Source organism: Harmonia axyridis, chromosome 7, assembly GCF_914767665.1.
Source record: "Harmonia axyridis chromosome 7, icHarAxyr1.1, whole genome shotgun sequence".
Lineage (NCBI taxonomy): Eukaryota > Metazoa > Arthropoda > Insecta > Coleoptera > Coccinellidae > Harmonia > Harmonia axyridis.
Window position 1 is genome coordinate 6023701 of NC_059507.1, and position 72089 is coordinate 6095789.

The 72089-nt window shown below is 38.1% G+C and overlaps 1 protein-coding gene across 1 annotated transcript; it reads right to left on the reverse strand.

The window, feature by feature from the left end:
• Positions 1–23981: 23981 nt before the first annotated feature.
• Positions 23982–27211, reverse strand: LOC123684072. Its single transcript, XM_045623180.1, has 6 exons — positions 26980–27211; positions 26645–26916; positions 25595–25733; positions 25347–25535; positions 24739–24953; positions 23982–24294 (listed from the first exon to the last, which is right to left on the reverse strand). The coding sequence occupies exons 1-6, from the start codon at positions 27097–27099 to the stop codon at positions 24039–24041; spliced, it is 1191 nt and encodes a 396-aa protein (XP_045479136.1). The 5' UTR covers positions 27100–27211; the 3' UTR covers positions 23982–24038.
• Between the last annotated feature and the right edge of the window lie 44878 nt (positions 27212–72089).

Consider the following 72089-nt stretch of genomic DNA (forward strand, 5'->3'; position numbering starts at 1 on the left):
CCCACCAAATTAACATAATTGAATTTTAACCTGAATTTTAAATGTGTTAATTGTTTGAAACCAATCTCAGCCTGATATGACGAATTGATAGGGAAAAACCCTTCGAGAATGCACAATTTGTAGTGATAGTCTGAGAGATTTTTATCTCTCTTATTTTATTCTTTGAAATTCAAAACATTCTCAATTAACGAGTAGAATGCTCTATAATTATCGACGATAACTATTATACTTTAAGGGCTCATGGGAAATTATTTCTGTATATTCTACAGAATAATCTGAAAAACTGCAATTGGGGCACGTTAATAAATCAATGAAAATACTGTGATATAAAACAGTAGAAGATCATTATAAGGAACGTTTTTCGATTGAAAAGAAAGACGAGAGATAACGAATCTTGAAATCGAAGACGTTTTCTGGGGAATAGCTATTTGTTTCACCAAATTACGATGGATTTTCTCATAATGAAGATCATTGGAAAATATATTTGATGTTTCGAAGTACCATCTCAATGTTCTCGTTCTAAGTTTAATTCCGAAGGGCAAACACTTGTGGAAGAATTCAATTCACTACAGATAAGCAATTTTTTTTTCATATCTTGTTTGAAAAACATCAACAACAAATGTGGAAGGTACTCATGTTTTCAAAAGATATTAAAATAAAAAATAATCAAATAAAAATCATTATTGAAAGAAATGAGCCTGAATAACCTAAGAATATAATAATAGTAATAACACTCTGACGAAAACAAAAGAAAAGTAAAGACTTGTCGTTGGTGGTTTTTTCACCACATTTTAACCGTTCTTGTCGATGGAGCAGAATCTGAATAACACTCATCGAGTCATGTGCACAGTGTTTTTTCCCATCAAAAAACAGTATTTCGTTCATGCACGAAACTCGTTTTTATCTTCTTTTGAAACAACAACAAATGTAGCGTGGTGTAATAATTCCCTCAATATGTAATCCAATCTCCTATCTGGTTTTTATAACAGTATACATGGGGAAACATCAACCATACTGTCTCAAACGTATTTTGATTCATTATTTTCGGTAAGTAGTGGTCGGTAAAATCCATCGAAGCCTCCAAAGACTAATCGTAATGAAACTGTTCGGACATTTATTGTTTCCAACTGACAAAGAAAGGATGCTCCACTATGTAGCTTCCAGTTCAATAGCTCGTTTCCTTTTTGTCTTATCGTCATTGAATTAACACAGTGGCGTAGCTATTATAGATATAATTCATTTTGGAAATCTGCAAATTATAAATGGTCCTTTTTATCGAAAAGGTGAAATGAGAGTACTAGATGAAGTCGATATATAATATAAATATCGAAATTATCACATAATTGAGCCTTAACTTTCACCATCTGATTTTCGTTATTTAATTTTTTTCTAGAAATTTAATTCCAATCGGGTAGTCATAGGTCTATCCTGCCTTACTATTCTGTGAAATAAATATGCAAATCAACAATCACAAATCAAATTGCAATTGTAAATGTTGATTTGCTTATCCTTTTCACAGAATAGTAAGAAAAAAGTCTTGTTTCTAATTCCTATATTAAAAAATACGAAAATTTGCATAATATTATATTTTTGGATCTGGAATTCATGGAATTTTGCAACATGGTAATCCCGAAAAATGAATTTCTATCCAAAACTCAACAAACCCGATTCAATAATTAATTTGGTAGTTATTGTTCTGAGATAGCTCCAGTCGTCTCGCTTCTCTTAACAGAACTCGAATTATTTGCTTTCAGTTGAAAGAATACGTAAAAGGGAATACTCGTAAATGACGAATACTGAGGACGATTTCTTAAAAATGATTTCAAAAACGTTCTGATTATTGGATTATTCCTGAGTGTATTATTTCAGAGGGAGCCTATTGAAAAGGCAATAATATTTAAGTGAATGAATAACAACTTTCGTTTTGTTTTCCAGTAAAATTATTTTATTGGATTGTAATTAGGGTTTTTCTCATCGCTATATTTGAAGTATTTGATTTTGCAATATATGTTCTGTAGACAAATTCGTCTTTGCTACCTGTTTTATCTGTTTATCCAATATGATATTGAATGACATGTTATTTCCTCAGTTAGTTCGCCATTCATCTCAGATTGGATCTTGATAGTTTTGTTTCAATCATTTTAACATTGTTGTGACGTTTATCGTGAAGCAGGAATATACCTATTCTAGCTATATGCTGTCGAATGCCTTTTCTAGGTCTACAAAGCACATGAGAGCTGGTCGAACATAATCAAGGGATTTTTGGCATCTGATCGAAGCCTCTGCTTCCATCCATTAAGGAGATGTGTTAATTGATTTTGTTCTCTACAATGTTTTTGATCATTTTGAGTGAAATGATTGATTACTCTTGAGTTGGATGGCATTTCTTGGTTGATTTCTTCAAGCAGGAGTATTGTTTTGCTGACCCTTCAGTCATCAGCTATTCTATGACAGTGTAGATTCTGTGATGCTTTCATAGGAGATTCCGTGAACTCCAGGACTTTTTCATAGAATTGTTTCACTACGTCGCGTCGTTTTCAATATTAATGTTATCGTCTGTTCTTATTTCACTTTAGGTTTGCTCGTTCTTATATAGATCCTTGAAGTGATTCAACCAAATTTCCTTCATAGAGAACTCAAGGCCTATATTAAACTCCAAAAAATATTCAATCTGAGCCACCCTTTCGATCGAAACTGGAGCGATACGATAATCCAGATACAGCTGGGTTACGCCACTGTTTCACGGTGGGACTCTGCCTTGCACTCAGCCGAATTTCAACCGATACCTCCTGAAAAGGAGGATCAGATGTGGAAATCCCCATAAGGATTCCCCTGGAGGATCGAAGAATTGTGTTGCGCCATATAGCAAGAAGATGACCAACTTATCCCTTATATATTTCATGCGATTACTAACGCTTTTTAATGGGAAGCTGTAGAATTTCTGCCTCGCCAGAAATTGCCTGACTTCTTCTGCGCTTTATCGATTCCTGTCCTTCTTTTTGAGGTTATTAACATTTCTTCTGCTAGATGGAGATTTTCGAGATTTTCGCACATATATTTCATGTTAATGGCGTATTGGACTGTTGATGAAACGTAAACTATAAATAGTTTTAAATCTCACTCGTCCTCTTGTGTCATTCCTCTCTGTGCCTCTTATCTTTGTGTTTTTCTATGTTTTTAACCTTTCGACATTATTCGTTCATATGTATTTTGAGTTCTGACCTATTATATATTTTAATCATTAAGATTTAGCTAAATAGAGTTTTTTCCTTACATATTGTATATGGAGATTATAGTATTTTTAACGTTTAAGTCTCACATTGATGTAAGTTTTATTACTCTGATTTCTGTATGTTTTTTACAACATTTTGTAATTTTCAGTAACCCTGAAGAAGGATAAGATATTATCCGAAAGCTTGGCTGAAACAATAAAGACCTAAAATTATTTTAGTTGACTACATACCCGATCAACCTTTTCGTTGTAAACTATAAAACTATACAGGATGGACCACGGTCAATGGTACCCTAGACTTTTACGGAGAACGGAAGGTACGATTTTATCAAAAATATGTAATCTTGGGTAGCAACCACTGATCTATAGATCTAAAATATACTAATTGATGAAGAAACTGCAACACTGAAAAGGAGCTGTTAAAATTTAATTTTTTTTTGGTATAACATATATAGTATAGCAAGAAGTAAATGATTGAATTTGCAGAAAAAAATCGTGAAGGTTTTATCATGTAAACAATTTTTGTTACTTAAATATTGTAGTTGTTTTTTGCAAGTTTTTTAAATTTTACAACAAACCAGCTTTTCGAGTAGATCGAAAGTCGATGTTTCGTTGTTGTTGAAATACCTAGAGCACGTGTACGTGGAATTTATCGCCAGCTAAGTGAATTTGAAAGAGGTTGACTTATTGGTCTACGAGAGGCGGGGTTGTCATTTCGAGAAATCGCTAACCGTACGAACAGAAATCTAACTACTGTTATGAGATGTTGTCAAGCGCGGTTTGATAATGCCCAGAATCGAAGAAGAGTAGGCTCCAGACGTCGAAGGGGCGCAAATGAAGTTCAAGATCGACGTCTAAGACTCATGGCCATTAGAGACCGATTTGCGACTACTCGATCTTTGGCTGATGAATGGTTAGGAGAATAAGGTCATCCTGTAACTGTCCGAACGGTTTACCGCCAAATAAGGTCTTCTGCAGCATTAGTGACCTCATCTTGTGTTACCTCTGACGGTTGAGCATCGCCGGCAACGATTACAGTGGTGCAGAGAACGTCAACATTGGAATGTGGAATGGCATCAGGTCGTCTTTTCTGATGAATCTCAATTCTCTTCGGTTGCACATGATGGCCGAAGAAGGGTAAGACGACGTCAGGGAGAAATACGTGAACCTCAGTTTGATGTTGAGCGTCATGTACACAGGACAGTAGGCGTTATGGTATGGGGTGCTAATGCACATGCACCTTTAGTTTTTATTCGCGGCAACATGACAGCGCTGCGTTACCTTCACGAAGAAGTGGAGCCATATGTTCACCCTTACCTTAACTGGCTCGAGAATCCAATGTTTCAGCAAAATAACGCCTGACCTCATGTTGCCAGGGTTAGTTTAAATTTTTCCGAGGCGACCCATGTGCATCTTTTGCCATGGCCACCCAGATCCACCGATCTTTCGCCCATAGAGCATATTTGGGACATCATGGGTAGAAGGCTTGGAAATTAACCCCAGCTCCCACAGATTCTGGCGGCTCTGAGACATGAAGTACAGGTAGCTTGGAATAGTATCCCTCAAAAAGAAATAGACCATCTTATTGCATCAATGCCGAGACGTGTTGGGGAGTGTATAGATAATCGCGGTGGATAAACACGTTATTAACAGATTTATTTAAAAAAATTGAAAACACTTTTTTTTTCTCCAAAGTTCAATATTTACTCCTTGCTATACTATCTATGTTTTACCAGAAAAAAAAATTAAAATTTAAACAACCCCTTCTGGGTGTTGCAGTTTCTTTTTTATTTAGTATATATAATGATACAAATATTTCTCTGACATCTTATACGAACCCGTAAACAATACCTACTGTCCTGACAACAGATAGGTACAGTAAGTAATCCAGAAATCTGGATCATTCAAAAAAAAATTCTCCGCCTGTGTAACTGATGAGAAATGAATACCTCAGTCGCCACAACTCGTGACAACATCAGAATGACCTAAAACCAACCACACATGTGGAATACACTGGGTTGGGACTCCGATGCAAATATTTGGTGGCACGTAGAGAAGTTCATACCGTTTGATCATAATTTTCCAGTTTGGTGGTCATGCATCCATGTCGTTTTCCTCAGTCCGATGGCCGAACTCATTCAGACCATCTATCAGCGACGCTCTAGAGATCACAGCATGTGTGGCGGCTCTTTGTATCGTTTTCGATAATCTCCTAACATGATTTCATACCTGAACTGTTTCATCACTTCAGCGCAACGAAAACTCAGAGGACGGACTGGCCTAAAATTTTCTGTTGGAAAAATATTTTCTCTACGATTGCTATAGAATGTAGCCGTTCTTGTTTCAAATTTGATCCCAACTTGTTAGTATTCCATCACTTTATATGTAATAATAATTCCAGAACACTTGGTTTTGTGAGCATTTCCTGAATTTTTATCACTTGTTATGGAATGAATATTATTGTTGCTTTTATTTCTGCTATTATTAGCTTCCACCGTTTCGCAATAGAAACTGTAGCGGTAAGTGGTAGTCGAAATAAAAAGATCGTAGATGTCATAAAATGGGCTTAGGTATTTGTCAACATAATGCCATCGAAATATTAGTTGATTTGTGTCTGCATCATAAAGCTATTCTCGTAGGTAATTGCACAAGTGCATCAAAATTTACGATAATTTTGCATGACAGCGTGTTGTCATAAAAACTGCATGAGTTCATTTTCATTTTTGGAGAAAGAGCCCGACACCGAAGGTGGAGGGCTCTTTCTCCAAAAATGAAAATGACCGAATGCAGTTTTTCAAAGAAAACACGCTGGAATGCGAAATTATCCGGTCATTTTGATGCACGAGTGTAATTCGGGGGAATATTTCCCGAATAAACTGTTACATTACCTGTCAAACTGATTTAGAATGGAATTGCCATAGATTCGAACTGTGTAAGATGCATAGAAACTAAGCATCTATGAACAGAACAATTATCGCAGTGCAGTTTCGCTTCCTACAATGCAATTATCGCTGTAATTTTCGATAATTGTTCTCCAGATACATAGAATTTTTGACAGGAGGGAAATATTCGCTGTAATTTTCGATAATTGTTCTCCACATACATAGAATTTTTGACAGGCGGGAAATATTCGATTAAACATGTCACCTTACGAGCCAAATTCTCGCCATTTGCGGGAGGTTTTAATTTCTGCTTCAATATGAAGAAATCTGCGGCTGAGGCTCATCGAATGTTCTTAAATACATATGGTGAGGCCGATATTAGTGAAATAACGTGCCGAGAGTGGTTTCAACGCTTCAAGAACGGTGATTTTGACGTCGAAGACCAGCATGGCGGTGGAAGAAAGAATGTGTTCGGAGATGCAGAATTGGAGGCATTATTTGATCAGGACTAGTATCAAACGCAACAAGAATTGACAGGATCATTGGGAGTGACACAACAAGCCATTTCGAAACGCCTGAAAGTCATGGGAATGATTCAGTAACAAGGAAATTGGGTGCCGTACGAGTTGAAGCCGAGAAATGTTGTACGGCGTTTGTTTGCTTGTGAACAGCTGCTTGCAAGGCAAAGACGGAAGGGATTTTTGCATTCCATTGTGACTGAAGTCGGAAAATGGGTTCATTATGATAATCCCAAGCGCAGAAAACCATGGGGATATCCCGGCCATGTTTCCACGTCGACGGCCAAACCGAATATTCCAAGGTCATGCTCAGTATTTGGTGGGACCAGCCCGGTGTAGAATATTATGAGTTGTTGAGACCGACTGAAACGATCACAGGCAATCGTTATCGAACGCAATTAAAGCGTTTGAGCCTAGAATTGAAAGACAAACGGCTGCAATACAACGAGAGACAATATGATAGTGATTTTGCAGCATGAGAATGTTCGACGTGTCATGTTGCGAAAGTGGTCAAGACATCATCATATCTCATCCTTGATTTTCAAAAACAACTTGAGACTGTTCCCCTCAGCTGCGTTTGGCAACATAAAATTCTCCAAACTGCCTTCACTAAGTCGCCTGTATAAAAAATAACACATGGCATCATTATGTCTTTCATAAAGACGAAAACAACACTACCTTTGCTTTCGAATTATTTGGAAGCCGATGTTTACACATACAAATAATTGACATGCGATTTTGAAACCTGTCCAAAAATTGCAAGAATCTATCAAGCGACCTCCGCACATATTCAAAAAGAATCTGCATTGAAGAACGTAGTGAGAAAGGTTGGGTACACCCTTAAGGTCTTGGATTGAATGCATTCACATAGACTTTATCTTTCACGTGGCCCCAAAGAAAAAATTCTGAAGGTGTTAAATCACAATATACCGGTGGCCAATTAAGATCATCTTTTCCAGAAATAATTTAAATGAAATAATTTCACCGAAAGTCTAGAGCTAATGTGAGATCCTCTTGGACCAATCCCGGCTCAAAATTCGAGAATTACAGATATTGTTACAAAATCATAGAATTGTTCTGCGAAGGAACGTTCAAAAACATCGAGGACATCAGCCGCCTCTGTCTAAACACTCTAGTTCAAACTAAGCGAGTCGTAGAGCCCTTTCTCAAAGCACATAGGTTAACGTATTGGAAACGGTAATCCTATTGAGATGAATTTTTACGAATCGCCTACTCTGTTTACAGACGACTGTCTCTCTCTCTCTCTGTGAGCCTGCTGATAATTTTCGCAAAACCACCCTACTCTCCCGAATATCTAATTCGGAGGAAGGACGATACAGTTCCTAATGTTTACAGTTCCTTAAATTTGGGCACTAAAGGAGCTGGAGCATCGAAATGTACGGTTGAAAACGTTGAAGGGGTGAAGTAGATTAAGCGACTTGGTTTTCGGGTGTAATCGCATATAAACGGGGCCATTTGCGGGGTTTGACAGTTCAGTGATTTATGTCGCATCTGTCATGGAAGCGAAGATGTTTTTCTATGCGTGTATTTGAATCGGGGAGATGACAGGATCGTTCATAGAATTCTTATTTTATTCATCACGCAGAATTGGATGTTGAGATGGATGCTTTTATTAAGGAATGAATTTGAGTTATTGTAGAGATATTTATGGTGAATTTATCGAAAAACAAATACTGGAAGAGCTGTTATATACGGCCAAAACTGAGTGCTCCTAAAAAATCTCATGAAAATCGTAAAGGGTGTTTTTTTAGAGCTATAGAACTTTAAACTGCAATAAAACAACGATGGATTATTCGATTGACATGAATTTTATTTATCCGCAAGATAATCTTGTGGCCTTACATTTTAAATATGATTTCTGGCATATGACCGCCACGACTGGCTCGGATGTAGTCCAATCTGGACGTCCAATTTTCGATGAATTTTTCCAACATTTGTGGCCGTATATCGGCAATAACACGGCGAATGTTGTCTTCCAAATGGTCAAGGGTTTGTGGCTTATCCGCATAGACCAATGACTTTACATAGCCCCACATAAAGTAGTCTAGCGGTGTTAAATCACAAGATCTTGGAGGCCAATTCACAGGTCCAAAACGTGAAATTAGGCGGTCACCAAACGTGTCTTTCAATAAATCGATTGTGGCACGAGCTGTGGACATGTTGCGCCGTCTTCTTGGAACCACAGCTTCTGGACATCATAGTTGTTCAATTCAGGAATGAAAAAGTTAGTAATCATGGCTCTATACCGATCACCATTGACTGTAACGTTCTGGCCATCATCGTTTTTGAAGAAGTACGGACCAATGATTCCACCAGCCCATAAAGCGCACCAAACAGTCAGTTTTTCTGGATGTAACGGTGTTTCGACATACGCTTGAGGATTAGCTTCACTCCAAATGCTGCAGTTTTGATTGTTGACGTAGCCAACCAACCAGAAGTGCGCTTCATCGCTAAACAAAATAAAATGGACCTAGTGTGCGATACGTATTCCGCACAGAACCATCATTTTCGAAATGAAATTGCACTATTTGCAAGCATTGTTCAGGCGTGAGTCTATTCATGATGAATTGCCAAACCAAACTAAGAATAAATCGCTAGACAGCTGATAAATCGGTCGCCATCTTGAACAGTTATGCCAACTTAAAGTTATATAGCTCGAAAAAAAACACCCGTTACTTGTTTTTTTTTAATCAAAGTAATACCTCTTATAGGAAAACAGTTCAAAATGATTTGATCTCAAGGGTGACAAGAAATTTCATTGAAAAAAAGCAGATGTTCTGTAGAAAATTCCCGAGACCAACTCCTAAAGAAAAAGAATACCCAGCCACTTCGAACATACTTCACTAAAATTTATTTACAAACCAAACGGTAACAAGCATAGAACTCGATTTGCAGATGACAACATTAGATAGTAGTTATTAAAAGCAGGAAAGCGAGAAGGGAGCTACTAGTTCATTTAGGAGCCATTCTCTCAACATCAGAGAAGAATATACAATGCTATCTAGACGGCTATTATTTTGCATAGTCTATATTCATACTGTCGTCAGTCGGTTGCTTCGTAAAACAATGATATCGGCCTGTGTTGCCACGCTCAATGACAACGTAGTCTTCGTCTCACTTGTCGTCGATTCTAAGCCCTTTTGGTAATGTTTGGTTATCAGTTAAATAGGATTCGATATATGGAAGCAGACATGACGGATACGATTGCTTTTGGTGATCTAACTTAACGCAGTATACAGGATTTGTAGAATTCAAGGGAATTTATACTTGTTGAAGGTTATTATATACAGGGTGTCCAGGATAATATGGGATACATTTTGATGGGAGCAGAATTCATAGAAATTAGAAGATTTGTTAATAACTGGAGTGAATAGTCATCAATGAAAGTCACCATTTACTTTTAGTTTGAACCACATCATTCAACAATTATACAACTGGTCAGTGACAGATTATTTGTTGAAGTGAAAAGGTGTGTTTGAAGTGCAACATGACTGATGTACAGAATATTGAGTTTTACACAGTCCCACAAACCAGAGACTACAAAATGTTGATTCGCTTTTAATAAAATAATGTACAATGGTTATCAAAGAACTTTCTAGAATCTATTATAGATCAAGGTATCTGATTATTGTGATGTGGTTTATGGACTCTGCATCAGTGTTTATGTTAGTAATTATATTCTGCTTTTTCAAAACTTCTAAACTGGAGACAGTTTGATAGAATTCATGAGTTAAGTTGGTTTGACGATGAATGATAGAAGATTGCTGCATTTTCGCTGTTTCGTTTATAGTCTCCTTGTAACTCAATATTGTGCTCCTCTTTACGGAAGGCTTATCCGAAGAAGTGCAGTACAGTTCCTGAACATTGTACTTCGAAGATGTTCCTTCATACAATGCGATAAAGTTTTTGAACAATGTAGCACTGTATTCTTTTTGTGTGAATTCTTGAGAAAAGACAACTGAATGGGGGTTAGAGTAAGAGAAGTCTACGACTAAACTCCGCCTCGACTTGGTTTGTCGAATAACTCATTTTGTTTATGTGTCTGTAGGTATACACTTTTTCCAAATGAAAATAAAGACGATTTATTATTTATAATTGTTTCTTACCTCCCAGATACTAGAACTGCCAGATTAAAGTCACGCAAACCTTTATGGATTAATACCTTCCTTCAATGATAGTGACAAAGAAATTTGGCGTTCGGAATAGAGCTCTTGTAATGTCTCAACAAAAGTCTAATCGCTGATCTTTCAGAGAAAGTTCTAGGTTCCAATCTTCCTAAGGACCGGGCATGGTTGTTGTAATGGTATGCTCTTCAAATGGCATTCTATTGATAGCCTACTATGTGAGTGTGGTGTAGAAGAAACCATTGACCATTTGGTCAATGTACTTGTCCAATTTATAAATTTAATGGTGGTTTCCGAGGTTTCTATTCAGTTTCAGATTCTTTCTTAGGGTCCCAAACTTTTAATCTTTCTGGTTCTTCTGTTTTTTGTTTTCAAATCCAATCATAAAGTCGTTAACCGTTGGTGAACTGAAAGGATGGAGAAGATTTTGTTTGGATGAAGAGCTCTCCTATACAGGGTGTGGCGTAATTAATGGATAATCCTGTACTGGCGACTAGGGGAGGTCATGGCCGACCCGAAAATGTAAAGTTATGTTCAGTAAAAATATCATAGTTTTCGAGATATCGGACAATTTCATTTTCTTCTAAAAAGTGCACCTTTACTCATTAATTTCAATGCACGCTGAACTTCTTCTAATAAAAGATCGTTTCATTCGTCGCACATATCTGGCTTGATTAATATTTCGAGCTGCTTCGTTAATGCGTGTGCGTAATTCTTAAACTGAATTTATCGGCTTGTCATATACCTTCTCTTTGAGACATCGCCAATATAATAAAATCTAATGGATTTAGATCAGTAGATCGTGGTGGCCAAGAAATTGTACCCATACGTCCAATCAATCTTCTCGGGAATTTTTCATTTAAGTAATCACGTACCTGTCGTGCGAAATGTACAGGGCAGCCATTATGTTGCAGCCATATCCGACTCCTACCTCAACCTGCATAATATGCAGAGTTGGCAGGTCTCTAATCCACATCTAATGAGACAAGAAAGATCCCAGTACCAATTTGAAATTAATTTGTGGACTGGGATTTTTGATGGGCAAGTGATCGGCCCATTTGAGTTTCCAGAAACACTAACAGCTGACCGATACCTTCATTTCCTAAGAAATACACTGCCGCTTTTACTATAAAATTTGAATTTAGAAGACAGGAGACGGATGTGGCTGCAACATGATGGCTGCCCTGCACATTTCGCACGAAAGGTACGTGATTATTCGAATGAAAAATTCCAGAGAAGTTGTATTAGACGAATAGGTACAATTTCTTTGTCACCACGATCTCCTGATCTAAATCCATTAGATTTTATTCTATTGGGGATGTCTCAAAGAGAAGGTATATGACAAGCCGATAAATTCAGTTGAAGAATTACGCACACGCATTAACGAAGCAACTCGAAATATTAATCAAGCCAGATATGAGCGACGAATCAAACGATCTTTTATTAGAATATGTTTAGCGTGCATTCTTGCAGAAGGCGGACATTTCGAGCACTTACTGTAATTTAAAATAAATAGTGAAAATATTACTGTGTTTTATTTAACCATTATTAGGTATTATCAAAAATCCCTAAAACTCTCTTTCACTGAAATTAGTACCTCAGTTGTAATAATGGAACGTACTCCGAGCACCCAATAAAAGAATAACATGTATTATACCATTTTAGAGCCGTAATGAAATTGACAATTTATTTATGAAATGTTCACAAAGGTCTCAATACAATTTTTTTCACCATAACGACTGAAACTTAAAGAAAAAAGTAAGTGAATTTGCAAACATGAGGTTTATCCTACTTTTTTTTTCTTAATTAAGCAAGATGGTAGGAATTTGGTAGTTTATCTCTTAGTACAGCTATTTGAGAGTAAAATAGAAAACAATGCCCAAAGAAATAACAAGATTTGTGATCACAGCATTGAAATTAGTGAGTAAAGGTGCACTTTTTAGAAAAAAATGAAATTGTCCGATATTTCAAAAATGATATTTTTACTGAACATAACTTTACATTTTCTGGTCGGCCATGACCTCCCCTATTCGCCGGTACAGGATTATCCATTAATTACGCCACACCCTGTATAAATATGTCAGCTTATTGTGTAAACAAATACACAAACCAGTCACTACACCTATACGGGGAGACAGAGTTTTTGCTGAGGTTTTTATCAGTGCTTTTGTATCATATGTACGTTGAAATGTATGATGCTCCGTTTACATGTCCACTGCTAATGCTACTACTATATTGCTCTATCTCAAAAGAATATATAAATTATTATTATTTATGATGAAGAATCTATATCTAGTATATACTGATTCGAATTTCCTACTACATAGTTGGCTAGGTTGGCATTCCCTACAGGGTCGGACATTAAGAGCCAGAAACTGGCGTCAGACTCGACTGAGAAATTCCGGTAAGCTAATAAAGGTTCTGCATATCACGTGCGATATCGAGCTGGAACATTCGAAGAGCGTAATTGCAAGTGACGTTGTATCATACATACAAATGGCGCGTTGATTGCGAAGGATAAACTCCGAAATCGGGAATTTAGAAATAGGACGTAGCCGTATAAAGGCGAGCCAGGTCGATAAAAACGTAAACCGGTTACTTTAAGCCCAGATTTGCGAGGGTAATATCATTACGGGGCCTCTCTGTATCCTATTGGGACCGAGGACCCTCTCGGAGGGTACGAAATTTAGAGAAGAATCTCACGCTCTCTACGTGCATCTGAAACTACTTTCCGAGTTCAATTTAACTTTTCATCATTCGGTCATTTATGGGGGTGTTTCGATACGTTTGAGAGTGCATTATGCATGGGAAATCAATAATAATACTACACAATAATGCTTGTGTAGATGAATTCACAGTAGTAGCAGAGGAAATGTGAAAGATGATAACCTCAGCAATATATTCTTTCTCCCTGTTTGGGTGTAGTGATTGGTTTGTCTATTTATTAACAGAATGAGCTGAATATTTATTTTGAAAGAGCTGTTCTTCATACAAACAAATTCTCCTCTATCATTCCTCGTCACCAAAATATTATATTTAAATCTAAAATCAAAAAAGACGTCCCATTCTAAAAAAGAATCTAAAACTGAATTGATAGGTTGGAAACCATGAAATTAATAAATTGGACAAGTATTCACCAAGTGGTCAATGGTTTGTTCTACGCCACACTCACATAGTCGGTTTTCAATAGAATTCCATTTAATAGCATACTATTATAACAACCATGACCAGTCCTAGGTTGATTTAAAAAAAAACAAATTTTCCTAGGGTGATTGAAACCTAGAACTTTCTCTGAAGGATCAACGATTAGACTTTTGTTGAAGACATTAATAACATAGATACGGTTTAACATTGAGACATGGATAAGGTTTAAGGTAGATTGTACGGTACTAGATAATATTCTCTACCTTGTTTATGCGAGCTAAATCTCGCCCCCAATAGTGTAGTTCAATGTGCTTTCTAATTTTTTCTGAATAAAGATCTTTATTATTATTATTTCAAGAATTCCATTACGAACGCCAAATTTTCTTGTCACTTTCATTAGATTGAAGGAAAGTTTCAATCCTAAAGGTTTACGTGATTTTAGTATGGCAGTTCAAGTATCTGAAAGGTAACATTCACTTGCAAAGGAAAATGTGAGATTCCTTGGATAATTTCAAGAGAAAAACCTCCTACAAACATGAGACCGCAAACGTTTTGTTTTCGAGATACAGGATGTTTCTTGTTGTTACCGAAATCAACCAACAACTTCAATGTTTGTAAATATGCCCGTGCTTATCTTGATAACTACCGCGGTGTGCTTTAGTGCTTTCTCGATAATTTCTCCAGAGTATGTATTGTCTAACAAAGATAATCGAATTAAAATGTTAAATTGAATCTTCATTCATTGATATCCGGTTATTGAAAATTTTAAGAAATTGAGAGGGTGTAAATTTTGTCACCTGCAATCATGTAGCAGACAGTTCTTGAAATGTGCAGTGTCATATCTGACAAACACTCCACTCGAGATTTCTGTACTAATGTTCAAAGTATCATTTGAATGTGTATTGCTTTTGTCTGGTTACTATACTCCCTTCTGAATAGAACATCTATTTATATAATGGAGCTTTATTATGCAAAATGCAAAGACATTTCCATGATAAATTCGTTATGAACAAGACGACGTACCAGTAATGAGCTCAATTCGTTCTTGACAATTATAACTGCATTCTAGGAAGTGGAGTGAAAAATTTGACAAAAACGCTGAAGTGGAGAAGGAGCTGTCGGGCCGTTCGCTCATTTATGCGTCTATTTCGCAGTTGGAAACCACAGAGCTGTATACAGTCTTTTTTTATATATAACGGGTGTTTTTTTCGAGGTGTATAACTTTAAGTTGGCATTACTGTTCAAGATGGCGACCGATTTAACAGCTGTCAAGTGATTTATTCTCAGTTTGGTTTGGCAATTCATCATGAATAAAGCTTGCAAACAGTGCAATTTTATTTCGAAAATAATGGTTCTGTGCGGAATACGTATCGCGCATTACGTCCATTTTATTTTGTTTAGCGATGAAGCGCACTTCTGGTTGAATGACTACGTCAACAAACAAAACTGTCGCATTTGGAGTGAAGCTAATCCTCAAGTGTATGTCGAAACACCGTTACATCCAGAAAAACTGACTGTTTGGTGCGCTTTATGGGCTGGTGGAATCATTGGTCCGTACATCTTCAAAAACGATGATGGCCAGAACGTTACAGTCAATGGTGATCGATATAGAGCCATGATTACTAACTTTTTCATTCCTGAATTGAACAACCATGATGTCCAGGAGCTGTGGTTCCAACAAGACGGCGCAACATGTCACACAGCTCGTGCCACAATCGATTTATTGAAAGATACGTTTGGTGACCGCCTAATTTCACGTTTTGGACCTGTGAATTGGCCTCCAAGATCTTGTGATTTAACACCGCTAGGCTACTTTCTGTGGAGCTATGTGAATCATTGGTCTATGCGGATAAGCCACAAACTCTTGACCACTTGGAAGACAACATTCGCCGTATTATTGCCGATATACGGCCACAAATGTCGGAAAAAGTCATCGAAAATTAGACGTCCAGATTGGACTACATCCGAGCCAGCCGTGACGGTCATATGCCAGAAATCATATTTAAAATGTAATGCCACAAGATTATCTTGCGGATGAATAAAATTCATGTCAATCGAATAATCCATCGTTGTTTTATTGCAATTTAAAGTTCTATAGCTCTAAAAAAACACCCTTCATAAACCATTTTGCAATTCAAAATTTATCGTTTGTGATTGGTGGAAATTTCAGTAAAATGAGTTAATTGAAGCCTGAACTTACCCTGAAAATTCGAAGTATCTACTGTCTAGTACATTTTTTTCGAAAATTATCGTGTACACAGCGGACGGACAGAATCGATTTTAGGCTCAAAATAAAAAAAAATTACATACATTTGGGTATTCTTCCCCCCAGAGGGAAAATGAACGATTAAATAGGTTATCAGAAAATCCACAAGCACTCGAGATTAATCCTAAACTCACATTGAATAATTCCAGGAATATAGAATTGAGAAAACGTAGAACGGAAATCCTTCGATTAGATGTCAGGAACATTAGATGCACTCCATCTCAGCCTCTACAACCATCACACACACAGTCTATTAGGTCCCCCTTTGGACCAAAAAAAATAAACGCGTTGTCCTAACAGCCCGATCTCGAACTGAATAAATCAGCGGTCTAATCAGGTAATCAAGTTTTCTAGAGCAAATGATGAGTTTTTGTCACGCCCCTGTCGTTCAGGCATATCTCCCGTGGAGCCCCCTCTTTGCCCCTTGTTTTACTTCCGTTCCATCGGCATTTTTGTCAGACCGAACTGTGTGGAGGTGGGCAGGCATACCTAATTTACGTTTTGTGAAATTGCTTCCTGGACAATCATCTGCAAACAATATCGACATGTATTGCATCCGTTGGCATGACGGGTCCTAAATTTATATGAGTACCGTATGGTTCTAGAGAACTACTATTCTGGTCGCTTCTAAAAACATTGTTAATTCGATAAAAAACATTTCTCTATTTCAGTATCGTAATAAAATCATTACAGTTCTAAAAACACTGCTGCAATGAGCTCATTACAGCATCGTTTTCAGTTATATTTTTCGTTTTGTGGTTGTCTCTACTGCCTTCCAATCCTATCAAATTTCAACAAACGTCAATAATTGCCAACATAATGTATAATTTGGATATGAATGAAATGATTTGTAGCATTATTTGCAATTTCTCTTAATTCGGTTGGTGTTAAATCGCTCTCGGCACACATTATTCATGAATTTAAGGCGAAATTTTAAATTATCTGAAAATTCAAAACGTACGATTCAAATTCCGTAATCTGTCAATTTTCGTAACAGTCACACCAACTGCCAAGATACAATACAAATGTCACTAGGATATACAATCTAAATTTTTCATTGAATTTCGACAATATTTCACAAAATTTGACTGAAATAGAGAAAATATCGTCTAATACTCGTTGCAGAAGGCAATTCCAACACTCTTGCGTTCGAAAACTCTTCGCATTCGTGTTGAAATAGGAGCTCATTCTGCAACTTGTTTTAGAATATACTATTAAAGTTGGAATCTGGAACTCATATTAAAATCACAGAATTTTTCATCAGGTTTTAAACCTTCATTCTCATAAGTACCTTTGCGAGACCCTGGCTTGTAGGCATTAATTACATTTACACTTTGCTACCCTTGTTTGGATTCTGTTACGAAATACAGAAAAAAATTCAAATTCATGCTATAGGTTAATACTGGGTTAATGTAGTGGTCTCATGGAGCAATAAACATAGATAGAGGGAGCATATGTCATTTTCAGTTAACCAATTCTGTCGCCAACATGAACTATCAAATTTGACATGAAGCGCGCGGAAATGGAAACATATCAGTGATACGATACTTCACTCAATTCGCGAGTTAATCCACAGACCACAAAGAACGTACTTCCTATGTCCCATAGTGAATCAACGTTTCATATCAACTCAAAATCAAAAGATGAATCTCTAAATATATCAGATATTCAGAAAACAAACTTCGAGCGCGCCAAATGACGTGAAACAACGAATGACACTAGGAGAGCAATAGTTGCCAAACCTTGGATTTCAGCAGGTATATACAGAAAATAATAAATATTCCGCAATAAGGAAATATATCGGATTACAAATATTCAAATTTGCATATTCAATCGGGAATGACTCAAATAAATATATTTCATTCAATATAATATACATTCATAACGATTTAGTAAAAATGTGGATTTGAAAATATATGACAATCCGACAACGTAATCTAACCATGTTGAGGACATGTAAAAATTGCGTATACTCCTTCTAGCTATCTTTATTACTCTGAGAGTGGTCTGAATGACATATGTCAAACAGAAGTAACATTCGAAGCATCATATATGTTTAGTTGAAGGTTAGCCATTTGACAATTGAAAGTTTGAGCATGCTGAACGCTAAATCCACATCTGGAATTGTTGAAATTTGTATGAAAACCGCTATTCATACTTCGGAAAAGATACCCACATAAAATTTCATAATAACCGAATGGAATTAGAGGAAGTTAACGCTGTTACAGGGATTTGTGGACGCACAGACCCAACTAAAGTTATTCGGAATGATCTGAAATGCATTTGGCGAGCAGAAGTTCTGAAATCTGAGACTGAAAATATTTCTCATCACCTAACTCCCTCTATCTACGGTAAACTCCGAAGCAATATTGAATAGCAATATTGAGTTGAGTCAATCGAATCAGATGCTGTCGTCTATGCACTTAGAGCAATAGAAAACTGATAGCCTTAGAAGGCTCCTAAATAACTTGCTTTCCTATGACGCCATATTTTGACGAATCGCTGTTTCACACAGAGACAGAATCAGTTTCTGTTGCAATCAATCTAACGAAGCAGCAAAATGAAATAAATCATTAAGGTTGGTACATACATGAGATGAAAACCTCAACAAAAAAATAGATATAATAATGGATTTCCAGCTATAGATAAATGCAATGGCATGTCCATTGAATCATTTGAAATGGAAAAAATTAACCACAGCTCTCGAGATATGTAGCTATCCGGAAAATATCCTGAAAAAAGTTTATCCTTTTTTCTTTCGAGAACATTTTACCACGAATTTTTCATCAGTGAATCAAAAAATTTCAGACCATGTCTAAAAATTTGGATTTTAAAATATCGTGACGAAATGGTAGAGCGCTCAAAAATGTAATTTTTGATCGCTGGCTTATATTAGTGTCATGAGAGCAATACACACAACTGCCACAACAGCGCTTAAGATAATACTTGATCTGCCTCCCTTACGGCTATTGAATCAATTAGATTCAAGCCTCTTGGCAAAAACCTCGGATGAGATACCAACTATCTTCGATTTCGAAGTACCCTTTGAAACGGTCATTGATGACTTTATCAGTTCAACCCTCGGTTCAACTTTTGGACAAGAAGTTCTTTATATGGTAAACAGATGGATCAAAATCAGAAAAAAGCACATGTATTGGGGTATATGTGTCTAAAACGAGGATGTCTAGATCCCTGGGAAGTGAGCCCAATTTATCTTGCAAACCTGTCTATAGCTAGCTGTGTATAGCTAGCTGTCCATACTTGCGCCCAAGAGTGTTTCGAGTAAACCTCAAAGGGGCGGGCAGCTATGCACGCTGAGATCCCTGGAATCATATAGTCAGGGTTCTACACTGGCATGAGAATGTCCTAATACCATAAAGCAACTGATCAGAGACAATAAAGTACCTCTACTATGAGTACTGAGACATTGTGGTATTGGAGAAAACGAAAAAGCCGATTAACTTGCAAAAAGAGCAGCAAGGTTGACACCTGTTGAACCTGAACCCTTCTGTGTGCTTGGAAAACACCAATATAAAGCAGTGACCCAAAAATGGCAGTCGACAGTAGAAAAACCCTTAGAAGGAACACGCCAGGTCTTGCTCAGACAAAGAAAATTGTGGTGCTTTCACCAATCTATACCAGAAAGCTCCTGAAGCTACCACGAGCTGAGCTTCAGTTAATGGTGGAACTGCTGAAAGGACACAGGCGGTGCAAATACCTTTTGTACCGTACGGGTAAGTCAGCAGATGAGATCTGCAGGCTCTGTGGAAAGGAGGTAGAAACAGCCGAACACATAGTGTGCAAATGTCTGGGGCTGACAGGCTTAAGAACCACTCATATGGTAAAGTCTGTTCAGGATACTCACTAAGTAATAGCCAAGGCTTCTAGGATATCGTCGTTTCATTAACAGCATCGACGGCCTCCCTAGGTTCGTATGAATAGATAGGGTTGAGAATAAGAGATCAAGTTGGTCAAAGTTTCCGGAAGGCTAATAAAGCCTTCATAAGAGCTAACAGCTCTTATGAAGGGCACAATAGTCCATAAGGTTGTGAGGCTATAGAATTCCCCTTGAACCCTTATCTAGATCTACTAAATCCATATTTTCACTGATTTCTATTCCAAACGATTTAAGCTTCAACTACGTATTAAATAACTGTCCCCACATTCCTATCTCTTCTAGTTGGCGCAATATCCGCATAACCAAACGGAAACAATACCAAAACACGAAGCCAGCGTAGGTACTCGGACATGACCGCTTCAAAACAATCGTGTGTTCAGCCAACCGTCATCCTAGGAGAACTGCTTAATTAAGTTCGCACAGAAATTTTATTTCGATAACTTTCATTCCAGCTGAATACAGGTTGGTGAATCCATCAGAGGACCAATCCCAGAATCCGTGAGCCGTGCATGAGAATAAGTCACTGGTGCGTTACCTTTATTGACCTCCCGATTGTTAGCAAATGAAAATAGGTGGGGTTGAATTAAATTTTTTCCATTGGTGGTGTCACGCACTGCTGAGTGTCGTTCAGTCAACGGAATAAGGTCGGTACCTACGTCAAAAAAGTAGTCATGTATATCGCGGCAATTTCATTCTTCATCGATGTACCTTTATTAGGAATGATATGCAGGAGTGGCCCTATGTCTATATACTGATGATGTGTATATACAGGGTGATTCTTAATACATTATATTCAAGCAATGATTCCTCTCCTATTGAATCGAATTTACTATTTTTCCAAAATCAGCTGAGGTCAAACGATACAGGATGTATGGAGTACTAAAGGGTGTTTTTTTAGAGCTATAGAACTTTAAATTGCAATAAAACAACGATGGATTATTCGATTGACATGAATTTTATTTATCCACAAGATCATTCTGTGGCATTACATTTCAAATATGATTTCTGGCATATGACCGCCACGGCTGGCTTGGATGTAGTCCAATCTGGACGTCCAATTTTCGATGACTTTTTCCGCGAATGTTGTCTTCCAAATGGTCAAGGGATTGTGACTTATCCGCATAGACCAATGACTTAACATAGCCCCACAGAAAGTAGTCTAGCGGTGTTATATCACAAGATTTTGGAGGCCAATTCTCAGGTCCAAAACGTAAAATTAGGCGGTCACCAAACGTGTCTTTCAATAAATCGATTATGGCACGAGCTGTGTGACATGTTGCGCCTTCTTGTTGGAACCACAGCTCCTGGACATCATGGTTGTTCAATTCAGGAATGAAAAAGTTAGTAATCATTGACTGTAACGTTCTGGCCATCATCATTTTTGAAGAAGTACGGACCAATGATTCCACCAGCCCATAAAGCGCACCAAACAGTCAGTTTTTCTGGATGTAACGGTGTTTCGACATACACTTGAGGATTAGCTTCACTTCAAATGCAGCAGTTTTGTTTGTTAACGTAGCCATTCAACCAGAAGTGCGCTTCATCGCTAAACAAAATGAAATGGACGTAGTGCGCGATACGTATTCGGCACAGAACCATTATTTTCGAAATATTTTTGCACTATTTGCAAGCGTTGTTCAGACGTGAATCCATTCATGATGAATTGCCAAACCAAACTGAGAATAAATCATTTGACAGCTATTGAATCGGTCGCCATCTTGAACAGTAATGCCAATTTAAAGTTATATACCTCGAAAAAAAACACCCATTATATGTATCTCCAACATGATGATTCAGGATGAAATGTATTTTAGTGTGGAGTTTTCTGTCTTATTATTATTATTACTTCACTGAATTGGAGTCGTTACGGCTCTGTTAGCCTGCTGAGAACTGCTACCAAAATGATCTTTTGTTCTCAACCCTAACTATTCATACAAACCCAGGGAGGCCGTCGATGCTGTTGATGAAACCGACGATATACTTAGAAGCCTTCGCTATCACTTCGTGAGTATCCAAAACTGACTTTTTCTAAGGCCAGTCAGACCTGGGAATTTGCACACTATCTGTTCGGCTGTTTCTACCTCCTTTCGACAGAGTCTGTAGATCTCTACTTACCTATGCGGTACAAAAGGTATTTGCACCGGCAGTGTCCTGTCAGCAGTTCCACCATTACTCAGCTCGTAGTAGCTTCAGAAGCTTTCTGGTATAATTCGGTGAAATCCCCACAAATTTCTTTGACTGAGCAAGACCCGGAGTATTCCTCCAGAGGTTTTTCGTATTCCCTTTTCCCAATGTTGGACCACTGTTAAAGATCTTTATTCAAGTAGACAGTGTGAATTACAAATAGTGCAAGTGTATATAGGACACAATTCAATGGTACATATAAGTATATATCACAAGGTAACAAAGGAATGTAGGCAGTGAACAATGGTATAAGAGAAAATCAAAAATTGTCTCTGATGACGCTCAACCGTTCACTCTCACACACTTAAAGCGGAAAAGGCCATAATCCCGAACACGAACACACATGCAATACGCACAAAAGATCAATTACGCTCTGTGGATCTTGCCAGAGGTAGCAAAAGATAAAATGCTAATCCCACGCTCTGCGACTGACATCTTTGTGGATGGACCATCCTCCTCGTAGAGTTGTCATCACGAGGTCCCTTCTAATTGGCGTGGTGTCTATTGAGAGGGCTTGTAGAAGGGCACTGCTTTCTCGGCACCAGAACCCCCTTGCTCCGATGATGAAAGGTAGAACTCGGATACTTCTGCCAGGATTCCTTGCCGCCATCACCTCCAACAGCTCTGGCTGATCATATGTCGCTCTCTTCAGATCATATGTTTCAGAGAGCGACCTAGGGGCCTCCCATGACACCCCCACGTCTGCAACTATCACCTCCGCGCCTTTGGTGCAGACCATATCGGGCTTGTTGAGCCTGCCTCTGGTGTCTCTGATGTGAGGCTCCTCGACAACCTCCCATCCCTTCTTTCGAGCTGCATCGACGATCCTCTTCACTACGAAATTGTGCCTGTTCATCCGCTTGGTATGGCCAAGTGGGCATTGCTGGAGCATATGGGAAAGGGACTCCACCTTACCGCAACCAGCTCTGCACATCCTGGATTCACGGGGGCCATACGGTAGCCCTCTCGTGGGCAGCGATTTGGTTCTCAGCTTGATTGCTGCGATATAGTCCTCCCCTGACCACACCATCGGCGGTGAATGAACGTAAAAATTTGAGGCACCGTCGTTCTCAGCTTGTTGTGTACCTCCTCCATAGAATGATCTCTCCAATATTTCCGCATTGTTCTTGTCGACCGCATGGTATATTGGTATATTGGTATTTTCCAAGCCCACAGAAGGGCTCAGGACTAACAGGTGTCATCCTTGATGCTCTTTTTGCAAGTTCATCGGCTTTTTCATTTCCATCTGAACCACAATGCCAAATACCCATAGTAGAGTTACTATATTGTCTCTGGCCAGTTGCTTCATGGTATTACGGCACTCCTATGTCAGTAGAGACCCCTGGTATATGGTTCTGGAGTTTTATTTAACTATGAGACGTGTTCTTCAATTATAGTTCTTCTATTGATTTTTAAGTTATAGCCTCGCCAATCCATGAAACTGTACGGTTTTAGCATAAATAGAGCAATTTTAACATAATCCATTCACAGTTAGAATACAAAATCCTCATAGAAATTAAAATTATTCTTTATCGTTCCTCGTAAAACGTGTCATCTCGAAGATAATCAAGATTGAATGATGCGTTGACTGAGCTAAGGCAATGTTGCCACACTTTTGTTTTTTGTTTGATCGAAGTCTTAGATAATTAACATTGTAGGATATAACAATCCAAAAACAGATATCATTCCCAGAAATAAAAAATCGAAAAAAATAATATTGGTATCATATATTCTTATGGGCCACAACTATATTTTAATCTTTTCGATATTCAGTCGCCTCTAGTATCCATGGTACTAGCCATAGCCACATCCATCTTGGAAACCAGGTCTGGTCGTGAGAAGCCCTTTATCATCAGATCACTGGCACCAGCTGCTATATCTTCAACGTCAACGGCATCTTCCTCGTCGAAGGATGGTCTCTGAGCTTGCAAAACCAAAAGATCCAACATATTGTTTTCGACCAGAAACTGCGGTGGTTTTATCTCTGGGTGATTGACTAGCCATTCGCAATATGCTCTCGTTGATCTGAAAAAACAAAAATAATACTGCTCGAGATGGTTGTTGCAATGAAGATAAGTTCTGAAGAAATGTCAAACAAACAACTTGAAATAATTCACAAAAGTGAAGGCAACACTGACATGAAGTCAGATTTTGGACACTCATTCATTCATGCATCAATAGAGCCCTTGTATACAACCTATAGATATATTCTGTGGTCTCCAAGGACGAAATTGGCGCCTTAATGAACTAGCGAGCAAAAGTTTATGACTTTAAGTCAGTGCTTTCTTAATTTTTTTAGTACCTAACTAAAATTTTCATTGAATGAGGAGCTGATAATCATCATTGAAAGAGGGTTTTGTAAAATTTGAGGAACTGCCTCTCTTGTTTTTTGAAAATGAAGATGAATAGCAGTGTCACTCTGCGGTAAAAACGATCAACAATTTCAAAAATAAAAAGAAATCTACGAACCTCAAATGGGTGATGCCTTCCCAAACAGTTTGCATCGTTTTCAACTTCATCGGAACATTCTTACATTCTAGCCATTTTTTAGCGATATCTTCCTTGTTAGGGACACGTTGCATGTATGACGGTAGAGATCTGCCAAACGCTATCCTTTTAGGTTCCATTTTGCTCGCCTCGATATCCCTATGGATCTGTCGCAGAAGACTGGCCCGCTTCGCCATCTGAAATACAGAGGGCGGGAGTAACATATTTAACTTGTCTTTTCTGTTTTATTAGTTTCGATATTGAGATAGTCTATTTGAAATGAGAGATTATCTGAAACTATGTGAGCTATTTTCATGGATTCTGATTCAAAAGTTGCGTGTTTTATCATATTTATGCTTTGAAAACTAAAGAAGTAATTTAAGAATCAATTTACTCGTTTTCATACATTATATGCCCAATGCAGATGGCGACACCTATATATGTATTGTTAAATAAATAATAATAAACTGCTAATTTCCACAAAATTATTATTATTATTATTATTTATTTAAAATGAATTTCCATCAAGTGTAGACCGAATCAATCAAATATATGTATTGTTGTTAGTTTTATGTAAACTTTGAACTCACCCCTGGTACATTCCTTTTCTTTGCCACCAAATCTGTAACTGTTGGCATCTCTTTCAAGCGAACACATAATGATTTTGCCGCATGAGTGTTAAATCCAATTTCAAACATACTTATTATTGTTTGAACTGATAAGTTAGAGGTGGCTTCACCACCCATTTGCTGAAGCCATTTTACAAATTCCTCGGCAATCTGAAAACAAAATCAGGAGGTTTCATGATTAGACTGATTGAAGTGAATACTCAACTTACTCTTTCCGTAATTGCATCCGCTTTTTGCACTAGATTCATATCTGCTAGTGATAGAGGAGGCATAGGCCTCCATATTGATGCTCGATCATGCCTTGTCTGGAAAAATTTCATGTAGGGATTTTTTTTTCCAACCTGCTTCCTGCAAAAGAGACGCAACCATCAATTGAACCAGCATATAATTTTTGAAATGTTTTAATTCTATTAATACAGGGTGTTTCAGATTAAATTAAACCGATCAAATTGCATTCTTGAGTTCTATGTCCTCATTCGCCATTTTTAGGCTCATATTGAACGAATTGTCGCCCACTATGTTCAATCATAGTATAAGGAAAGGATAGTAAGCCAACCGCCGTATGACGGCAAGGAAATAGTCACTAGGGGTCGCTACTGTAGTTGGATTTGGAGAAGTATTTCGATAATAGATGCCACTGAATCATGAGCTATAGATGGCGCAAAAATAATACGATAATTCATTCAGTGGCGTGGTCGAAAAGGGGTCGCATGACATTGCAAACAATTTTAATGTTATTATTAATACACGCCACTGGCGGAAATGCTTATTACAGAGCAGAAAAAATATCAAAATATAGAAATCTTCTTTCAAATATTTTAGTTCTTCAAAATAACACCAATTTTTTCAGAGGGCTCCACTTTACGGACCAATTTTTGACAGTAAAATTCGAGTTAAACGTGAGTACAACTAGATGGCGCTCAACATAAACAAAATCGAAAAAAGCACTACACTGGCTTACTATCCTTTCCTTATACTATAGTTCAATTAAGTCACTATAAGTTCATTAGAATTATAGCGCCAAATGCGGAAGGAAAGAGAACTATGGCTTTTCCCATTATTTTCGCCTATAACATATTGTGATCAGTGAAAACACTAGTATTTTTAGACATCTTAATCATGAAGAAATAATTTCTATGTTCACTTTCTGGTCATGTTGCATATTGTCAAAGTATCGAAATTTTTTGAAAAATATAAAATCCAAATGTCAAAAGAAAAACACTAGCTATACAATTAAATAGAGATATAAAGTTGCATACAATGGTACTTGGTTTTCCATGCTAGATGTAGTTCTGGAAATTGACACAGAAATATTGTCCAGGCTAATTTTTGCTTTGGATTCTCTAGGTGCATATCGGTCAGCAGGCGCTATAGGTGGAAATGTAAGAGGGCCTTCACATGGGAATTTCAAGGCAGCTAATCCTTTCAATTTTTCTTTACTCTTCTGATCTAAATCAATTAGATCAACGATACGTCTCAGAAGGTGATTAGGAAAAATAGCTTCAAGTACTTCCAATCTTTTTTCAGGAGCCTGAAAACCAACAGTGAAAACAGTGATTCAAATAACAAAGAAATTGACTTTATGATACTTTACAATTGATGACTCCTCCTCCAATTTCTTGAACAATTTATTCCACCAGACTTTGGATTGGAAACTTGGTTTCTCCTCATCGCAGTGACTGATGATACGATCACACTTGTCTCTGTTCAACATATTGCACGAAAAATTAAATCTCGTAAGAAAGAATATTTGTTTAGGTATCTGTTTGGAAACTCACTGTATGTCATTGCGAATATGAAATTTGGATTGATTGGAATCGTTGTCATAGTGAATAGAATGTTACATCGATTACTTCATGGCGGTTGGCATAGAAGAGAAGATTCAACTCATATTTTCAGTGTTCAGTTCAGACCAGTGATTTCTGACAATGTCTTGAAGTATACCTCCATTCTAAAACAACAAGCGAAAGTTCATGAGAAAATTATACGAATAGCTACGAATTTGAATAAAAAAGCTCCTGATTTCACAAAACGGAGTTTCACTGATTTTTTCATATCCTTTTAATTGTTGACATTAAAAGAGACCTGGATAACCCTGATTTTTTTTCAGCATACACCTTAGGACTGAAAATGAGCAGGCTAACGATCGGATTTTATGAGAGAAGCACACAGACTGTGGTACATTTCATTTTGAGGACAAACAAAGTGTTAGCGTCTGCAACGATGTGGGGCTTCTTCTACAATGTCAGAGCAAATGCACAAATTATATTCAGATCACGAATTCATAGCGTCGCGTTACTCCTTGCTCAAGCCTGTAACAATTTAAATTTGGGTTTTTATATTTTCAATTATTTGTAGACCGTAGAGCACCCTGTGAACAGAAGTGCATAGTGGGAATATTTTAAGGGAATTTTTTCAACTGGGGCTCTTGTTGAATGACAAAAACTGTATTAAAAAAAAATTCGTTATCCAGTGATGGTATCTCGAAAACTATCGGAGATCTAAAAAAACACATGGCACATTTAGTGGCTCTTTTTTTGACACTGATTTAACTCCGCAAACAGAATGGAATTCTATAACTAAAGGGTTATTTTCTGATTTTTTCATTTAATAATTACATCATTCTACAGCCGACGCCAATTACAGAATAGGAGAACAAATATGCAAGGAATAAAACTTTAGTTATTGCAATTGTAAATGTTGATTTGTCTATCTATTTCACAGAAGAGGAAGAGAGAATATTCAAGACAACCTGTTGAAATTAGTTATAATTTATAACATTTAAAGAAATCAGAATAGTTGCTTGCTTTTGTGAATATGGACTTCACAATCGATATACAGGGTGTAACCTGAGTGGTTGGTCATAGCGTAGTGATGAATGGAGGTCATCCAGGCCTTTCAGAAAAGTAGCTTTGAGTGTATCCTAAAGCTGTTAGTTCTAGAGATACAGGGTGATTTTGTTCTACAAGATATGGCAGAATGAACAAAGTTGCCACAGAATTAGAGAAAACAATGTATAATTCTCGTTTCATTCTGAAAATCGTCCATTCAAAAACTAGCCACTTCGTGGCTCGTTTTTGAATTTTTATCTCGTTGAAGAATATCGATGGCTTCTGAACTTGTATTTCAAGGTATGTATATGAAGTATTCTCTGCTTTTTTCATTCAAGCATTATTTATGTTCCAAGTCAGACTACCATGTTTTCCAAAAAACATCTGCAACAGAGATACAATATCCACCGATTTCATTTTCTGTTCCTGAATTCTAGAGATCCTTGCCAGTGAAATATGTTAACATGTATTCGAAACATAAAAATGAAATATGATTGCCCTTTTAAGATGGCATCGGACGAGGTATTCAATTTCTCAAGAAGCGAGATATCTTGAATTTGGATCCTCAAAACGGAAGGCGCCAGTAATGGCCGCCGATTTATCTAGCCAGAATTTCATATCATCTTCTCATTGCTCTCTAGACGTAACGTTAGAGCACGTGGATGAAATGTTGAACGTGACGTGGATGGGGATCTTTAGGAAGTCCGATCGTTTTAGATCAAGTGCGCAAATTTCGCACGAGGGTGTATTTTTTTTTCTTTTTCTACGGAATGTCTCAACTCTTTGGTATCCAATATATGGAAATTCAATAATTTTGAGAGGTAGTTCCCCGAACAGATATAATAATAATAATAATAAAATTCATTTAGATCGTTCTATTATAAGATCTACTTTTGTTATTTGAAAATATATGGAAAAAAAGGATTTCGTAGGCTGATAAAATATTGCTTTTTGAAGGGAAAAATACAGTTGAAGCTAAATCTTGGCTTGATGAAGAGTTTCCGGGGTCTGCACCTGAAAAATCAACCATCATTGATTGTTTTGCTAAGTTTAAACGTGGTGAAATGAGCACCGAAGACGGTGAACGCAGTAGACAACGAAAAGAGGATGTCACCGACGAAAAAATCAAAAAAGTTCACAAAATAATTTTGTATGACCGTAAAGTGAAGTTGATAGAGATAGCAGACATTGTGAAGATATCATCTGAACGTGTACATCATATCGTTCACGAATATTTGTACATGAGAAAGCTGTGTGCAAAATGGGTGCCGCGCGAGCTTACAATCGATCAAAAGCAACAACTTGTTAATGATTCTGAACAGTGTTTGAAGCTGTTTAAGTACAATAAACCTGAATTTTGGCGTCGATATGTGACAATGGATGAAACATGGCTCCATAATTTCACTCCGGAGTCCAATCGACAGTCAGCTGAGTGGACTGCACACGATGAACCGAATCCAAAGCGAGGAAAAACTCAACAGTCAGCTGACAAGGTTATGGCATCAGTATTCTATGATGCGCAAGGTATAATGTTCATTGATAACCTTCAAAAGGGCCAGACCATCAACAGCGATCATTATATAGCGTTATTAGGTCGTTTAAAGGATTAAATCGTTAAAAAACGGCCTCATTTGAAGAAAAAAAAGGTGCTGTTTCATCAAGACAATGCGCCGTGTCACAAATCAATGAAAACAATGGCAAAATTGCATGAATTGGGCTTCGAATGGCTTCTGCATCCACCGTATTTGCCAGATCTGGCTCTCAGCAGCTTTTTCCTGTTCTCATACCTCAAAAGAATGCTCGCTGGAAGGAAATTTAGCGCCAATGAAGAAGTAATCGCCGAAACTGAGGCCTTTTTTGAAGCGAAAGACAAATCGTACTAAAAAAATAGTATCGAAAAGTTGGAAGATCGCTATAATCGCTGTATCGCCCTTATGGCAAAAAAAATGTGTTTTACTATGGTAGAACGGGGACTTTTCAATTGACCTATTATCTCGAAAACTAGTCATAGGAAAGAGTACGACCCATAGACTTTCTTGTTCAAAATATGAAAAATTAAGTGACAATTTTTCCATTAGGCTGCTTTCTAGTGCTTCACGGTTTTTTTGCAGTATTACTTTTCAACTAAAGATATCGAGAAATTCCCACAAAAAAGTTTCACTCTTCAGCCAATCTTCGAAATTCTCCGAAAATTTAATATCTACCTACCGAATATGCATAAGGCACCCACAATTTTTTTTCCCGCTTAAAAACCGAAACTCCAGCGTGTGGGGGCAGGGCTGTTGTTGTGAAAAATCGAGCGGTAATTTCTGATTAAATTAAATCATGTCGGGGAAAAGTAATAAAATTAGGGAAGTTTGTACCTGTAAGTTTGCGCTCGCCACTGGGGATTAATTTCGTAAAGTAGTTACCTTCTCGAAATTAATGTTGAAGAAGTTCTTTTGTAAATTTGCAACTTGATAAATGCGGCTCTCCACGGGATTTCTGCCAGTTCTATTCTCATTTTCTTTTCCTCCGATCTTTGACGTTTCGGGTTTGTGATGAATTGAACCTCAATCGCGATTTGAGTGAATGCATCTTAGTGATATTTCTTTCCGTACGAATGGCAACACAGAAATTTTCTAGTTGATTTCAGAAAATTCTCAAGTTTTTGTATACAGGATGGCTCACATATTAAAGTTCAGACGGAAATTTGCGGAAAAATAAGTTTTTCCGGAAAATGTTGAGATTTAATTTATACAGGGTGACTCACCGGGATGGCCTATTAGACGTTTATGAAAAACTAATCATAATTTTGAGATGAAAAGTTGGATATTGGGGTTTGAGACAATGATTTTTATCCCTGAAATATTTTCGATGACTTCTTCCAGCATTTGTGGCCGTATATCGGCAATAACACGGCGAATGTTGTCTTCCAAATGGTCGAGGGTTTGTGGCCTATCCGCATAGACCAATGACTTTACATAGCCCCACAGAAAGTAGTCTAGCGGTGTTAAATCACAAGATCTTGGGGGCCAATTCACAGGTCCAAAACGTGAAATTAGGCGGTCACCAAACGTGTCTTTTAATAAATCGATTGTGGCACGAGCTGTGTGATATGTTGCGCCGTCTTGTTGGAACCACAGGTCCTGGACATCATGGTTGTTCAATTCAGGAATGAAAAAGTTAGTAATCATGGCTCTATACCGATCACCATTGACTGTAACGTTCTGGTCATCATCGTTTTTGAAGAAGTACGGACCAATGATTCCACCAGCTCATAAAGCGCACCAAACAGTCAGTTTTTCTGGATTCTGGATGGGTGATTCGACATACACTTGAGGATTAGCTTCACTCCAAATGCGGCAGTTTTGTTTGTTGACGTAGCCATTCAACCAGAAGTGCGCTTCATCGTTAAACAAAATAAAATGGACGTAGTGCGCGATATGTATTCCGCACAGAACCATTATTTTCGAAATAAAATTGCACTATTTGCAAGCGTTGTTCAGACGTGAGTCTATTTATGATGAATTGCCAAACCAAACTGAGAATAAAACACTTGACAGCTGTTGAATCGGTCGCCATCTTGAACAGCAATGCCAACTTAAAGTTATATATCTCGAAAAAAAAACACCCGTTATTTATTCGAGTGATTCCCGATTAAATCCACTATGGGTCATAAGAAGTGAGTTCTTTGTGGAGAAACTCGCGAATTGATTGAAATATTATATCACTGATATGTTTTTATTTCCGCGCGATTTATGTCAAATTTGATAGTTCATGTTGGGGACCTATTTGCTTACTGAAAATGACATATGCTCCCTCTATCTATGATACTCTGAGAAAGAAACTGAAATTCGATGTTTCGATAACCAAATTTGACTTTTCATGAATTGTGATTCATACTCTTCACCAACCCTCAAATTTATGCTCAATTGATGAAAACTATCTATTCCTATTTAGTCCCATTGAGAGGAATCATTATTTCAACCCCTTCATCTTAATTTGACAGTCAAACTTAACACGCAGATAATTACAGTGAATCGTCTGCGTTCTGAGCAATAATTATATGGGTTGAAGTCAAGATACCAAAAGTCATGAACCGTACGTGCTCAGAAGAGATTTGAACAATACAAAACTTTGGGGAACTCAGCTTCAGAATCCAACGAAGGTGATCTACATATTTGTTGCAATACATCTGAGCATTTTGTGAGTGGTCCATACACGCTCAGTTGAACTGTGCAGTTTTCCAAGGCACAGCAAATATTATTTCCAGTTACCTATCCAAGAAGAAATCAGATCCGTCTCGAAGGACCAAGAATGTGTTGTTGAATCATCAGACTGTTGTGAAGCTTTTAAGTAGGAGAGACAAGATAGAAAACATTATTAAAAATTCAAAGGTATATACTAATTGGAATATGATGACAAAACAAAAAATAGAGAGATGAGGCTGCAAGGTTGAATTTTTCAACGTCAGGCAAAATGTATGCGGCTGGGAGGCGACTAATTTGATGGAATTAGACGTGACCTACATATTTCGTCACATGAATTCAATATACATACATTCGTTTGAATGCATGGGATAATACAGAGCTTCGATGAAATGTTCTATCCCGAACAGATATGTTTCCTATTGTGTGTATCATGTTTTCACTCTACAACATCTGAATTAGCACAAAATATGTGTGTTAACTTCAATTTGCTTGAACACCATCCTTTGAATTTCTCGACTGAAATTTTCAAATATTGGGACGCATTCCCAAGTCACACTTTTACTTCTAATTTAACAATATACTTATTATTAAAACTGTTACGCAAAAAAATCTTGAATGGTGAAGAAAAAATATGGAAATTTGATTTTTTAACAATTTTGAAGAATTCCGAGATCCATGAGCGTTAATATTTTCCTAGATGCATGATATAACATTTCGAACAACCTTTTTTTTCATGAATTTTTTCATGGAAATATTATACAAAACGTCTTCTCAAAGGCTGAAAACGCGGCTTTTGAAAAACTGAAAATAAAGACGTGAAAATGCATTTTGAATTCTTTTATGTGGTAAAAAGGGAGTTTTGAGATTGCTTCACTCATCCTGAAAAGTTGTCGGATACCAAAAACTTTGAGGATATGGAAAGTCACGAAGATGCCGCGTTGTATGAACTCCTCTTAGAATTATTATATTTGTAATTATCCCAGCAATACATGCTTTCATCTTATAATCATATTTTCGAATGAGAATGTGAATATTCCAAAACATGAACTGAGAAAAGTTCAGGTGGATTGTACAAATATTTTTCTTGACCTATGCCTAAAATTCATTATTGAAAATAAAAATCCAAAAGAAATCTGGAATGGCCTTTGAACCTCGATGGAATAGAATAGAAGCTGAAGAAAAACTCGCCAGTATTACAGGCAATAAATTTCAGGGCGAAAAATAAGTTCAGATCAAACGAAACTACGGCAATATACGGCAAAGATATAATCCTTGGCGAACTGAGAGAATAAACATGGTTCTGCTCCCTCTGCCGGAAACAAAATTCGATTCTTCATTTTCAGATTCAGTGAACTCGAGAGGAGACTTGTTCGTAATTCTTATTACAACGATACATCTTTCAATACGCGGGTTACAAGAAACATCCGCCCGAGTCAATATCACGGAAATATCTGAGATATATATTTTTTTCAGGAAGAAGAAAACGATCTACCTACGCTATCTATGGCAGAGAATACAATCGGACCGCTACCTCAGTATAGTTCTATGTCACGGTTGGCTGATTCTTTGGATCTGGCAATCTCCTCGGTGGGACACATGATGATGACTGCTGCTATTACAGGACAAGATTGGAGGTGCGTCCAGGGGCGTCTCGTCAAATCAATATTGTAGAAAACGTTATGAAAATCTAAGTCTATTATTTATCTGCTTGAGAAGTTTCGATGGTTGTTGTCTATGGTTTGACAATTGAGAATGTCAAACTGTGTTGACATTTCTGTTTAGTAGGGTTTGGCAGTTCATCATGAAATGTTTAATGTCAGAACAACGATTCCAAATCGTAGAAATTTCCTTTGAAGAAATAAAGCTGTTCGTGAAGTTTATAAAGCACATTGTCAATTTTGCGGTGAACATAATCGGATTATTCTTATTATTATTTGAACTGGGTTCGTTGTGGCTCGGTAAGCCTTCCGGGAACTGTGACCATGAAGATTTTTATTCTCTACCCTACTCATTAATGGAAACCCAAGGAGGTCGTCAATGGTGTTGATAAAACTGACAACCTCCTTAGGGGACTTGGCCGTTACCTCACAGGTATCCAGGACTGGCTTCCCCATATGAATGGTTTTTAGGCCACCCAGCTCTAGAAACCAGCATACCATGTGTTCACCTGTTTCTGCTTCTGATCCACAGAGCCTGCAAATCTCATCTTCCGACTTTCCCATACGATACAAATGATGTTTGTACCGACAGTGCCCAGTCAGCAGTACCACCATCATACGAAGCTCTTCTCGTTACAGCTTCAAGAACTTTCTGGCAAAGGTAGGTGAAATCATCACGAATTTTTTGGCTAGAGTAAGTCCAACAGTGTTTGTCCAGTGGGTTATTCTTTTATTAAACTCCCATTGCTGGACCGCAGCCTTATATTGGTCTTTTCCTAGCCCACAGAAAGGGTCAGGTCCAGAAGGTGTTAACCTTGATGCAAGTTCATCGGCTTTTTCGTTTCCTTCAACACCACAGTGCCTGGGTACACATGATAGAGTTACTTTACTGCCTCTGGCCAGTTGCTTTATGGTGTTACGGCAGTCCCAGGTCAACAGAGACCTCTGGCAGTACGATTCCAAGGATCTCAGCGTGGTCTGGCTGCTTGTGGTGATGTAGACATGCGCCTCCTCGAGGTTCGTTTTGAGATACTCCTGAGCGCAAACGTAAATAGACAGTATCTCGGTCTGTAAAATAAAGGGCTCAATTCCCAGAGCTTTGGAAATCCTCAGTTTAGGTCCATATACCCCAATGCCAGTACCTCTCTCTGATTTTGATGATCGGATTAGTGAGCAAGGAATTCGTGCAAAAAGAAAGGTGCGTACCGAAGAGAATATTGCTCCGCGAAGTGTTGAGAAAGACGCTGAAATATCGATACGTCGCCGTTCTCAAATTGTTGGCCTTTTCCTTCGACTACATGAAAAATGTTTCATCCTATATTTTTGTCTCAATTTCAAATATCTAATCTTCAATATCGAATAAATGAGCAAATCTTGATAAAATCAGTCTCAATGCTCCGTTTCCTATCGATGCTGAGAGATCATTTATTTCTAAGCTTAATTTTACTGGAAATCTGTTCAAGAAATCATCTGAGGTTGAAATATTGAAATCTGAATGTTAAAGAAGATTTTAATATCAACTCACATTCTCTCTTTATGCCTCATATTTCCACTGACTACGCCTATGAATTTCCCATTCTCTCGTAGGTATAGAAAAGTTTTGAGGAATGCGGGGGTTTGTAGATTGCTTTATGCATTTATGACAATAGGAAGGTAAAAATTTTATGTTCCTTGAAATAATATTATCTGTTTCATCATTTCCAATAATTTCTTCTCACACAACTGAATGTGAAATAGTTAAATCTACATTTTTTCTTCAGTTTGATACTATGAATTTATTATTATCGACTTTGTAGACGTGAATACCTTTTCTCGTATGAAATCTCTTTCGAACTTCATCACCCTATAAAAATGTCACACTTAGGTACTATTATTTAGATTCCAGATTGAATAAGCCTCATCCAATTTAAACTAACCTCATTGCAGATAATATATTTGACTGAACGAATATATTACGTCCAATGTGGTTGGTTTAGATTGGATGAGGCTAATGGTATTGATTTCGTCCATCCTGTATACCATATTCTTTCTGTTTCAATCATTGCTCTCCTAGGTCCTACCCATATTTCAAAAATTGACAAAAGCTATGATAACTATTAATTTTTCTTCAATTTTCTAAGGGTTAGGTATGGAAAATTTTACAAAATTTTTCGGGTGAGATCGAAATTCTGTTAATCAGGTATCGTCAGTTTTGGCACTGCTCACCGATTTTGCGTGGACCTCACAGTTTTGAGGAGATTTGAACTCGAAATTAGTGAGAAAATTTAATTTTCATCGAAAAATCTTTAGATCTCCTGAATTATTCGTCACAGACCCCTCAAATAAATACGTTTTTTGAACATCGAGTTTTGATCTGAAACATAGTGAGGTTTCAAGGGCATAGCTTACGTCCAGGAGAAGTTGCAGCCTCGGAAAGTTCATCCATTTTTTTTCGAAAATGTCAGATTTTTACTTATAATTTCTTCAGCTTCAGCATAAGTGAAATGGTGTTCGGTTTGGGATTGTGTTTTTTGTCTTCTAAAGTCGTATCTTTTTGCAGTCTGTCAGCCGAACTCTTAATTTCATTTCATAATGAAAAATTTAAAAGGTTAGTATATAATACTCGTACAGAAGACAAGAACACGGGCAAGAAGGGCCTTCTGCAAGTATTAGAAATAACTATCACATTAATGAAATTAATAAACTAAACCCTGATCAAGCTTCAAGGAAAGGATGATAGAATGAATGTCTTGATCCCGATTAAATAGCCATGTGAAGACTCTCGAAAAACTTTCAGAAACAACTCCAGCAATCTTGTGACTCCTCGAAGAACCATAAAAGCTTACATCCCAAGAATCCGTGTCCTCAACTCCTCCTAACAATGTCTCTCCCACACTATAAACATCAGTCTTGAATAGACCCGTCTCGTTCCCGAAGAGGCAAACGAGTGAAAAATAAGTTCGGAAATTGGGAAGATTTATAAATGAAATTCCACGACTAATTGTCGAAGGAACACGACTCCGGCTCGCCTCGTCTACTCTTTATCCCCTGAGGATTTCCATTAAAACCGAAACGTAAATCATTGAAGACGGCAGGAATGCAATATTATTCTAGACCGTGATCACTGCGTTCTCCTTAGGTCTTCCCGTTTCCTTATTCAAATCTCATCAAATTAGGATTTACGGCAGCAATAGTGTGAGAATTTGCGTGAACTGACGTGCATCTATCATTCGATATTCAAATTCTTCGGATTTTACAACGTGGGCTTTGCACGTTTTAGCCTGTTCACGGATGAAAGGGTGCTCTCTCAGGTTCTGGAAAATTAATAATGGGGTGGATAAGGCTGCTAGATGGGAAATATGAAGACAAATATGACATTTAATGGGCTGTTATTTGTTCAAAATTATCATGGTACCACCACTGATTTTTTTTTGTCAAGAAGTGGGAATCTTCATGGACGAACTACCTTAAGAGATATTGAATAGTGTGAGACCTACCCAATAAACCTTAAACTTGCTGTTTGGAATGTACAAGTCTTAGATTATTTTATACCAGTCTGAGAGGGATTTAAATGGCTAGTACCTTTCGTGGACTTTTAGAAAGGACACAATACCTGGACAGACCTTTTGAGAGGGAATTGCGTAGAATAGTGGACCATTTACTGACGGTCATCGAAAGATTCGATTTGAAGTACAAGTTCTGGACGCCTGTATCTTAAAGAAGATTCTGTAGAAAAGAGACACTTTCACTTCATGAAGTTTTGAGACGAGACTCTCGTACCGTACGGTGTCAAAAGTCTTAGAAATATCGCTAAATATTGCACTAGTTACCTGCTTCTAGTCAGAATCGCTTTATCCATATTCCATGACTCTGAGCAGCAAATCTTTGCTGGATTGTTTGGGATGGAATCCAAATTGTACTTCTGGAATGTTGTTCTTGAGCCGATGATGCTGACCAAAAGGGAGTGGATGGTCCTTTTGGTGAATTCCAAATTGATGAGAGGAGGCTGATCAGGTGGTGGTTTTCGGGAATTTCTGGATCTTTCTTGGCTACGGGATGAGGGTTCCGTAAATATCACCGTTCGAAATTTGGTTTTTCTGGTAATTTCAAACCTCCATATTCGAACGGACTGAAACATTACATTTGAACGTACATTGAAAATTTCAAGCTTCATGCAAAATTTCATGTTTGTGCAAAATTTCAAGCCTATTACATAAACAAAACCATAGAAAAGAAGAATTCATTTTAGACATTTAACATAATAACATCTTTGCGTTCCTATTGGAAAACGAATTTATGAACAAATGGAAAACATTATTCGATATAATACTCCTTATGGGGCCTTAATATTACATGGTAATTGCAGGTATGTCATAAAAAATCCTTGACAAATCGGTTTGTAAAAAATAAAAAAAATACGCAAAAAATAAAATGATCTGGGTATGCCGTTTTATCAGAGTAAATGTATTTCTCTGACTTCTGAGCTCTGTTTTCCATTGATTTTAATTAGGTGTATGGCATATTTCTCCGTGCAAGAAGATAAATTCGAAGCGTCACGTCAAAATAATTCAATGGTTCGTTGAAGCGTTTCAGTGTTCCATTCATTTCGAACAGTAATTCGAAGGACGCAGTTTTCGGTTCAAGGACAGAGAGTCAAGCTGAAAAAAAATCTCTCAACAGAAATCGAAATTAAACTGCGCAGCAGGCCGGAACAACGTCATGATTTTCCGCCAATTTTCACAGCAAGCCTCCAGCTGCTTAATTTTCATCAATGTTTCTTAGTTGGGGAGGAAAAGCCATCCTAATAGGAAACCGTTCGTCCAGTGGGATGTGGGAGTTCGAAATCAGTTGCTATATATTTTTGTGGATATCGATTCGAATTTGAGTGCCTATCTTGGGTAAAAACTATATATTCATTTTGAAGTTTGAGAATTTTTCAAATATTAAACATACCGCGCGAAAATAACGTTTTTAACCTTTTTTCATATTGGAATTTCTTGACCACCCCTGTAAATAATCGAAAAATGGGGGAATCACTGACGTGAAGTCAGGAGGTAGTTCATTTTTGCTCCAAGTGCACCCTTGGAGACCACATAACTGTATATATTAGGCCAATTGAATTGTCCCCGGTCTGATGCACAGATGATGAGATAAATTCATATGATTTTTAGTTAGTACCAACCTTCAAACGATTCAAAATTTAACAAGAGTCCGACCATTAGTTTGTGAGATATTGCATTGTGACCTATTTTTATTATTAAAAAAAAAACAATTTCGTGTGCTGATGAAATATTGCTTTTTGAAGGGAAAAAATACAGTTGAGGCAAAATCTTGGCTTGATGAAGAGTTTCCGGGGTATGCACCAGGAAAATCAACCATCATTGATTGTTTTGCTAAGTTTAAACGTGGTGAAATGAGCACCAAAGACGGCGAACGCAGTGGACGCCCAAAAGAGGCTGTCACCGACGAAAAAATCGTGAAAAAAGTTTACAAAATAATTTTGAATGACTGTAAACTGAAGTTGATCGAGATAGCAGACATTGTGAAGATATTATCTGAACGTGTACATCTTATCATTCACGAATATTTGTACATGAGAAATCTGTGTGCAAGATGGGTGCCGTGCGAGCTCACAATCGATCAAAAGCAACAACGTGTTAATGATTCTGAGCAGTGTTTGAAGCTGTTTAAGTTCAATAAACCTGAAATTTTGCGTCGATATGTGACAATGGATGAAACATGGCTCCATCATTTCACTCCGGAGTCCAATCGACAGTCAGCTGAGTGGTCTGCAACCCAATACAAAACGAGGAAAAACACAACAGTCAGCTGGCAAAGTTATGGCATCAGTATTCTGAGATGCGCAAGGTATAATATTCATTGATTACCTCCAAAAGGGCCAGACCATCAACAGTGATTATTATTCAGCGTTATTGTATCGTTTGAAGGATGAAATCGTTAAAAAACCGCCCCATCTGAAGAAAAAAAAGGTCCTGGTCAATCAAGACATTGCGCCGTGTCACAAATCAATGAAAACAATGGTGAAATGTCATGAATTGTGTTTCGAATTGCTTCTGCATCCACCTTATTCGCCAGATCTGACCATCAGCGACTTTTTCCTGTTCACAGACCTCAAAAAAATGCTCGCTGGAATGAAATTCAGGGCTTATGAAGAAGTAATCGCCGAAACTGAGGACTACTTTGAAGCGAAAGACAAATCGCACTACAAAAATGGTATCGAAAAATTGGAAGATCGCTATAATCGCTCTATCGCTCTCGAAGGCAACTATGTTGAATAATTAAATCGAATTTTGCAAAAAAATCGATTTACTATGGTAGACCGGGGACTTTTCAATCGGCCTATTACTATAACGAAAGTATAATTGTGATTATAAATGTTTGGGGGTGTCTGGCAGAGGGTAGCAACTATGATATTTGTCCGGCAATGGATGACGAGTTTTCTCAAGTTATCCCGAAGAAAATATAAAAAAATTGAGATTTATACTGTAATTAAAATTTTGGATTTGTCAAAAAGATATTCAGTTTCATTTGAGAATTGTGATAGAGGCTTTAAATGTTGTTTCCCTCATTTATTGCAGGTTTGTTTTCATATTATTAATGTAGTTATTGTTAATACATCCCTCATTTATTGCAGAGAAACGCAATTAAGTCTCAATTCAATTAAAATAGAACTTATTATAAGAATTTAAAGTACTTTTTTATACACCTTTATTATCAGTTACCTGCTGAAGTTATCACAACCTGAACTCTATAATCGCTGGCCGTTTTTATTTGTGTGGGGACATGCACAAAAAAACATTTAGCTTTTATAAGATGAAGGAGGTCTGGCCATCGTGGACTCTTGGGCTATTTCGCAAAACTCTCCCTGAAGAAGTAACCTTGAAAAGAGTTCTCACACCGAGAATAAAGTGAAGTTGTGTCCCTCATGAATATTCAAGTGCACCACCCCCGAACGGCTCATCATATTCTCCGTTGTGGCAGAACAAGATTCCATCCTCAAACGCACTTATTTCGCCTTCATAACATTTTATGAATTTAATATTTCATGGAAGTTGACTCCGCCATTAATGTCTGGGCCACTTTTCTCAACTTGGGCGTGTATAATATGGCACGAGGAACTCTGCCGGGGGTGGGAACAATCATCAAATTGTAATCAGAAGATGCAGTAAATCACCAGTAGCTCCCCCGACTTCTTCGCAGCTGGCGCCTCGAATTGTTCGAAACCTTCCCTGAATTTCTCGATTTGGATATTATCTGGCCCCGTTACGAAACAATGTTTTTATTATACTAGCTTCATACTCTAAGGAGAGTTTTGTCTGCGATGCCCTCTTCCTTAGGCCGGGGGGACAATGATGGAAATGAAGCTGCCGAGAGGAGAGGCGGTGAAAATTGGCGGAAAATCAGAACGATGTTACGGGCTGACGCTCTGTTTAATTTGGACTTCTGATGTCTGGAGTTTTTTTACTTTTGACTGTTCTCTTTTTTTTGGAACTGAAAAGGGAGAGTCTTCGGATAGTGTGGTAGTTTTGAATGACACTCTGAAGGTTGTGGAGTTCTATGTAGCGAATTTAGTAGTTGTAGAAAAATAGACAACAGTCGATATTTTATTTTATTTCCGAAATATGAGCGTCAAGTGGAATTTATAACATTCGATTGAGATTCTGCTGATCTGCGAAGATAATACCCATATCGATGATAAATAAAATACAAGTAGTATCTCTTGCCTCCAACTGACGCAAAATGGAATCGTAGTTTTCTACTCGTAAAAAGTATGAAGCCATCATCATTTACCGAAAGAAGAAATCTATTGAATGAAAACCAGCATGGTTATAACTTAAAGACGTCAAAATAAAGCACAACTACCGCATTAGTTGAATTGCTTAAAAAAGCTACAGATTCCCTAGCCTAGATGAAGGTTAGAATATGATGATGTTCAACTTTGACTCCAGTCGAGCCTTTGATAGTGTTTGCCTAAAAACTCTGCTGATGAAACTTGGACATTATGGATTCAGAGGGCAGCTGTTGCAGTCCTGTTTAATAGACAGAATCCAGCAAACTGGCAGACTAGTACCTCCAGTCCTTCATCAAATATTCATAGAGTTCACAAGGGTCGTTATTGGGATCTTTATGATATACATCAATGATATCCAGGCATCAGATTGTGTCTATGAATGCCTGTACTGTGATGACCTTTGTGTAGTCACTTCTGATAGGAAGAAGCTCGTTGGAAGGATAATAAAAGAATAAGATGGATGCACTAGATCATGCAGAAGGATGTTTTACTAGGAATAAGCCTAAACCCAACTCTGATAAAACACAAAATTTTCATTTAGCAGATGAACAAGAGATACAGTCAACTTTCTAGGAATTTATTGGTGTACAACTTTGCTTCTGTCGTTTTGCAATAAATGGCTGTAGCGATAAATGGAAGTTGGAATAAACAGATCGTAGATGTCATACAATAATCTTAGGTATTTGTAAACATAACGCCTTCGAAATATTAGTCGATTTGTGTCTACATCATGAAGTTATTCTCGATTGAAAATGTCAGCTCACGAGCCAAATTCTCGTCATTTGCGGTAGGTTTTAATTTCCTCTTTTAATATGGAGAAATCTGCAGCTGAGGCTCAGCGAATGCTCTCAAATGCCTATGGTGAGGCTGCTATTAGTGAGGGAACGTGCCGAGAGTGGTTTTAATGTTTCAATAACTGTGATTTTGACGTCGGAGACCTGCATGCCGGTGAAAGTGAGATTGCTTTCGAAGATGCAGAATTGGAGGCATTTCTTGATCAAGACTCGTGTCAAACGCAACAAGAATTGGCAGAATCATTTGGAGTGACGCAACAAGCCATTTCAAAACGCCTGAATGATTCAGAAACAAGGCAATTGGGTGCCGTACGAGTTGAAGCCGAGAGATGTTGAACGGCGTTTGTTTGCTCGTGAACATCTGCTTGCAAGGCAAAGACGAAAGGGATTTTTGCATCACAGTGTGACTGAAGATGAAAAATGGGTTCATTACCATAATCCCAAGCGCAGGAAATGATGGGGATATCCCGGATATGCTTCCACGTCGACGTCCAAACCGAATATTCTCGAGTCCAAAGTTATACTCAGTATTTGGTGGGACTAGCTCGGCGTAGTGTATTATGAGCTAATCTGTTTGACATATTTCATTGAAATGTCTGTGAAATACGGATCATGACATGGATTATCCAGTTTTTGTAACGATATTTACGGCATTAATGAATTGATTGTAAACAAAAACTTTCGAATCGAAAACAGATTTTACCCATCAGTTGTTCAAATATCAAAAAGCCATTGAGCCGAAAAAGCAAAATATTATCATTTAGTCTATTCTAATCTGACGTTTCTTATAACAATAATCGCTAACGCTCTCCATTACATCTAAAAAGACTACACATAACACAATCTAGCCAGCTTCAAGCGAAGCGAGACGACGTGTTATCAGCTCAAAAGGAACCGCCAGTATTAGGACTTTCGGGAAGCAGCAAATGCGATAAAAACACGCCGGAAGTACGACCCCGAAAGAGTGTTGATTCCGGGAAATTGAATACACGTGAGCCCGTTTCAGATGTGAGGTTATGCCCGGACACAAAAAGGAGCCATCCAAGATCCAAGGCGCTATCGAGCCTGGATTCGGCCGGAAGCTTCCAGACTCGGAGGTCAGGACAGTCGCCTATATCTCATCGTATAATTTCCGTAAGGTCGGCAACTAATAACGGGGGTCCTTTTGCATAACTCCGGTACGAAGACCATCTTATACTTCCTCTCCGAGAGGCGGTTTCTCGACCGGGTCCCGTCTTGGCGAGGGCGTCCATCATACGTGGGGGGAATTATCTCCACGTTATGCCTTTTATACGGCGTCACGTCAACTCTGCCAGTGTCGCTCTCGGAATCTCTCTCACGTTACAGCCGAACATTTCCATTTATCGGAGATGGGGGAATGTTACCATTGTGGTCGTTATCCGAATGCTCGTTTGCTGGATTTCAGTGTCGCCAGGTAGATAAGGCGTAATTGATTATTGAATTATTGCGATGGTCTTGAGGAAGGGTTTGGGGTTGGAGAGTGATTGGAGAGGTTGGGCGAGGCAATTATGACTGTTAAGAATGGGGTCTTGGAGGGAATGATCCGGGGGATGTTTTTGAGATTATAAGTTGTGTCTGGATGATTGAATTCTATGAGTTTTTTTTAAGAGCTAAAGAACTTCAAATAATAATACATAGACGTACAACTTTGCTTCCGCCGTTTTTTTTTCCAACAGTTCGAAGCTTTATTGTAAAAAACTGGTTATACATTAATGATTCAAAGTATTGTTCATCGCTGGCCATTACTTTCTCGCATCTTTCGGACAGTGTACAAATCCTGTGTTGAAAAAACTGGTCATCTTTTGAAGCGATCCACGAATCGATCCAATTTTTAATTTCTTCATAAGACCGGCAATGGTGATTAGCCAGGCCGTATGTCATTGATCGAAACAAGTGATAGTCCGAGGAAGCAACGTCTGGAGAATACGGCGGGTGGAGTAGGACTTCCCATCTCAACGTTCCCAAGTATGTCTTGACCACTTTCGCAGCATGGGTCGAGCATTGTCATGCTATAAATCACTTTATCATGTCTCTCGTTGTATTGCGGCCGTTTGTCTTTCAATGCTCGACTCAAACGCATTAATTTCGTTCGATAACGATCGTTTCTAATTATTTCAGTTGGCTCTCATTACTCCCACTACACTACGCCGAGCTGGTCCCACCAAATACTGAGTATAATCTTGGAACCGTGAATATTCGGTTTGGCCGTCGACGTGGAAGCATAGCCGGGATATTCACATGATTTTATGTGCTTGGGATTATCGTAATGAACCCGTTTTTCGTCTCCAGTCATAATGCGATGCAGAAATCCCTTCCGTCTTTGCCTTGCAAACAGCTGTTCATAAGCAAACAAACGCCGTTCAACATCTCTCGGCTTTTCCTTGTTTCTGAATCATTCCTCTGACTTTCAGGCCTTTTCAAATGGTTCGTTGCGTCACTTCCGATGATCCTGCCAATTCTTGTTGCGTTTGACACGAGTCTTGGTCAAGTAATGCCTCCAATTCTGCATCTTTGAAAACCTTCTCTCTTCCATTGCCATGCTGGTCTTCGACGTCGAAATCACCGTTCTTGAAGCAATGAAATCACTCTCGGTACGTTCTTTCACTAATAGCAGCCTCATCATAGGTATTTGAGAGCATTCGCTGAGCCTCAGCCGCAGATTTCTTCTTATTAAAACAGGAAATTAAAACCTATCGCAAATGACAAGAATTTGGCTAGTGAGCTGACATTTTTAATCGAGAACAACTTCATGATGCAGACACAACTCGACTAATATTTCGATGGCTTTATGATTACAAATACCTAAAATTATTGTATCTCATTCTATTTATTTCGACTACCACTTACCGCTGCAAAACGGCGGCTGCTAAGTGGTACACAATACATATCTTGAGAAAAATATGCTTAAAAGCGAGAAGAGTAACACTAAAATAGTTGTTCTGGTCGTTTTTGGAACAAAGTATGAACATTTTCGGTAGGAACTGCTGTAACGAAAATGATGGGAAGACTGAATTTGTTGGTATGGGATGGCATTTCCCATATTTTGCTCACCTAGAGAAAATCCAAGATCCGTTTCTGCCTTAATCTGTTCTTGTTATCGTGCAAAAAAGTCATTACTTTCCTTCTCTATCCGAAACGTAGAGAGCAATCCGAAAAGATGCATTCTACTGGTCGAAGAATCGTGATTTACTCCCACTTCTATCACGAGATATAGCCAGTGGCGCGAAATATTTCCACGGAAAAATTGTGAGAAGATAAAAGACGAATCGTGAATTTCAAGGAAAACAATCAATTCACACACAGACCACACGATCAGCGTTGCCGATGCAGATCTGCCATAAATAATTTCGAACGTATTTCGCCTGCTTTGCTTTCTTTTTTCGAGCCGCCTATCGGGCCAACTATCTCCAATACCCAAAGTGTCTGATTTAAATATTCTGGCATGATCTCCCAATATTATTCCAATATATCAAAGCGATCTTAATACCTGTTCGTCACGCACTATCTGACCCCGTACAAAAAACTGATACGGCGCTCTGGCGGCCCCCTTTGCGTCGATTTATGCATCCCCTCATTCGGGCTAACGCCACATACCCGAAATCTATCAAGGATAGCGAGTTACACCGAGTCACTTCTTGAATATGAATATGTGCCAGGCGTACAAGATTCCGGGAACAGAGAACCCTGCCTTAATCTGCAGATTAAAACAACATGCAGGATTTATACTGGAGTTTCTGACAATTCAGCCGAATTTTCGTTACCAATTTCCAAGTCTCTCCATTGTGATCGCTATATCTCTCCCTAAATTTGACAACTCATGGATGAAGAAGAAGTAATAAAAGCAAACCAACCAGCATTACTTTAAAAGTTAGGTTGTACATAAAAGGGTTACCTTTTATATCCTTTCTCCTTTCATCGGTCCGGAATCTTTCTGTGGTGTAGACAAATGTACCTAGAACAAAAGAGTTTCACGAAAAAGGGGTAACTGAAAGAGAAAAACTCTGGTTTAATCTTCCTGGTTTGGATCACTCCAAAAAGTTCCTTCGAAACTTTAACTCTACAAGATCCAAGAAGTATTTGGATCTTAGTAAGAATATGGTACACCTCCTCACTGGATTCCTCACAGGGCATTTCCGCCTTAGGAAACACCTCATGAGAATGGGTCTAACAGAAAACGACGAGTGCAGATTCTGTGGGGAGGAGGAAAAAACTCCGGATCACCTGGTGACGGAATGCCTCGCCATCGCTAGCCAACGCAAAACCTGCCTTGGACACGAAACTTATACAAGTGAGTAATTAGCCTCTTTGAAGCCATCCCAGATTTTGGAGTTCTTCAGACCTCTGGAACTGGAAAGCGAGCTGTAGATCACGTTATGGAGAGAATTGCTCTGAAAGGGGAGCACAATAGACCATTAGGTCGCAGTGAAACGAAAACTCCTTAATTAAATATCAATCTTAACCTTAATCTTACCTGATGATTGAATATCTGAAGCAATGTTACATCGTATGACTTTTTAAAATAAACGTGCTTCGAACATTTCAACATCTTAGCAAAGAAATGGACTCAACTCGTGAACATTCTCATACAATAATTAATATTACTTTCGAGGTAGATAAACTCAACAACAATGCTCGATCTCAATTATTTTTATTTTGAAACCACATGAATCTTTTGTTCTTAACCCTACCTATTCATACAATCTCAAAGAGTCTGCCAATACTGTTAATGAAACCTACAACATCCTTTGGAGCCTTAGCTGTAACTTCGTGAGTTTCCAGGACTGACTTTCCCATAGAGTGATTTTCAGGCCAGTTACATTTGCACATCATATGTTCAGCTATTTCTAGCCACGCTTTATATGGCTTGCAAATCTCATCTGCTGACTTACCCATGCGGTAAATATGAGGCAGCTATCCAGCAATAGGAGTTGAATAATAGGATAACCCACTGAACAAACACTCCTGGACTTACTCAAGCCAAGAAATTCGTGATGATTTCACCCACCTATGCCAGAAAGCTCTTGAAACTGTCACGAGACGAGCTTCGGGTGATGGTGGGACTGCTGACGGGGCACTGTCGGTACAAACAGGAGATGAGATTTGCAGGCTCTGTAGATCAGAAGCAGAAAAAGTTGAACATATGGTATGCAAGTGTCCAGAGGTGGCTGGCCTAAGAACCATTGATATGGGGAAGCCGGTTTTGGATAGCCGAGAGGTAACGGCTAAGGCCCCTAAGGAGATTGTCAGTTTTATCAATGCCATTGACGACCTCATTAGGTTTCCATGAATGAGTATGGTAGAGAACAAAAGATCTACATGGTCGCAGTTTCCGGAAGGCTTTCCGAGCCACAACGACTCTTGTGCAAATAATACCCATGCGGTAACAAAGATATTTGCACCAACAATATCCTGTCAGCAGTCACACCATTAGCAGATGCTTGTGCTTGTGGCAGCTTCAACAGTTTTTTGGTATAGGTCGGTGAAAGCACTACAAAGACAAAGACCGGCAATGTTTTTCCAAAGGATTATTCTATTATCCGACTCTCATTGCTTTGGTCTTTCCCAAGCCCACATAAAGGTTTTGGGGTAACATGTGTTATCCTTGATACTCGTTTGGATAGTTTATCGGCTCTTTCATTTCCTTCGATAGCACAATGCCTCGGTACTTATAGTAGAGTATTATTTACTCTGGTCAGTGGCTTCATAGTATTACGACTCTCCTATGTAAGCAGAGACCCTTGCTTTGTTATTGCAGGGACCTCAGCATGGCTTGGCGGTCTGCAGTGAGATGAATATGCTTCTTTTGAGGTTTGTCTTAAGACACTCTTGAGTGCACGTATAGATAGCTGGTGTTTCGGTTTGTGAAATAGGGGGATCACTTCCTAGGGCTTTAGAGATCCTAATGCCTGTCTCTTTCTCTGATTTTGATCCATCTGTAGACCATATAGAGGACTTCTTGTACTGATGACTCTCACGAAATTTATAACACTGGAACAGTCACCAAAGGCTGTTTCAGAATCGAAGATAGTTGGCGTCACATCCGATGATTTCGCCAAGTAACTAAGATTAGGTACTCGATTTCTAACAATAAATATTATTCGAATATTTTTGACGTATCGAATTCAATCTCTACTGATTCAAATATGGCTGCCTTGTTAATTTAAAAGCACAATGTATTGTCGAAGTTGCTAATTACAGAAGTGGATCGAAACCAGAAATAATGTTGGTTTTATTCTCGACCAAACTCGATCATTCGTCGCGGGGGCCATCATACAAATGAAACGTGTCACGTGGTGCACCGGAAATCAGCCTCCATCGCTGCATTCAAATTTTGCAATTTCCGATCTGAGTCGTGCCTGTAATTCCGACAGCTAAGTGTCCCTAATATATTTAACTCGAAATTCGTAGCTCTCTCTGTGGATCCCGTGGAGATTGGTATCTGCCCCCCCTCCCCTCTTAATGTTATGTTATTATTTCATTCATATTCCTCGATTTCCGGGACTAAATTGAGTAAGTTATTAACCTGCTAACGAATTTTGAGTTTTCTCATTTGGATTTGTTTATTGGTGGGCCCTTTTCGTTCGCGTGATTCTGGTCGGAGATATTCATCCGATTATTCGATTATTTATAGGTTGACGACGAATTGAATTCGAGTGGAAATTATTTGGAAATTGCTCAAATCATTTTCTTGTCCCTATCAGTGAAGCATTATGTAATTAGTGTGTAATTAAATAAAGGCTTTTTTTGCCAAAATGATTTTGATTTCGGGCCTAGGAGATTCGAGATGAAAAAATAACGGGTGTTTTTTTTTCCTGGTATATAACTTTAAGTTGGCATTACTGTTCAAGATGGCGACCGATTTGAAAGCTGTTAAGTGATTTATTCTCAGTTTGGTTCGGCATTTCATCATGAATAGACTCACGTCCGAACAACGCTTGCAAATAGTGCAATTTCATTTCTAAAATAATGGTTCTGTGCGGAATACGTATCGCGCACTACGTCCATTTTATTTTGTTTAGCGATGAAGCGCACTTCTGGTTGAATGGCTACGTCAACGAACGAAACTGCCGCATTTGGAGTGAAGATAATCCTTAAGTGTATGTCGAAACACCGTTAAATTAAGAAAAACTGACTGTTTGGTGCGCTTTATGGGCTGGTGGAATCATTGGTCCGTACTTCTTCAAAAACGATGATGCCCAGAACGTTACAGTCAATGATAATCGGCATAGAGCCATTATTACTTACTTTTTCATTCCTGACTTGAACAACCATGATGTCCGGGAGCTGTGGTTCCAACATGTCACATAGCTCGTGCCACAATCGATTTATTGAAAGACACGTTTGGTTACCGCCTAATTTCACGTTTTGGACCTGTGAATTGGCATCCAAGATCTTGTGATTCAACACCGCTAGACTACTTTCTGTGGGGCTATGTAAAGTCATTGGTCTATGCGGATAAGCCACAAACCCTTGACCATTTGGAAGACAACATTCGCCGTGTAATTGCCGATATACGGCCACAAATGTTGGAAAAAGTCATCGAAAATTGGACGTCCAGATTCGACTTCATCCGAGCCAGCTGTGGCGGTCATATGCCAGAAATCATATTTAAAATGTAATGCCACAAATTGTCTTGCGGATAAATAAAATTCATGTCTCTAAAGAAAACACCCTTTATAAACACACACTTCTAACTTCACGTCAGTACCTATTTTCCGGATTTTATTGAATTTACATCAATATTTTCACACATTCAGTCTCCAACAGCTGTATATTCGGGGAATATACAGTATAAAAGAATGCTCACACTCAGTCCATCCCTTCCGCAAACCGCATAAGGAAATGTAGAATTAGACGTCAATATATCATACCCGAAAAGCCGGAATAAAGAGATGATTCCCATTCGAAACAAACATACTAAAAGGAATTCGTGGGAGAAACGCTCGAAATGACAAATATATAAAACTCAGACAGCAACGAAAACGAATGGACGCCTTTCCGAGATACATTTATAGCGGAAACGCATTAAATGACAAAAGTGACACGCTCAATAAGTCGTTAAAGTCATCACGTTAAATTTACCGGAAGAACCGGATATTAGATCGTGCGAAATATTTCGGCAGATTTTCGAATCGTAAGTTTCTGGCATTTTACTTCCACAATAAAAAGATGTTATCGGTATATCACAGAGGGCGATGAATCTGGAATGAGAAATGAAATTGTTTGGATTGTTGCTCGATGTTCTTTAGGATTTTTCCGATATTATTCAATTTCTTTTCATGAGATCGTTAATATTCGTTTATTTCCTTTGAGTCTGAACTGGAGGTGATCAAATAGAAGTGGCTTTAGGAGAGTTCTTTTCATTGGATGTAATTTTATTGGCAGTGAAGTTTTATCGATCGATTTTCGCTCTGATAGAAGAAGAACTAGCTGTTCTCCTTCTTCTACAGGACTAGTCCTGTTATTTTGCTGACGGTCTCAGTTGATCCTGATGTCCAACTCTCATACCATCTATATTGGGCTGCCAGCCTGGAGGTCCTATTCTTTGAGGCTATTGGCCCATTTGGCATTTTATTATCGTCCATTGATCGCTTAATTCTCTTCTTCATGATCGAGAAGGTTATCGTTGAAACTGTGCTAGCAGAGCATTGGCTTGAATAGTTATTTATAATACAAGTGCAGAAGGCATTGATATTCTTCCACGAGTTCAAAATTCAAAAACGAGCCACGAAGTGGCGAGTTTTGGAATGAACGAGTGGTAGAATGAGCCTTCTGTACGAGTATTATTCATTATTTTCTCTAATTCTGTGGTTATTCCGTTCATTCTTCCACATCTTGTAGAACAAAATCGTGCGAGAATATATCAGAAACGCACAGTTTTCATGGTTATATTTTATTATTCTATGTTGGTGCTCCGAACTTTCCGCCACGACTTTATCTGTCAATTCATCAATTTGCCTTAAAGAAATCAGTTCTGCCAACCAACATTTTTCAATGCAAAAATCACTAAATAATATTTATGGAAATATTTCATTAATTTCAATGAAAATGCAATGAATTAGAGAAAATAATGTATAATACTCGTACAGAAGGCTCATTCTACCACTCGTTCATTCCAAAACTCGCCACTTCGTGGCTCGTTTTTGAATTTTGAACTCGTGGAAGAATATCAATGCCTTCTGCACTTGTATTATAAATAACTATTCTCTAATTCATTGCATTTTCATTGAAATTAATGAAATATTTCCATAAATATATTTTAGTGATTTTTGCATTGAAAAATGTTGGTTGGCAGAACTGATTTCTTTAAGGCAAATTGATGAATTGACAGATAAAGCCGTGGCGGAAAGTTCGGAGCACCAACATAGAATAATAAAATATAACCATGAAAACTGTGCGTTTCTGATATATTCTCGCACGATTTTGTTCTACAAGATGTGGAAGAATGAACGGAATAACCACAGAATTAGAGAAAAGTGTTTAACAGACTCTGCTTCATGCACAACAACGCTCAAAAGTTGTTTCAAATGAAGAAATTTGTCCCTAATGATGTAGTGATTCCCGAGATTGAAGCCTAATTCGAAAGCAAAAAAGAATCTTCCAACAAAAAAAGTATTGAAAAAGATGCGTTGGAGTTAATGGATCACTTTTGAAGGTGACTCGATTGATGAATAAATTCGAATTTAAGAAAAAGGTACATGGTCGTACAACTTTGCTTACGCCGTTGTTTTCCGAAATTCCAGGCTTTATTGTGAAAAACTGATTATACATTTATGATTCAAAGTATCGTTCATCGCTGGTCACTACTATTTCGAGCAACTTAGGAATCCCGCGTTGAAAAAACTGGTCATCTTTTGAAGCGATCCACGAATCGATCAAATTTCTAACTTCTTCATAAGACCGTGAGAGCTGGTCAGCCAGGCCGTGTGCTATTGATCGAAACAAGTGATAGTCCGAGGAAGCAACGTCTGGTGAATATGGCGAGTGAGATAAGACTTCCCATTTCAACATTTCCAAGTAATAAGTATGTCTTGACCACTTTCGCAACATGAGTTCGAGCATTGTCATGCTGTGAGATCATTTCATCATGTCTGTCGTTGTAATGCGGCGTTTTATCTTGGAATGTTTGGCTCAAACGCATTAATTGCATTCGATAACAATCGTCTGTGATTATTTCAGTCGGTTTTAACAACATCTAATACTCTACGCCGAGCTGGTCCCATGATTTTCTGCGCTTGTGATGGTCGTAATGAACCTATTTTTTGTCTACAGTCACAATGCGATGGAGAAATCTCTTCCGTATTTTCCTTCAAGATCTCTCGGCTTCAACTCGTACGACACCCAATTTCCTTATTTCTGAATCATTCTCATGACTTTCGGACGTTTGGAAATGGCTTGTTGCGACACTTCCAATGATCCTGCCAATTTTAGTTGCGTTTGACACGAGTCTTGATCAAGTAATACCCCCAATTCTGCACTTCCTCTGCACTTCTTCTGCACTGCTTTTCCAAAGCCATGCTAGTCTTCGAAATCAAAATCATCGTTCTTGAAGCGTTGAAACCACTATGGGCATGTTCATTCACTAATAGCTGCATCAACATAGCTATTTCAGAGCATTTGATGAGCCTCAGTCGCAGATTTCTGACATATTTAATCGAGAATAACTCAATGATTCAGATACAAATCGACTAATATTTCGATGGCGTTATGTTTACAAATATCTAAGCTTATTGTGTGACATCTACGATCTATTTATTTCGACAAGCACTTACCGCTACAGCCATCTGTTGCAAAACGACGGAAGCAAAGTTGTACAGTGCATCCCATTTTGGGTGAGACAGCCAGGTTTCTCGCTTGTTATTTAAGATAGAGCCTTGCGGTTTTCACATTCCTGTTCTACTTTTTCGTGAAACTCAAGTTGGTCTAATCAGATTCTGCATAACTGTTTCCGTTTAAAAGATACAGGGTGATTTTGGAAATTGATACTTTTTGGACCCCTCCTTTATCTCCGAAATTATTAGAAATAATGCTGAGCTGAAAACTACGTCTGAATCAGAATTCTGCGTAAAATCCAGTGGCATACTCAAAATTTTTTTCGGGATATGGTTTTGAAGATTCAACACAAACCTATATTTTTTTTAATGGAACACCCTATATCTCATTACTTCGTTGAATTCGTTATTTTTTTCCCTTCAAAATGATATATGATACTATGTAGCTAGGGTGTTCAGAAATGTTAAAAAAACACTAAAACATCAAATAATGATGATTTTTTGTAAATGGGCCATGAATTTTCTATGTTTCAATAAGAGGATTATTACTTTCGAAGTAGTAGGTCATTGATGACACAAACATCCTTGTTGTTATTATGGCTACTATGCATTTGGGAGCACTGTTTTATCAAGTAGGCATTGGAGGGAAAAAACCAATCTGATCTAGCTGTCATCGCTATAAATTATTGTTATTATTATTGATTCTTCTTTTCTATGGGAAATCCATTGCCCATTAACAAAAAAATCATCATTATTTGATGTTTTAGTGTTTTTATAACATTTCTGAACATCCTACCTACATAGTATCATATATCATTTTGAAGGGAAAAAAATAACGAATTCAACGAAGTAATGATATACATGGTGTTCCATTAAAAAAAAAATAAGTTTGTGTTGAATCTTCAAAACCATACCCCGAAAAAAAATATTGAGTACGCCACTGGATTCTACGCAAAATTCTGATTCAGACGTAGTTTTTACCTCAGCATTATTCCTAATAACTTCGGAAATAAAGGAGGGGTCCGAAAAGTATCAATTTCCAAAATCGCCCTGTATTTCTTGAACGGAAACAGTTATGCAAAATCTGATTAGACCAACTTGAGTTTCACGAAAAAGTAGGACAGGAACGTGAAAACCGCAAGGCTCTATCTTAAATAACAAGGGAGAAACCTGGCTGTCTCACCCAAAATGGGATGCACTGTACACCTAATTTTTAGTGGTCACGAACAAAATTGTGGTTGTATTCATTGAAATTTATATATAAAATCATTCCTTTCAAAAACTAGAACATGAATTCCAACAATGTAACGTCCTAATTTGTTGGGAAGCTATCATACCATGAAATTTGAATAAGCAATTCGATAAACATGATAAAATACACCTACGATATAGGAAGGACGTTAAATCGATAGATATCTCCTCAAACGCCATGTTTAATGAAAACAGGTGTGCTCCCTAGTAAATGGAATTGGCATCTTTGACAAACAGCTTCTATATAGATGTAAATCAGACAACTAGTTATTCCCATCAGAACCAAGAAGCATATAAATTCGCAATGAGATGTTCGGAACCTCGAACGGAAGGATTAGGAATGAAATATTCACACATCAATTGTCTGAAGGGTTGTTAGGTAGCAAATGTAGGTAAATAGGCACCTTCATATCCTCATACTCAACTATAAATAATTATTCGAAATTGCTCCCTTTTAGGTTACTACATTATAACGATAAATTTTAATATTATGCCTACTTCATTCGATAAAAATGATTATTTTTAATTTCCACGGATTTTTATCATTTCGATAAATGTTAATAGTGTACTCGAAGCAAAAACAAACAATATGGTGATCAATTTGAGGATTTGTGGTGTGTTTTTACTGATACTGTTTGTTGAAAATATTTTTCTTTCAATAGAAATTATACGATCGATTAGGACATCTCTGTTTCATTTAGTTTTATCGAAAATTTCAGATTTTTACTTATAATTTCTGAAACAATGTACTGATCGCCCAACTGCAAGCATTTTTGTGATCTACGAGGTCGAGTCGATCGATAAAATGATACAATAGTTCCATGAAATAACTTTTATTTCTTTTCAATTTTCTGAGGGTTAGGTATGGAAAATTTCACGAAAATTATTGGACAAAAAATTTTTCAGGTGAGATCGAAATTCGGCTAATCAGGGATCGTCAATTTCGGCATCGCTCACCGATTTTTCCTAAAGCTCACGGTTTTGATGAAATTTGAACTCGAAATTCGTGAAAAATTGAATTTGCCTACAAAAATCGTTATATCTCCTGAAATATTCGTCACAGACCCCCCCTTCGAATATCAAGTCACGATCTAAAACATACTGAGGTTTCAAAGGCGTAGCTCACGTCCAAGAGAAGTTGCAGCCTCGGGAATATCATCAATTTTTTTCTCGAAAATTTCAGATTTTTACCTACAATTTCTGAAATAATGTATTGATAGCCCAACTGCAAGCGTTTTCGTGGTCTACGTAATCGAGTCAATCGATAAAATGATACAATAGTCCCATGAAATAACTTTTATTTTTTTTCAATTTTCTAAGGGTTAGGTATGGAAAATTTTACGAAAATTATTGGACAAAAAATTTTTCAGGTGAGATCAAAATTCAGCTAATCAGGGATTTTCAATTTCGGCATCGCTCACCGATTCTTTCTAGAGCTCACGGTTTTGATGAAATTTGAACTCGAAATTCGTGAAAAATTGGATTTGCCTACAAAAATCGTTATATCTCCTGAAATATTCGTCACAGACCCCCCCTTCGAATATCAAGTCACGATCTAAAACATATTGAGGTTTCAAAGGCGTAGCTCACGTCCAGGAGAAGTTGCAGCCTCGAAAATATTATCAATTTTTTTTTCGAAAATTTCAGATTTTTACCTATAATTTCTGAAATAATGTACTGATCGCCAAACTGCAAGCATTTTCGTGATCTTCATAGTCGAATCAATCAATAAAATGAAACAATATCTCCATGAAGGAACTTTCATTTTTTTTCAATTTTTTCATACAACAAAATATTTCCGAATAAGCTGTACCTTTTTCCTCCGACCTAACGAACAATCATAGAGTATAATTCGACACTTCGAAGGATGCATTTTGGGTTGCCTGACTTCACATGCATCTAGTTATCAATAGAAAGACGAAATAACACAAATTTTCATTCTTCTACGACAAAGCCAACCTTCAATAGTTCCCCAAACTAATCGAATAGCTTTCACCCTTCACGCCTCCCGAAAAGTCCTGTCCACCCATTCCCCGTATCGTCGATCTGTTTTCTCTTCCCATATCACTGTCCCAGTATCCGAGAGCTAAGAAGATGTAGCCTTATCGGGCGCTTGCAGGCCGCCAACTTGAGCACTGAATCTTGCCCCTGTCTTATAACAGACCGGCCCTAGTTAGTCGTAATGCTGTGTTAGTGCGTACTTGGCACGTTATGCCGTATGATTAGACAGATATATTCCAGGGATTTCCTGCCTGGATGTCTCCTTGCTAGACGACGTTACATACTGCCCCCCACCCCTTGGTTTAATGAGATCCCATCCTGACGACTGTTATAATAATTTCCTTAATACTGTACAATTTACATATGCTCGTGTCGAGTTCACTTTTGACGTTGGCACGACGCCTTATGGCCCATACGGTTTAATTATGAGGTTAATATCTTCCTCTTATCATTGTAGCGGAGGAAGTGATGGCCATCGTAAAACACTCAGCCTTAATGCTTCTTGTGTTTCTTACGAGAGACAATCATTTCGACCTTACCCGTTTATGAGTTGGCTAAGCGTTGTTTAATACTTCTCGGTTGACGTTTATACCTTGATTAAGTTTAAGAAGGGCGAGGAAGTTGTTATTGAGACCATATCGAATGAAGGGCTCCTCGTAGGAAATGTACAATGTGTTTGAGAAGGAATTACCTGATTATATTCTAGTGTAAATATTGGATATTTGGGTTTAAATACAGAGTATTCACTAATACACAGATGATGATTTTAATCGTTTATTCTCAAAACACTCTCGTAAGTTTCACTCTATCTCTAAGCAAGTTCTAGAAGACTGAACGGAAGGGAGCCCAACCCAGAAGGGAGCTCAACCCAGTTCAGCTGTCTGAACGGAAGGGAGTTCAACCCAGAAGGGGGCTCAACCAAGTTCAGCTGTCTGAACGGAAGGGAGCTCAACCCAGAAGGGGGCTCAACCCAGTTCAGATGTCAGAACAGAAGACTTGACAGAAGGACTTAAAACACTAAGGTTATGTCCCTGACGTTTGTTCTAGATCATCAAAGATCTATTCTTGTTTTCTCTCTCGATGGCCCTCGATGGCCTCGCCACGCGCAGACTCGCAGCGCCACCGTACGACATGAAGTAAAACTTCAAGTGTAGGGTTGGTTGTCTCTCTCGGAATTTGTTCGTATGAAGTAATATTCTAACAGTAAAAATTTGCTTCTGTTTTGTATAGATGGCTGTAGCGGTGGGTGGTAGTCGAAATGAATAGGTCGTAGATGACATACAATAAGCTTAGGCATTTGTAAACATAACGCCATCGAAATATTAGTCGATTTGTGTCTGCTTCATAAAGTTTTTCTCGATTAAACATGTCAGCTTACGAGCCAAATTCTCGTCATTTGCGGAAAGTTTCAATTTTCTGCTCTAATATGAAGAAATCTGCGGCTGAGGCTCTTCGAAGACTCTCAAATACCTATGGTGAGACCACTATTAGTGAACGAACGTTCCGAGAGTGGTTTCAAAGCTTCAAGAACGGTGATTTGGACGTCGAAGACCAGCATGGCGGTGAAAGAGAGAAGGTTTTCGAAGATGGAGAATTGGGAGCATTACGTGGTCAAGACTTGACGCAACAAGAATTAGCAGGATCATTGAGAGTGACGCTACAAGCCATTTCAAAACGCCTGAAAGTCATGGGAATGATTCAGAAACAAGGAAATGGGTGGAGTTGAAGCCGAGAGATGTTGAAGCATTTGTTTGCTTGTGAACAGCTGCTTGGAAGGCACAGACGAAAGGGATTTTAGCATCGCATTGTGACTGGAGACGAAAAATGGGTTCATTGAGATAATCCCAAGTGCACAAAATTATGGGGATATCCCGGGCATGCTTCTATGTCAACGGCGAAATCGAATTTTCTTCCATGTCAACGGCGAAATCGAATTTTCACGGGTCCAAGGTCATGCTCAGTATTTACTGGGACCAACGGAGAGACATGATAAAGTTATTTTACAGCATGACAATGCTCGACCCCATGTCGCTTTATTTTTGCTAACTGCGACTGCAAAAAAAATGTTCAGCATTTTTGTAGTGGTAAAGTTTTTACTTATCAAATGTCAAAAGATGACAGCTTTAAAAGTGACAGCTGACAGCGGTAGATAGATACGAAATGAAACCTCTTCTTGAAAAATCCTTCTTTAGTGAATAAATTCGTTAAAAGTAAATTTTGTTTGCCCATAAGGTCATAAACATGATGATACCAATAAATAAAATATTTAAAATGAGTATTCTATGGATTTGATTCTCTGAGAAATTCATAAATATCGGTCTGAGTGTGTTTGAATTTCGTCGAAGAACTCTAAACTTCTCGTATCGCTCAAATTCACATGGTGCAGAAAGTTCAAATGAATGCCCCAGTTGGATATTCAATTTTCTTTACTACCTCCATGCCCTCTGCCGGCCGTTCGCAAATCTTTGTCCGCCGGACAACCCCTTTTATGAATACATTCAAAGAAAATTGATATCTTCAAGAAATCCCGTAACTGTAGGGGAAATAGGCAATGAAAATTCCATTTATATCATGTAGCGCCGGTAATAACCCAATATCAAAGATGAAAGAATCTTAAACGTTCACCTTATAATATCCTATTAAGCCTGAGAGGCCGAAGGATTTTCTTTATGCATACGTATTTTATGCGAAATCCTTTGACCTACGAGGCCGGAATCGGCTAGTCTCTTATCCTTTTCACAAGGATGAATCTCTGTGAGATTGAAATCGTGGGATTCCGCTGTAGAGGCGAACGGTCTCTCAAGTGAAACGTGAGCGGATATGATTTTTTTTAGTCATAGAAAGGTTCTCCATCAGAAAATTCTTTTATTATTTTATTTAGTCATAGTATCTCCACCCATTTTTTGGCTTCCTCGTAGGAATGGAAGTGCTGGTCAGCCAGGCCATGCGTCATCGATCTGAAGAGATGGTAATCAGACGGAGCAATGTCTGGACTATACGGCGGGTGGGGTAGGACTTCCCATTTGAGCGTTTCTAAGTATGTTTTCACCGGCTGTGCAACATGTGGGCGAGCATTGTCATGTTGCAAAATAACTTTGTCGTGCCTGTCGGAGTATTGTGGCCGTTTTTCTCGCAGTGCGCGGCTCAAACGCATCAATTGTCGTCGATAGACCTCGCCTGTGATCCTTTCATTCGGTTTCAGAAGCTCATAGTAAACCACACCTAGCTGGTCCCACCATATACAGAGCATGAGCTTGGCGCCATGAATATTTGGCTTGGCCGTCGATGATGATGCATGGCCGGGTAGTCCCCATGATTTTCTTCGCTTCGGATTATCGTAACGGATCCACTTTTCATCGCCAGTTACGATACGATGCAGAAAACCCTTTCTTTTATGTCGCTGAAGCAGCTGTTCGCGAGTGAAAAAACGCCGTTCGACGTCTCTCAGCTTCAATTCGTACGGTACCCAATTTCCTTGCTTTTGGATCATTCCCATGGCTCTCACACGCTTGGAAATGGTTGTTCGGTCAACTCCCAATGCTTCAGCAAGTTCTTCTTGCGTTTGACACGAATCTTCATCAAGCAAAGTCGCCAATTCTTGATCTTCAAAGATTTGCGGCCGCCCGGAACGCTCCTTGTCTTCCACGTCGAAATCGCCACTTTTGAAGCGTCGAAACCATCCGCGAACACTTGAATCATCGACACAACCTCCTCCATAAGCTTCCTGAAGCAACCGATGCGCCTCGGCAGCAGATTTCTTCAAATTGAACCAATGAAGTGAAACTTCCCGCAAATGACGTCGACTCGGCTCAAATTTCGACATTTTCACGATTTCAAAAATTTATGATGCGAAAAAATTTCAACTAATGTGTTAGTGTGGAATTGTTGACAGATGAATAAGCTTTGATTATGACATATGTAACCATTAAATACTCGCACAGTATTGGTGGCGCCATCTCTTACAAAAAACGGGAAAGACTTATTCACACACCTGATAGAATCAATCTACAAGGTATAGGATTACTCAACTCTACTTGTACTAGTAATATCAATTAAAGATAATCCAAATCAAAGAAATGCTCATAATATACTAACTGACAAATAAATTGCAACACCCAGAAGGAGCTGTTTAAATTTTGAATTTTTTTTGGTTAAACATGGATAGTATGGCAAGGAGTAAAAGATTGAATTTGAAGAACAAAATCGTGAAGGTTTTTTCATGTGAACAATTTCTGTTACTAAAATATTGTAGTCGTTTTTGCAAGTTTTTAAATTTTACAACAAACCAACTGTTAGAGGAGAACCAAAATCGATGTTTAGTTGTTGTTAAAATGCCTAGAGCACGTGTACGCGGAATTTATCGCCAGCTAAGCGAATTTGAAAGAGGTCGAATTATTGGTCTACGGGAGGCGGGGTTGTCATTTCTGAAAATCGCTAACTGTACGAACAGAAATCCAACTACTGTTATGACATGTTGTCGAACGAGGTTTGATAATGCCCAAAATTGAAGAAGAGTAGGCACCGGACGTCAAAGCGGTACAAATGAAATTCAAGATCGACGTCTAAGACTTATGGCCATGAGAGACCGATTTGCGACAACTCGATCTTTGGCTGATGAGTGGTTAGGAGAACAAGACCATCCTGTAACTGTCCGAACGGTTTACCGTCGGATAAAGTCTTTTGTACTGTAGCATTATCGCCTCATCTTGTGTTACCTCTGACGGTTGAGCATCGCCGGCAACGATTACAGTGGTGCAGAGAACGTCAACATTGGAATGTGGAATGGCATCAGGTCGTCTTTTCTGATGAATCTCGATTTTCATTGGGTGCAAATGATGGCCGAAGAAGGGTAAGACGACGTCGGGGAGAAAGACGTGAACCACAGTTTGATGTTGAGCGTCATGTACACCGGTCGGTAGGCGTTATGGTATGGGGTGCTATTGCACATGCGAGTAGTCCACCTTTAGTCTTTATTCGAAGTAACATGACAGCGCGGCGTTACCTTCATGAAATAGTAGAGCCATATGTTCTACCTTACCTTAAACGGCTCGAGAATCCAATATTTCAGCAAGCTAATGCCCAACCTCATGTTGCCAGAGTTAGTTCAAACTTTTTTGAAGCGACCCATGTGAATCTTTAGCAATGGCCTCCTAGATCCCCCGATCTTTCACCCATAGAGCATGTTTGGGACATCATGGGTAGAAGGCTTGGAAATTTACTTCAGATTTTAGCAAACACATCAGTAACAAATTTATTTAAAAAAATTGTAAACCCTTCGGTTGTTTCTCCGAATTTCAATTATTTACGACTTGCTATACATACTACCTATATTTTTCCCAAAAAAAAAATTAAATTTAAACAGCTCCTTCTGGGTGTTGCAGTTTTTTTTTCAGTTAGTATACCTACTAGTAGGTATTAAATAGAGTTCAGTAATCTTATATCTTCCAAATTGTATGAGTAAAAATTATACTGCCAGCCCTAATACAAAACATGAAATGCATAGCAGTTTGAAAACTATTCATTTTAGGCACAACATGTCTAGACAAAAAATGTAGACTACTCACTGCAGTATCAGGCAGACAAAAAAATTCAGGGCATTCCATTTGTAAAAATTGACTTATTGACATTTTTCAAAGGTCATTTTTTCATATAGTGTCAAGAAATGCATTCGAACTCAGAGCACCACTACCAAACGTGCTCTAGTACACAACTGTCTCCAATTTCTGTATCCAAACACTGGCACAACTTGAACAACTACCAAACCAACTGACGAAACACAATCTGAAGGCATCGTGGACTCGAATCGTCTGCCGCACAAACCATTTCATAAACAAGCCAACGTCCAAATTGAATGATACTGGAGTCTCAAAAGGTTATTCTGAGAGAGTAATTGTAGATATATGAACACCTGAATTTCCTCTTTAATGTCGCACGTAGTTACCCACCTAGCAAGGCAATTCATTCGGCAAATTACAGGCGGGCTTGATGCCGCTTTCACATAGTTATGTGACACTTGGAGATATCTGCCTCTCGAAAATATTTAATTAAGATTCGCTTAATGGTTCTTGGAACGAACGTACACTTCTTGAAGAAGAAAACTGTTCAACTCGCCCGCTTGGCGGATATTAGTTCAAACTGTCATGTCTCGACTAATTCTGTCTGATATTAATTTGATAGTCGCTGCATTCCATATTGATTCGGATTCGCGTGTGATGTGCAGGTGTAACTCGTTGCCATAACCTCATTTGTAGGTACTAGGTTTGTTCGATTGGTTTCGCGGTTTGATAAGAGAGGGCTTTGGTGCCCTACCAGCCTAATTTTTTTTTGTTATATTGGAGCACTCTTTATATGAACATGTGTGGAGTTCAATTTCAATCTGCCAGTTCATTTTTTGTCTACAAGCCATTTTGTATCGACGTGTCACAGTATTTTTGTACAGGGTGGGCAAATAAGCGAGGTAAGCGGCTATATCTCAGGATCCACTCATCGTAGAGACTTGCGGTAAAATTTTTTATCACTATAGTGATAAAGAGAACACACTGGAAATTGTTTTGAAGTTCATACCTCTACAGCTAGGAGGCGTAATAGCTACCGTCGAGTAGAAAAATGAATTTTACTCGAAAATGTTTCATATGAAGTTGAAGAAAAAATATCATCACAGTAATCCTTGGAAAATTCTCTATCTTTTTGAATTGTCGCTTTCGATTTTACGAAATCAAATAAGGGTAGGTGAAAGGCAGAAATCTGACTGATTGAAACGCCTGTAACTTCAGTTTGGCTCAACATTTTTGAGCAAATTAGATCTCCTCTGAAAGATAATAGCTTGTTGATTCAGGGCAAAATATAGTCATGATAAATTTGTTTTTGCTGCTTTCGGAAGGGGGCGCTAAGTCAGAAGTTCATTGTTTTGTTCATTTTACTCCGAAATTTCAAACGTAATGATAGGATTTCCTTAACAGAAACAGAAATCCCATCAAATTTGTATGAAAAAACCAAAAGGTCGCAAAGCGATAGCTTCAAGCGTTCGGGAGTTATAGCCGAAAGAAGACATAATTCAGTTTTTCAGTGCATCAGTTGAAGAATATCTTTTTTCGTCCATATCTCCAGAACACCTGAAGCTAATGCTTTGCGACCTTTTGGTTTTTTCATACAAATTTGATGGGAATTCTGTTTCTCTTAGAACTTAAAGACACAATTTGGTTTTTCGCAGTGCATCTCAGAATATCTCCTTTCGGCCATAACTTCAGAACGCCTGAAATTATCGCTTTGCGACCTTCAGATTTTTTCATGCAAATTTGATGGAATTTCTGTTTCTGCTAAGGAAATCCTATCATTACATTTGAAATTTCGGAGTAAAATGAACAAAACAATGAACTTCTGACTTAGCGCCCCCTACCGAAAGCAGCAAAAACAAATTTATCATGACTATATTTTGCCCTGAATCAACAAGCTATTATCTTTCAGACGAGATCTAATTTGCTCAAAAATGTTGAGCCAAACTGAAGTTACAGGCATTTCAATCTGTCAGATTTCTCCCTTTCACCTACCCTTATTTGATGTCGTAAAATCGAAAGTGACAATTCAAAAAGATTCAAAGGGAATTTTCCAAGGATTACAGTGATGATATTTTTTCTACAACTTCATATGAAACATTTCCGAGTAAAAATCATTTTTCTTCTCGACGGTAGCTATTACGCCCCCTAGCAGTAGAGGTATGAACTTCAAAACAATTTCCAGTGTGTTCTCTTTATCACTTTAGTAATAAAATTGTTTACCGCAAGTCTCTACGATGAGTGGATCCTGAGATATAGCCGCTTACCTCGCTTATTTGCCCACCCTGTACAATGAATTAATTAAGTATCATGTCATTGAATTTTTTATTTTTGTAAGGTTTTAAAGCAAAGGACATTCATGAACGAATGTTGAAAGTGTATGAGTACTCTTCGTCTTCAATTAGAACAGTAGAAAGATGGGTTGCTGAATTTAAACCTGGTCGTACAAGCCTTGAAGAATATCCACGCCAAGGACGTCCAAGAACAGCAACAACAGTGTAGTGACTATGTCTGCTCAAGAGATGACGTTCTGGGTTTCGCGCCACACTTTGGCTGCAGCGAATTTATAGGGGTCAACGCGTTGCAGCAGAGTCACTTCTCCACCATGGTGTGAGAGAGTGTGTCTTACATAGAGATCGCTGAACTGCCTAACTGATGAGTCCATCAGCGATCTTGGGACGAAACACCATAATCCTCTAGGAGAGGCCGCATTTACACGAACTTAGCTTGAAAAAAACTAGTCAAACCAGAAAACGTAAAAATAAAATATAAGATATCGTATTGGAAAACCATCGAGAGAATGAAAGAGATGATACCCAAACTGAAAAAGATTTAGTAAAAGACCAAGCCATCTCATTGTGAAAGCAGTGAAAGCAATCTATTGACTGAAGCCATGTTGCAAAATTGGTGACTCATTCCCTAACAATGGAATGATAACACATTCGAATGCGACTTTCTCAGCAACATTTAGAGCGTTTTCGAAAGGATAAAGTGGATTTTGTGCGTCGATACATCACTTGGCTCTATCACCTTCATCCTGAATCAAAACACGAAGCCAAAGAGTGGTGTGAGTCTGGTTCTTCTGCTCCGAAACGAGTTTGTGCCCAGAAATCAGCCAAGAAGGTGTTCCCATCAGTTTTTTGGGATGCGAAAGGAATTTTGTTTGTGGATTACTTGAAAAGTGGTAAAACAATGAATTCTGAATATTGTTGTCACCTCTTGGATAAGCTGAAGGAGAAAATTCGAGAAAAATGACCCAGACATGAAAAAAATCAGTTACGATGTCTGTTTGAAGTAGTTGATGCTGAGAATAAACATACCAAATATCATGAAAATACTTAGGGTGTTACGGGTAAGTAAATGATGAAATCGACAAAATCAATAAAACACTCTGTATCTTGATTATAAAGAGAGATAGACTCTTCAAATATAGGTTATTCTGTCTCGCCTCAGTGTCCTCTATATCTGCCCTTAGCATCCGCCTATTTACCAATGAATCACCCTGTATATTCGAGGAGGTGACCCATTAACAACATAGAGAGTGTAGTCGATTACGTCGATATTCATTATTGTAACTTTTGTTTCTGTAGATATCGAAACTTCGTTGGAGTACAGTGTATTTTCTTCAATTCTATCAGAATACTAAGTTCGCTGTGGAAATGTCATGGTCTGTTTCTTCTTTTACAAAAATAAGATTCATACACAAAGTTCTCCTTCAAAGAGGACATGAAAGATTTGCTCCAAACCTCCAACTGAATTATTAATAAACCAAGAAGCTTGCAAAAAAATCTCAATTAGATCGATTTGTTTGTTTTCGTTACGAATCCTTTCTGAGTTCCTGTGGAACTTTGGATTTCCGTCGAAAACACTACTCATGAACCCCAATACCTTTGCTATAAGACACTCGATTCCAATATTTGATTCAAATGACAGTATTTGAATTACAAATGCAACCTTCAAATCGCAAAGTGACTTCAAGTCAGACAGTCTTTCCTTTGATGTTTTTTGCGATTGACTAACTCCTTGGAGGAGTAATTGGAATAGGAGGCTTCAATATATGCGGGAAATGTTTGGTGGCGACACTCTTCTTGAATATTAACGCCCAAAATAGGAGAGAATGTCAAACAGTATCAGGATTGAAGTCAGACGTAGATGAAAAGGGTGTTTCATTAAGGATTTCCGAGAGTTAACGCAATGCTAATTCATTAGAATGGTAAGAAATGAAATTTTCCTTCAGAATTTCAAGTATGATATGTTAGCTTATATGTGGTATTCATGAATGATCTTGACAACGCAGTTGGTTCTGGAATGTTCCCATTTTGTCGTTTCATACGCGTAATGTTCGCATTTGCACATTCAGTCACATCATTTTCCTTCACGCATGATAAACATAAACTCTCTTTCTTTGTTCACCTAAGAATGTATGATTCTGGATTTTAAATCCATAGTGAGCGGCAAACAATGATCTAAATTTAACTTCGATAAATTCATGAATACCCTGTAAAACAAAATTGTTATAAGGCCAATTGAAAAGTCCCCGGTCGGATTGCAAATATCAAAAAAGTTCACAAAATAATTTTTTCGGCAACCGTCCGGGAAGTGCTCACTTCCCGGACGCTTTTTCTCTGAGAAAGTAGCATTTCCCGGCCTAGTCCGGAAAGTACGTACTTCCCGGACTAGGCCGGAAAAGAATCATAGAATTCATAGCAACCGAGATAACGGCTGACAGTTCATATGAAATTAGTTATCAAAAATTTGCATGTTTTTTTATCGCAATCGCAATAAAATATGGAAAGCAGCAGCGATAGTATTATTTTACATGGTTCCCGAAAAAATATTGTACGCAACACGCCCGAAAATGGTTTTTTTGGACTCACAGACTTCCAGGACTCGCTTACGCTCGTCCTGGAATTTTGTCTATTCGTCCAAAAAAACCCTATTTTCCGGACTTGTTACGTAAATTACTATTGAATGACCGTGGAGTGAAGTTGATCGAGATAGCAGACATTGTGGAGATATAATCTGAACGTGTACAACATATAATTCACGAATATTTGTATTGGGTGTTTTTTTTTCGAGGTATATAACTTTAAGTTGGCATTACTGTTCGAGATGGCGACCGATTCAACAGCTGTCAAATGATTCATTTTCAGTTTGGTTTGGCAATTTATCACGAATAGACTCACGCCTGAACAACGCTTGCAAATGGTGCAATTTCATTTCGAAAATAATGGTTCTGTGCGGAATACGTATCGCGCAGTACGTCCATTAGCGATGAAGCGCACTTCTGGTTGAATGGCTACGTCAACAAACAAAACGCATTTGGAGTGAAGCTAATCCTCAAGTGTATGTCGAAACACCGTTACATCCAGAAAAACTGACTGTTTGGTGCGCTATATGGGCTGGTGGAATCATTGGTCCGTTCTTCTTCAAAAACGATGATGGCCAGAACGTTACAGTCAATGGTTATCGGTATAGAGCCATGATTACTAACATTTTCATTCCTGAATTGAACAACCATGATGTCCAGGAGCTGTGGTTCCAACAAGACGGCGCAACATGTCACACAGCTCGTGCCACAATCGATTTATTGAAAGACACGTTTGGTGACCGCCTAATTTCACGTTTTGAACCTGTGAATTGGCCTCCAAGATCTTGTGATTTAACACCGCTAGACCACTTTCTAGGGGGGCTATGTAAAGTCATTGGTCTATGCGGATAAGCCACAAACCCTTGACCATTTGGAAGACAACATTCGCCGTGTAATTGCCGATATACGGCCACAAATGTTGGAAAAAGTTATCGAAAATTGGACGTCCAGATTGGACTACATACGAGCCAGAAATCATATTTAAAATGTAATGCCACAAGATTATCATGCGGATAAATAAAATTCATGTCAATCGAATAATCCATCGTTGTTTTATAGCAATTTAAAGTTCTATAGCTCTAAAAAAAACACCCTTTACATGAGAAAGCTGTATGCAATATGGGTCCGCGCGAGCTTACAAACAATCAAAAGCAACAACGTGTTAATGATTCTGAGCAGTGTTTGAAGCTGTTTAAATGTAATAAACATAAATTTTTGCGTCGATATGTGGCAATGGATGAAACTTGACTCCATCATTTCACTCCGGAGTCCAATCGACATTCAGCTGAGTGAACTGCATACGATGAACTGAATCCCAGCGAGGAAAAATACAACAGTCAGCTGGCACGGTTATGGCATTAGTATTCTGAGATGTGCAAGGTATTATATTCATTGATTACCTCCAAAAGGGCCAGACCATCAACAGCGATCATTATATAGGGTTATTGGAACGTTTAAAGGATGAAATCGTTAAAAAACGGCCCCATTTGAAAAAAAAGGTGCTGTTTCATCAAGACAATGCGCCGTGTCAAAAATCAATGAAAACAATGGCAAAATTGAATGAATTGGACTTCGAATTGTTTCTGCATCCACCGTATTCGCCAGATCTGGCACCCAGCGATTTTTTCCTGTTCTCAGACCTCAAAAGAAAGCTCGCTGGTAAGGAATTTAGCGCCAATGACGAAATAATCGCCGAAACTGAGGCCTATTTTGAAGCGAAAGACAAATAGTACTACAAAAATGGTATCGAAAAGTTGGAAGATCGCTATAACCGCTGTATCGCCCTTGAAGGGAACTATGTTGAATAATAAAATCGAATTTTGCCAAAAAAAAATGTGTTTTACTATGGTAGACCTGGGACTTTTCAATTGGCCAGCTATAGTGAAAAACACCTCCACTGAAATAATGGAAGCAATTTTCAAACTTGAAAGTTCAGCGGACGTCATGCAGCTACTCATGTCTATCATTTCAGTGGTCGAATTTCTTCTTTGTATACACCTCTTTAATGAAACGTCTTTGATGTTTTGCTTTTTGGCTGAACGCTCGTCAGTGATTTTTCCTACACTGGCCGCTTTGTTGGTAGCACTGTATACACTTTGCATACAATGGTTCACGTGGCCGCAATCACAGTTTCTTTGTCGATGTTCCCTAACCTTTCCTGCCTTTGTGACTGTCTTTTAATATTCCTGGGTTTGCGAGAGCGCGAGAGAAATTAGAAAATTTTTATTTACCGATGAGGCTCGAGCTTGTAGCGTACTGACGTTGGAACCACGAAGGAATAACAATGTCCTTTGTCGTTGGATTTTTGCGAAGATTATTTCTTTTGTATGGGGGTTAATAATATGGGGATGAACTTTTGTTCATTACGATTCTAACCTGAAAAAATGGAGGAAACATTTTTCTGCAGATTCTTTATCGATTTCGTATTTGAAATTGATGTATGAACCCAAATTCTTTGAAATATACAACCAGTTTTACTTGGTAACAGAGATGAAAGCAGAACAAATCATTTCAATAGTAGCAGACCAATTAAAAAGTCCCCGGTCTACCATAGTAAAACACATTTTTTCGGCAAAATTCGTTTTTATTATTCAACATAGTTGCCTTCGAGGGCGTAGCATCGATTAAAGCGATCTTTCAACTTTTCGATACTATTTTTGTACTACGATTTGTCTTTAGCTTCGAAATAGGCCTCAGTTCGGTGGTTTCTTCTTCATTGGCGCTAAATTTTTTCCAACGAGCATTCTTTTGAGGTCTGAGAACAGGAAAAAATCGCTGGGGGCCAGATCTGGCGAATACGGTGGATGCAAAAGCAATTCGAAGCCCAATTCATTAAATTTTGCCAATGTTTTCATTGATTTGTGACACGGCGCATTGTCTTGATGAAACAGCACCTTTTTTTCTCCAAATGGGACCGTTTTTAACGATTTCATCAGCTAAACAATCCAATAACGCTATTTAATAATCGTTGTAGATGGTCTGGCCCTTTAGGAGGTAATCAATAAATATTATACCTTGCGCATCCCAGAATATTGATGCCATAACCTTGCCAGATGACTGTTGTGGTTTTCCTCGCTTTGGATTCGGTTCATTGTGTGCAGTCATCAATGATGATTGATTTTTCTGGTGCTGACATCGGAAACTCTTCATCAAGCCAAGACTTTACTTCAACTGTATGTTATGTGTAAATCTTTGTCACTTCAAATTCTACAACTCTCTTTGTTCATATGATCATTCAGCTAAAAATTAACTGCATGAAATTGTATCCAACAAATGAATAAACAAACACATATTCGGATTTATAACATTATGGATTGTCGCATCACAGACCCTTTAAAAATAGAATAGTTGAAATTCAGCAGCAAATCATTCAAAAAAAATCAATTAACAGAGTGTGTATATTGAATGAGACATATTTCAATCCGATAGCTGCACATTTTCCTCAATAGAGGTGAGGTAAATTATTGGAAAATATTGAATGTAATAGAATATTGTTGTGATCCTTATCCTCTTTTGTTGAGGTGAAAAAATGATTATAAATGTGTCGAAGCTTTTGTCCATTTTTTTTGACTATTAGAAGCATTTTTTCATTGTTATCAAGCGATATTACCTAATGTAATGATTTTGAGGATGATATTGTAACCTATCTGAAAGGAACCATGTGCCATAAGGAGAGTTCCATTAAAAATATAATACTCAGTGATGTCTCCGAAATTCTATTAGTTCATTTAAATTTTACAACGTATTGATTTCAGATCTAGGGAACATAAAACAACAATCTGCTGGCCAAATATACCTTCGGGTACACTTTAGGTATTTTAATATGATTCTTCCTGTCTGGTGTACATTATTGGAAATCTGCACAGATGCTGCACAGTTATTCCTGCCTCTCATTCGTCTCTCTTCTACATTCACCTTTGAATAATACATTGGTGGAGAGTTGATTTGGAAGACGTCCTGGGTTTGATTAAATAAAATTGATAACACATTTTTTTCAAACCTAAATCTTCACATACTAAAACGATATAAATTCTGAACAGTAAACTAATATTCAATTATACGAGTATAAATCAACTGATTTCAAGTTCTTTCAAATCGAAAGCCATGAGTTGTAGGAATGAAATGTTTTATTACATATCTATTGCATATTACTAATACTTACAGTTTGAAAAATTCAGGTTTCCTAATTGACTATCAAGAGATTCAAGAGTGAACAGATAAATTTCCTTGATGCCCTGAGAATCTAGATTTAAGCCAAAAACTGAATTTCTAGTCGAATCCAACTACAATTGAAAGAAATATGAAGAAATTAATATCAGAAAACACCCTATACCTTGTAAATCGAAAAATAGGTGGCTTAGAGTACCCATATGTGAGGTTTTTGGAATAAGCCCCATCGAATTAGAGGTTCCATTTGTCCATTCACTTCTATGTAATTTAACTTCAGTAGGTTATGGAGAGGTTAACGTTTCAACAACGTTTAAAAATTGTTCAATTATTTTATCGAAATCAGTTCTTAAAGTTGTTGAAAGCTTGTATCTTTCCACCCACTGAACACTAAAGACATAAGAAAAGTAAAAAAAAAAATGAACAGTGTTGCTGTTATAACTTTTTTAAATTTAATATACCTATTGGAGAACTCTATACTTGCCCAATCAGAATTTTGAGTGCACTAATGGAATATGAACTACCAATTCATTTCCTCGTAGAAAATCGTAATTAAATGGAAACGAATTTCTAAAAGAGTCTTTTTTTAGATCCCTGAATCTCAGCCTGAAAAACGCCACTGTTTTATGCGTTGAGTGCTCCTCTGATACAGCTTTTGTTATTGGGTTTGGGATTATGATAGAAACAGTTTGGTCCCACCACCGTTGGTTACGATGTTATATAACATGATATTCAGCCGAAAGTTTTTATTGCCTGAATTTGAATTATGGAGAGGAAAAAGATCATCTAGCTCCGCTCCATT

Excerpts from the sequence above, each read along its gene's own strand:
- LOC123684072 (XM_045623180.1), bottom strand. The coding sequence starts at position 27,099 with ATGTTGAACAGAGACAAGTGTGATCGTATCATCAGTCACTGCGATGAG. Across the intron at positions 25,536-25,594 it reads CGGATGCAATTACGGAAAGA|ATTGCCGAGGAATTTGTAAA; the intron begins GTAAGTTGAGTA and ends TTTTGTTTTCAG. Across the intron at positions 24,295-24,738 it reads GAAGGCATCACCCATTTGAG|ATCAACGAGAGCATATTGCG; the intron begins GTTCGTAGATTT and ends TTGTTTTTTCAG.